Below are 71,530 nucleotides of genomic sequence, written 5' to 3' on the forward strand. Positions count from 1 at the left end.
GTATACCTAGTACTAAAAGCACAGAAAATTCTTCATGTGTGGGTGAAGAGCCTGTTGTGTTCTAAGTATTTGGTAGTGATGTGTACTATTTGGAGAATGGAGGTAGATGGAGTGATGGTTGATGTGGGGGGCTGCATTTTCCCTCCCCCCCAGCCCTGCCCCCCCCGGCAGCCCTTGGAGGCGTTTGCTGGTGTACCCGTGTGCACGCTCTGTCTCTCCTCTGTGCTGATATTACTCACTCAGTCCACCCATCTTTCTATGTTGTTAAAAAAACAAAATTCAACTGAGTAAATTTTAAAGGTCTTATTGGCTTTATTCAGTGATTCATGAATTGGGCAGCATCCCATCTAGCAGACAGGGAGGAGTTCTGAGGAGCTGTACAAAATGGAAAACTTATAGGCAGATGGGAGGGCGGACAAGAAATGGATAAGGCAAAAAAAATGTAGGTTGCTTATTGCACTTTCCTTTGGGGCTGGCAGGGGTCTATCAGGCAGAGTACCTCATAGTGCTGGTCAGGCGATTCCTGATTGGCTGGTTTAAGACTCCATTTCTGGGAAAACCCAAATAGTACTTAAGTTTCAGTTTGGTGACGTGGAGCTTAGCACAAGTGACTCCATTTTGAGCCGTTTTGATTGAGCAATGTCTGTATCTCATCTCACGCTTCTAATAGCTGCACAATATTCTGTGGCAAGCTTTCCACCCCATTTTTCTTACCCACTCTCACTGGGTGGCTCAGATCTGCAGAGATGACACTAGGGTGATGAGTGAGTGACCCAGAGAAGCCAGCATGGTGGCATCAGATGGAAGAGCGCCAGGCTGGGGAGCAGCAGAGACCCTGCACGGGCCAAGCCTGGTGTGTGCGGAGAACAGAAATAGGGTGGGGTGATGTGTGGTCATGGGAAGCTGGAGGAGGGGTCCTGGGGGCAAGAAGGGGCCAGATCAGACTGTCAGCTTTCCGGAAAAGGGTCCCATGGGAGCTGAAAGGCAGAAATGGCTGATTATCCTTATCAGCCAGTGTGATTAAATGTCACTATGTGCCAGGGTTCTATATTTCTTGACGTTTAGTTAGGAGCCATGGCCTGCCTTTACCAGGTCGATGAGACAAATGGGGCGCTGAATTAGGTCATCACCCAGAGTGACAAGACAGAAGGGCCAGAGCTGAATGTCAACCCGGAAAGACCGAGTTCCGGATCCACACGCCTCCACGCCCCTGCGCAGTTGCCTGCAAGGCCCAGAAGAAGTCTGTGGAAGAAGTGGAACCCCTGCATGGATTTTGCCTGGTTTTCCTCCGGAGATGATTCGAGAGAAAAGAATAGATAGACAAATCTGAATCCAGCAAGGAGGGGAACAGAAGCAAGCGTGGGGAAAATGCTCCGTGTTGTTCTATATCTGATACATTCCGTTTACACTTAACCGGAGAGGGAGACACACACGCCTCAGGTGGCGTAGTGCGTAAGGCACAGAGCAGCCCCACGCAAACACAGCCGCCGGCACCCAACCAGAGATCCTAAACAGCGGGGTGCGACCTGTATGCACCCTAACGTCAGGGATGAGGTTTGGGTGTGGGCAACACCGTACTGTGCTGGGGATCTTAGCCTGAGATCATAGTGGGGACCCTGTCCCTGTCTGGGTGCAAACAACGGGGCAGGTTTCCCACTTTTTAAGTTATGGTGGAGGTGGAGTGTTACCATGAGGCTGAGAGTGTCAATAAACTGCAGCACCGAGGGGTGTTTGCAAAACCCCGTGTCACGTTCTCCTCTCAGGGTCTTCTTCCTCGGCTCACCGAATGGAGGGGAACGTGGGAGCAGCAAGACGCCACGGAGAGGGGAGCCCGAGGCCAGGACAAGGTGAGCTGCCTGGGCCTCCCTGACCCCTCTCCCTGCCTCTCCCACCTCTCTCTGCCTGCCTCCCGGGTTAAGTCGGGCTGTCTTACCTGAGAGAAGCCCCAAGGTGGGAGGTTCACAGTGGAATCTAGGAGAATTGATAGTGAGGTAGAAAAAATGAAAAGATTCTTTCAGTAGGGGCGCCTGGGTAGCTCAGTCAGTTAAGAGTGTGCTTTCAGCTCAGGTCATGATCTCAGGGTCCTGGGATCGAGTCCTACACTGGGCTCCCTGCTCATCAGGGAGTCTGCTTTTCCCTCTCCCTCTGCTCCTTACCCCACTTGTGCTCTCTCTTTCTTTCTCAAATAAGGATTCGGACAGATGCTTTCTTTAACATGAGCATATTCATAAATGCCAGCTATAAAACAAATCTTGTCCTATTACTAATATAGTCCAGCTTTACATCTGACTCTTTAGGTGAAGAATACAGTGGTAAGTTCTTTGCATATGTTTGGGGCTGTTCGAGAAGACCAGCCTCTTGACTACCAGTTTCTCTTCCTGAGCTGTGCTCCGCTCTAGGAGCGATCCCCAAATGTGCCGGATCACAGCAGTCCCCTGGGGCTCTTGGTAAAAACTTGCACTTCCAGGCCTTTCTCCGAAGATGCGGATTTAGCTGGTCTGGGTTGGTCAAGCTCCTCAGATAATTCCTGGGATTCCAATCATCAGACAAGTCTGGGAAATCCTGAATTGATCAGCGTGCTGTGACTACTGATGCTCGGTTCTGTCTGGCCGACGTGAAGTTCAAGGATGGGTCATGATCATGGCTGGCTCTTCTCCTTTGGAGCACTCACTGAGGATGTGTTCTTATTCCCGCGTAATAATTTCCTCACGAAGACCTCAGGGGCCTGAAAATGTCCCCGCTATGCATCCTTCCACACCCATCCTTATAATTCCTACTTGTTTCTTGTTTTTTGTTTTTCCCTCTCTTTGAAATTATCTCAAACCTAATATTCTTTCCATTGGGATTCAATTGGGTTTTACTTTGACTTTCCAGCTACTTCCATCATCTTCAAAAAAATAAGTTCTCCTTATTTTCTAAATTTAGAGTGCTGTAATTTATGTGACTGTTTTTGGACTTTTAAAATATTATCTCAAATACTGTACTTGATAACACCCTTAATTATGTTACATTTAATACTATCTATCTATCATCTATCTATCTATCTATCTATCTATCTATCTATCTATCTATCTATCTATCTATATTTTTTAACCATTTTGAGCCCGGGGAACCTAGCTCTCTGTCAGATGCTACTGCTTTTCAGAGACATTTTCGGTCTCTTATCAACTAATTTATCCTGGACGACCAAGGCCGAGGAGTCTAAGTATTTATAGTATGCCCAGAATATTTTGACACGCATCTGAAGCATAAGAAGTGTAAACTCAGTTGAATAAGTGCTAGATTTGCTCGTCTGAAGGAACAGTACAAGGCTCCACTACCATGTGTCATAGTACTGTGCCCTAAGGGTGTAAAGAGGGATGGGTACCCATCCTTGACAGTCTTGCGTTTTAGCTCTGGAGGTAGGACATGAACGTAAAATACAAGTAAAACATTTCTTTCAGAACAAGATTATTTGTAAACCAGATGAGAAGGATCCCCGAAGTAAAGCATACCTTCGCCGCTTGCATCAGATGTATTCTGCTTCCCTTACTAACATGGACTTCTCCAGGAGGTGAGCTCCTTTCTAAAACACATGGGGATGCCAATTTTTTTTAAGATTTTATTTATTTATTTGAGAGATTGAGCACGGGTGGGGGGAGGGGCAGAGGGAGAAGCAGGCCCTCCGCAGAGGAGGGAGCCTGATGCTGGGCTCGGTCCCAGGGCTCCCAGGACTCCAGGATCATGACCTGAGCTGAAGGCAGACGCTTAACCCACTGAGCCACCCAGGCACCCCTGGGGATGCCTATTTTAAATATGTCTTTCCACACTTGTGTTCACAGCCTTTTCACAGGTCCACGAAAGAACTGTCACTCTCCAATGTGTTGCAGATGATTTCCCAGTAAAAGAAGCATCATAAAGGCTAATCAGTAAGAAAGAAACCGACATAGTGTAGATCTACACAGTAAACCACAGTAACTCCTGTCCTTTGAGATTGTCAGGGACTGTAGGGAGTAGCCATGGAGGAGAGGGATCATTATCTTTGAGGGTTATGTAATAATTCCCTTGGGACTGGAACTTGTTAAAACGTCTTATTCACACAAACTTAAAATCCGTGTTGCTCCTGCCAAGCCCGAGTACGTCAGCAGAGCGGAGCTAACCTCACCCACGCACCAAGGGGACACGAGAGCGCGTGGCTGGGTGAGCGACGTGCCCCACACTAGACACCGGATAGGTGCGAAGTCAGAACGTGAGCAATCGCATGATGGGTGGATCAGGCAAACACGAAACCAAATATTTAAAAAAATACTGTAAGAATGGCAAAAGAGAGACCGAAGAGAGAAGTCTTTAAAACCTCTACATCATCTGCCCCGATTCGGCACCTCCCCGGGCTCTGTGTTCCAACACTGAGGGCTTTCCCAGGCACGGAGCAGATGCCCTGCGCTCAGCCCCGCGTCCACTGTTACAGGTGGGTGCTGTCACAGAGACTGGGGCTCAGGCTCCAAACGTAGCCCGCCTGGTCCGGGTCCGCTTTAGTGCTGGAGGTACCGTGGCCTGTGATCTGCTGACCCTACATCCCATGGGGAGCATCGTGGGTATTTTTACTCGCCTGTGGGAGGAGGTAGGCCTCCGTCTCCCTATTCCCTTGGGACTGAACAGGTACACGGCGTACACAGACACAGAGCTCCAGCGTCACACCTGAGAGGTAGGACGTGAACTTGGATCTTCCGGCCCGAAGTCTGTCTGGCTGTCCAGCTCCCCGAGCAAGCAGAGCCTGGTGGGAGGACCGAAGAGCGTGGCGGCAGGGAGCGGAGAAGGAGAAGCTGCTTCCTCTCTTTAGAGCCCAAGGAAGCAAGGCACTTCGGAATTAGGGGGAATTAAGATGGTGGCAACCAACTCTCAAACTGGGGGCTTTGCCAGGTGCGTGTGGATGTCTTCCGGGACACGTAACCGGGAGAGGGGGTCACAGAAGAGAGCCTGTTCTTTGAGTCAGAGGCTCTCTCGAAGTGAAGGCTCTCCTCTCTCCTGCAGAACCCCACGCACGGAGCGTGCTGCACCCCAGACCACCACGTGATGCTTCCCGTGGGGCGATTTCACAGAACGTCCAACTGGAAGAATCCTGCAGATTCTTGCAGCAAAGGAGTGACTTTCTGGTCATTTGCAGGGAAGAGTGTCTCCCTTTTAGTGGCCAATTCAGGCCCGGCTATTAGCATTTGAATCAGCCAGCCATGCTGTTTTGATTGAAGAGAGAAACCCAGCCTTTGTTGTTGCAATTTAGGGGCGTAAGTAATTTTCTGTGCTCCTTTAATCAGTTCAAACAGTCGGGGAAATGGCAATATATAGGAAAAGTGTGGTCTGGCCTCGGAAATGCAAATGTGGCTCCTGTCCCGAAGATTCCCCATGTCAGCTTCTGATCCCGCCTGTGGCAGCTCCGTGAGCTCCGGTGACCTCCCTCGGCCGGCTGTCCTTCCCATCAAAAATTGGCCGAACGTCTTCAAAATATTCTCTTTGTTTGGATTAAACCGATCCAAGTAATCACAGAAACACGCAGACGGGGGTCAGCTCCTTTTCTGTGGGCTGACCCCTGCTTCCTGCCCCTGGATGTGGCCAAGCCAAGGGTCATGTCCAAAACATCAGTGACGTTGAGGTCCCCGAGTTCCTTGGGGCACTTTATAACATGTAATTTACTCGCTTAGGAGACATCCGATTCACTTTTGTACCTAAGAAAACTGCAAAATTTTGAGTTTAAATAGATGGAAGACCAAGTTTTCCAAAATCCTGTTTGCTTTGCTTTTCTGCATTTGGTCTGCATTACATTTGCTTATCTCGTGTGTGTCTCTGTGTGTGCACGCAGCCTTGGGCGAAGACTCTGGACTCTTTGCAACGCAGTGACTAGGGAAAACCCACTTGGAAAAAAAGAATGCCTTCGCAAATTGACGCATTTGCTGCCAAGCTGGGAGCAAAGTTTCACCCGGTGTGTTGGTTTTTGCACTGATGCTTGGGCAGAGGCCTCGAACGTGTGGGGTGCATCTCAGCGCTGCAGGGCGTCAGCTCCCCGGCCAAATGGAGGGTGACGGGGTTGGCCCAATCTCCTCCCTGAGCATTGACCCAAGGCATCGGTAAACACCCCGAGGCCCCAGGCAGGGGTGCCCCAGGACCCCGCCCTCGGGTGGTGGGCTCAGGTTCCAGCCAGGGAGGGGCTGCAGAGACAGGGGCAGCAGCCTGGCCAGCTCTGCCCAGCAGAGGTGAACCTGGTGAACCAGGCTCAGCACTAACGTGCCTTCGGACGGCATGTGCGCACACCAGACCACGTTTTGTGGACTCTTCCGGCTAACATATTTGCTAGCTTCCTTTCTCCACTCCAGTCCTGTTTAGATGGCAGGCAAAGTCTGTCCTTGGAGACTGGGTTCCACGCACTCCGTTGAGCTCTTCCCTCTTGGTAGCTGACCCATCACCTCCTCCAGGAGGCATTCCAGGATGTATCTACCTCTTTCATGAGCTCCTGCCTCAGTTGGGGCTGAACTTGCCCATCCGCAAGTACATTCTTTAGCTGTTTGAGCTCCTGGTGCCTCAAAAGCCGGCACCGCATCTTCTAATTCTTGTGTACCCACCCGTGGGCCTGAGTCCTTTCCCAAGAAAAGCAATTTGTCAACAGCTGTTCCCCAGGAGCTGATAAAAGGCTGTGTTTGTTTCTACCTTGGTGTTTGCTGTATCATGTGTACAGAGACAAATGGCAGGCCGGGCCTTTAGGCACCTGCCTCATCCCAGCGTGAAGGGGCACCTGTGCGGGGGCAGCGGCTCTTGCTTCCCCTCGGCCTGCTGCCCCCCGCCCCCCCCCCCCCCCGCTCAGAGTGCCCAGGGCCTTGCTGTGGGCTTGTCCAGGGGGGCTCACCCTGGACCCTGCTTCACGAGCCTCACTGGGAGAAGCAACGGGGAAGGAAGGAAGAAGTCCCCTGGGGCCTGGCCCAAGGCCACCCTTAGTAGCCGGTGACACTGAGCAGTTCTCTTGTTGGCTCTAGAGTCTACGTCCTCGAACATACTGCAGCGACGGCCATCATTACTCCATGTTCTCACCGAGCTGTTGTGAGAACCAGTGGGGTCTGCAGTGGTCACCATGGTGTTATGGGGAGGGAGACGTCCTTGCGGCGGTCACTGTGGGGTCTGTCGTTTGACCTGGGACAGAGCCCAGGGGAGGCCACAGGTCCTCAGCCTCCAGGGCTGATGGAGGCCTGAAGGGAATTCCTTACGAGACAGCTTTCCCTCCTCTGTCCCCAAAGTCACAGGGTAGCCTGGGATGCAGGCGGGGGAGGGGACAGCACGGGGACACATGTTCATTGCTCACTAGCACTGAGAGCCAAGTGGCAGCTAGTGAGGGCCCGTGCAAGCTTCCCTGAGCACCTGTGTCACTTCATCCCCCTGACATCCCTCTGGCTGATCCGAGTTCTCATCACAGATCAGAAAACAGGCTCAGAGCTATGAGGCTGTCGTGTCCACACCCACAAACGGCCTAGCAGAAACAAGCCCCGCTCCGGGAGCCATCCCTCCAACCATCAGCTCTTCTTTGGCCCCAAACTTCCCAGACTGAGGCCCATTTTATTGCCAGACTTTCTTTTTAATTCTCTGAAGGAGTGCAAGGAAAATGCAATTTCATGGGCTATAATAATGGGTGGGGTTCATACTGAAAATCCGTATAATCTGTGTAATTCTTCCGAACACGAAAGCATGTTGCATGGGATCCGGAAGACCTTCTTCACCCACCGTTTACCTTTGTTCAAGATGAATATGAGCCAAAGACTCCGGCAAGAGAAAATATTGGGGACATTCTGACAACAGCACTGTGTGTTCAAGGAGTGCTGAGCTTGACAGCTTGCTTCTGTGTTTGCTTTTCTCTGCTTGGTGCGACCCTGAGCAGACTGCTGGAGAGGAACGGCTGGTTTGCAGATGTGGACCCAGAGGGCAGAGCTGGAGAGCTGGTCAGTGTTGTCTTGGGCTGACGCCGCACAGTGAGGCTCTGTCTCAGGTCCAGGGGGGCCATGGGCGAGGGGCCAGCACCGGGAAGCCTCCCTGCTGCGTGTTAGCAGACTCTCCAATGACAGCTCTGATGCATGCAGGAGGGCTGCCTGTAAGCAGCGGCCACCACCTAGAGTGTGGGATGAAGAAGCATGCCATTTGTACCCAACTGCATTTCCATTCTGGATCTTGATGTGGTGGCCAGAGAACAGAGAGGTCAGTTTTAGTTTTACAGGGATAAAAATATAACCTTGAGTCTGACTTAAAAACAAAGCACAGCCAAAGCAACGCTGGCCTTTCCGCTCTCTGGTTTCTCTGCCCCGTCCCTCCACCGCCAGGGCGCTGCCCAGCGAGGCCGCTACTCGGGTGGGCGATCAGCAAGATGAGCTCCCGGAGTATGATGGGGGACGTAATGGTATTTCTTGGCAATAAGGAACTCTCTCCTAAAATATCAAGTAGTATGCAATGAAAAAAATTAAAATATGAATAAATAAACCTCTTAATGATCCTTCTAGTCCAACTTTACAAAGTTCTGTTTTAAAAGTTATTGCTCATATTCTGACGTTAATGAAGATGGCAACAACAAAAGCTGAAGGTCACGTTTGCTTCCCAAAGCTGAATTACCTGATCCCAAGTGGACACGGGCTACGTGGAGTGTGGCCAGGGCCCAGGGTCAGGAGGACAGGGGACGTGGGGCCACCTGGACAGCACGGCCCACCGCCCACAGCACTGCCCACCCTCTGCTTCCTGAAAGGCGACAGCCCAGCTGGTAAAACAGAAGATCCCAATCAGAAAACCAGAGGACACCGAGCAGCCCAGTGTGGCATGTGAATGGTCTAGAAAAATGCCAGAAAGGATAAATATTGCAAAAATCCCAAGCTGCAGATTTTGAGAATTGGACAGTGACAGGGTAAAAGGAATTGAGAGCTAGGAGTGCCAGATCGAGTGTGGCAGGCTCCCACGCTAGATGTCAGCCTGAGCCCACTTTCCCGGGAAGCCTTGCAGCGGGGCCCCGTCCGAGGCTGGGTGCTGTGCTGTCCCTCCCACCGAGCGATGTCCGCCCTCCGGCCACAGATGGGCTCTTTGCTTGTCTGTCTACCCCTCCCCAAATGCCCCCGCCCAGTTGGAAACCCAGTGACGGGGGGAGGGGGGCACACACCGGCTGTCTTGCTCACCACAGTGCCCCCCGCTCCTGGTTCACTCACTGGCAAACAGCAGGAGCTCAGTTAATTTTTCTTGAAAGAATGAATGAGCTCCTTCTGGTTCAGTTTTCTGTCTGTGTCTATGTAGTGCCCACCGCCCTTCTCGCTCCGAGGCAGGATGGCATCATGGGCATTCCCGGTGCTGATTTGACTGCTGTCTGCCCCGTCCACCTTTGTCAGCCTGGCCTTGCTTTCCTCCTTGTGTCGTTTTGTACAGTGGTTATAGGGGAACCTACTGTAGGGTTGTGAGGACTCAGCTGAGTAAGGTCGATAAGGTGCTTTACGTCCACCTAGCACGTGCCACCAGCTCTCTGACGCTGAGCTCTTTGTACAAGCCGAGCTCCACATCCCCAGGTAATGCAGGGAGCCGTCGTAGAGAGCATCCAGTATGTGGTGGAGTACGTGCTCCTTTGCCTGGCACCCTACATCCGTTCCCATTGACCAGGTCTGCCAGCAGAAGCAGCATCGGCCAGCCTGCCTCTTACCAGGGAGAAACACAGTTGCAGCCCGGCCTCTGGTTAGGTTCAGTGGTGTTTGTGGGGCAGGTGTTTTTAGTGGTATCATTCTGATGTGGCATGGGAAAGCCTTCAGGACGAGGCACCTGGAGGCAGTCTCTCACTACCTTGCAATCTTGTCAACATCCACTTTTTTTTTTCGGAGTCCTTACAAAGTTACTATTTTAATAAATAATGCACCTTGCACTTTAAAGTGTAACCATCATACTCTTTCACCATAAAGATGAAGCTTAGCCCAGAGGCAGGTGGTTTTTAGAAAGCCTGAGAAATCTGGCACACACTCATTGCTGGCCGATGGCTGGTAAGGAGTTGGGCGTTCCTCTTAATTCCAGTTGACTCTGTCACAGATGGCGTTCTTCTGGGCACCCAGGTATAAACCCATAACTGAAGACAGGACAGGATCATCTCACACCCGTTGTCCTCTGATCTCTGTTTCCTGGGTTGTCCTCAAATTCTACTAAATTATAGATGCTTTACGGATGTTACCTTCAGGCCAACACATAGAGCAGGTGTACGCTCTTGAGCCATTTTGTCGTTTGGATTTTCATGCAAGTTGCAACAGAGATTTTTTTTTCTGCACACACACACGAGCACATGCACGCACCCACACTCTTGTTAATAGTGATTTGTTTTCATTTCTCTGGTAATTGGTTTTGGTGAATATTAGTGTGTTTTGTTAGAAGCAGATACAGTTTTATTTAGCCAATATCTGTGGCTCTCAAAACATTTTCCGAAGCAGAATTGTTGAGTATAAAATGCTGATACAAAATTTATATGCTTTATTTCCAAAATTTTGAAGAATGTTTCCATGATTTCCCCAGTGATCGTAATTTCCAATCTGAGATATAATAGCCTTATGGATTCATATGATCAAAAAAAGAGGCATAGATATTGACAAGTGTGAACATACACACAATAAAAAATTTACAAGTGAAACAGTCCTCAGAGAGCCACTGAATGGGGAAATCTATTGGCAAGTGTTAGTAGGTTGTAGTGTTTAACGTAAGATTTATAAACTTGGGGGTGGTGGTTAAAATGCTTAAAATATATTGTATATGATTATGTACCTATGATTTTTCTTGGAGAAAGGATTCATAGTGTTTTTTTTTTTAATTAAGGTTTTAAAGGGGGTCTTTGATCCAAAAATGTTTGATGTTATGAAGTTCAATGAAGTGGAAAAGATCTTATATTTGCAGAAAATAATGTGCATTGGCATTAATACCATTTTTAGATTTGCGTGGAGACAAAAATAATTTAAATATAGCTTTCAAGTCTCTCTGTCTCTTTCTCGTTTCCTTTAGGATTAAGCTTCCAGAACACAAAAGGGGTGAGCCTGCTCCTCCCAGGATGACCACAGTACCTCTGACTCTGGAACAAGCGATTCAAACTCACCACGTTGTGGTTGGCTCCTGTCTTTTCTCTGCCCAGGGGGTTAGATGACATAGAGCCCCAGGAAAGCAAAGGAAAGTTAAGAGTGGGAAGGAAAAAAGGAGATGTTGGAGGATGGGAGGTTGTGGTCAAAGCAGGATGCTGAGCAGGATTTCTGAGTCTGAGCAGCTCTGGGCAATGCCCAGAGGCAAGAGAGTGAACACCTGCCCTGGGTGGAGTAGGGGCAAAAGTCACAGGGATTTTGGTGCTGAGAATTAGATGGGTCAGCAGCCTGAAGAGAGGAGAGTCCCAGGATCATAGCAGGAGTGGCGTGGTGGTGGTGGTAAATTGTTTCTTAACTCCTTGGTGAATAAGAAAAATGGCCAAGAATTAGGGTTCTAAGAGGCAGTAGGTACACTTGGCTTTTGGAGTTTATATATAGTTTTCCCTTTCCTTCATTCCAGGAGGCCAGGACAGCAAGACGATATTGGACCAACTATGTGGACCAGGAATGAGACTAGCATCTTGCCATGATGGAAAGGATGAAGAAATGTTGAAATTCTCAAACAATTAAATGGTAGATTTGTTTCTTTAATTCAAAGTTATGATAGGCAACAATAGCATCATCAACTAAATCATATATTCATTATAAATGTGACATTGTTCATACAGAAACCCAGAACCATGAATGAGAACAAATAGAAAAAAGAGTCAGCAGAATATGACTCACAGAGGGTCGAGATAACAGAAATGAAAAGATGAAGAAAATACCTAAGTATGATTTATATGTTTAAATTTTAGAAGGAATTTTTAAATTATGAGTAAGCATTAGGAGACTCTTAAAATAAATCAAAAGTGTTTGAAAAAGAATGAAATAGAGCCTTTAGAGTGGAAAATTAATAAATATAAAAATAATGAAGGGGTTAAAGAATAGGTTCGACATGCCTGAAGATAGTGAACTATATAGATCAAGACGGATTATCCAAAATACAGCACAGAGAAACAAAGCAATGGAATATATAACAGAGAGGTCAAAGGAAGCAGAAGCTCTAGTAAGAAAATCCAACATACGTTTAATTATAGCTCCAGTAGGAATAATTGAGAGAATGGGGAAGAAGCATATATCAATGAAGAAATTTTAAAATTCCAGAGTAGATGAAAGAAACCAATCCTTAGATTTAGGGATCCCAAGGAATCATAAGAACAATACATAAAAAGAACAGCGAATGTAAAATGAAGTTCTTTAAAGAAGCCAGGGAGAAAATACGGATCATTACAAAGGAATAACAATTAGAAAAACAGATGACATCTCAATAGTAACATTGAATAAATTCTTGTAAATTATTTTAGTGAGAAGAAATAGAAAATTTAAATAGTCCTAGTTATTGAATACATAATTTCCAAAACCTTCTAACAAAGAAAATGAGAAAACTCTAGGCCCCTATGATTTCCCTGGTGCATTCTCCAAATACTTAAGTAAGGAATAATGTCACCATTCATATGTGAGCTCTCCAGAAAATGAGAAAGGAAGGCACATCTCTCAACTCTTTTTGTGAACCCAGCATAACCTAGAAGGCTGTTCTCATTCAAGAATGTAGCTGTAAAAGTCCTAAGCAAAATCTTAACAAGTTAACCCCAGTAATATAGAGTTCATTTCAATAACTTCTGCTCTAATAAAAATTATTGCAATTGATGAGTAAAAAGGAAATTACTCAATTTGTTAGTGTACCTAAAAATGTATTTGTAAAAAAATGTACTTAATGGTGAAATATAGAAACCTTTCTGAAGTTGGGAGCAATTGAAGGATGCCTGTTCTTTTCATTTCTATTCAAGACTCTTCTGGAAGTTTGGCCAGTATTATAAGCAAGAAAAAGAAAAAAGAAGCTACAACATTTACAAAAGATACAAAACTACTTTTTGTAATAGAAAAATCCCAAAGAACATAACAAGGCAAGAAGGTACCATACGTTTCTGGAAAATGGTTAACTTTAAAAGGGAGAGAGGGGCTCTTGATGGGGAAGGGAACTTGGATGCTGGAAATGGGCTATTTCTTGACCTGGGTGGTGGTTACTAAGTGTTTGCTTTATAATGAGATTCTGTATGAGATTTATATGAAATTTTATAATGGGATAAGTGTCTACATAAAAATTATAAAAATTTTATAAAATAGTTTTTTAAAGATTACATTTATGGTAACAATCAAAATTATCTATGAGTTAATTTGGAAAAAAATGTGTAAGCCCTTTATGAAAAAAAATCATAAAACATCGAGAGACATTAAAAAAGACCTGTGCTCTTGAATAGAAATACCACATATTTAAATGGTGTGAGTTCTCCTCAATCTGATTTTTAGATTTAATGCAATTTCAGTAATTTTTCATGGAATTTGACAAACTAATTCTGCAGTTATCATAGAGGAGCTACTGGCTGGAACAGGTAGGACACACTGGGAACAGAAGGTGGTAAGGTGGGGCTTGTTCTACAAGATCTCAGACCCTGATTTACTATAGCAATTTAAATGGCACTTTTTTGGTTCAAGGGTGGATAAAAGCATCCGTGAATTAGAATAGGGAGAGCCTAGCATAAAAAATCAGACTCCAAAATCAGATGCATAATGGAAGCTGCATAGCAGATTTGTTGCTGATCTTTGGTGAGACAGTGGATGATTTAGCAAACGGTGCTTGGACGATTGGTTTTCCCCATTGAGACTGGATCTCTGCCTCATCTCATGCACAGAAGTCAATTCTATGTGGATTAAAGTCCTAAACGTAAAACGACAGGACTATGAAACTTTAAGAATATAGGAGGCTATCTTGGGGATAGGAGTGGCTCTCTTAAACAAAGGCACAAAGACAGTAAAATGGAAAGAACAGGGTGATAAATTTGACCATGTTGAAATGGAGATTTTCTTTTCACAAAAAGACATCATCAAGGACGGGAATAGTCTAGTCACAGAGTGGGAGAATGTTTGCTGTTCATAACATCGACAAATGATTGGTACCGACATTTAAAAAGAACTCCTGTAATTGAATATAAAAAAGAAGATTCAACAGGATACTCAAAATCCTTAGTAATCAGGAAAATGCAATTTGAAACCATAACATTCTTTTTAAACCTAACAGGAAAAATGATAAAATCTGATGATATCCATTGTTGGGCAAGCTGCAAAGCGAGTGGAAACTCACTCACTGCAGGTGGCATATACAATTGGTGTAACCTCTTTGGAAAACAATTCAGATCTTCTGGAAATACTGAAGGAAGACATTACCCAGAAATTCCCTTTCTAGGCTTATAACCCAGCTATGGAAATTCTTGCACCAGAGCATTAAAAGATACGTATAAGAATTTCCTCATGAACTCATGAGACCAACAGGGAAATTTGAACACTGACTAGATTTTTTTAAAAAGATTTATTTATTTATTTTAGAGAGAGAGAGAGAACAAGCAGGAGGGGCTGGGAGAGAGGGGGAGAGAGTGAATCTCAAGCAGACTCCATGCTGAGCACAGAGCCCAACACTGGACTCTATCCCAGGACCCTGAGATCATGACCTGAGCTGAAACCAAAAGTCAGACGCTTAACTGACTGCACCACCCACGCGCCCTAAACACTGACTAGATTTTTGATGATATTAAGGAATTCTTTTTTAGGTTTGATAATGGTATTAGTATGGTTAGCTTCACCCAAAAAGAATCCTCTCTTTAAGGGATACATACTGCAGTATTTCTTTTATGGATGAGGCCCTGACATCTGGGATTGCCCTCAGAGTGAGCTGTAGGTGGAGGAGATGGGGTGACGGGTCAGACGAAACAAGACTGCCCACAAGTGTGTCCTGTTGCTGCTGGGTCATGAATCCATGAAGGTTCGCCATAGGATTTACTCTCTAGGCATCTACTGAGCTGGTTTGCTCAGCCTCAGCGCTGGTCCGCATCACCACACCATCATCGGGAATGTGATGGAGCCACGAGATACCTGGGTCCACGTAGTGAGGGTCTTCCACCCAAGTGAGCTGACCTGCCCCATTTCCTTTCCTTTGTTTCTCACGGTGTGTCTCTAGTTGATTTCGTTGAACCCTGTGATTTGAGCCTCTTCATTTGGTCTGTGAGTCCTTCTGTTCTGTGATTCCTGCAACAGCCTTCCTGGTCGTGAACTTGAAGGCTATCTCTGTAACAGAGTCATTTCCCAGCGTGCCAGCACTGGAACCCCGCTGTCTACAAGTACCTGGGGCTAGGGAGGGACATGGGAGAGGGGTTTATCTGGACTACTGTGTTGAGAACAGACTATAGGGGCAAGATGCTCGTGCATGGCCAAATGGATAGGGAAGCCAAAGGCACGTAAAGAATTTGCCAGATTGGGTCTAGTAGTTTAAGCCAAGGATTATGGCAAATAGTTGATCAGTGGTTCGATACGCTTGTCACATTTTTTGTAATGGAAGGTGTTTCCGCAAGCACACTTTTTATAATGATACTGCTCCGCACGTTGCAGTCCTGTAGATCTCAATCTTCTGCTAGTCTGCTAGTCTGTTAATTGGAGTGCTTGTTTTCCAAAGACTCAAGAAACAAGTTGTGGTCCTGTATTGGGCACCGAGCCCATCGATTTTAGGAGGACCTTTGCCTCCTCAGTGTACAACTGAAAATGGCACTGATTCAGAACGGCATCTTATTAGCCTTCCCAGATCTTTCCTTGGAACCAGCGTATCTGTGTTATAAATGGTGACAGAAACTCGGGCTACAGGCTACAGGTGTCAGATGATTTTCTCATTTGAAGGCCACGATTTACCTGATCTTTAATCCCATTCTCTGGCCAACTAGCCAACTGATGACTCGCATTATTGCCTGTTGTAAAAAAATAACAAGATTCCCACATATTTAAGTTTTAATTGGGTTTTTAAGTTTAAACACAATTTTGTTTTGCCCGGGATGCGAGAAATCCATGACAGCATATAGCCTGAACTCAAACCTTGGCAGAGAGCTCTATACGAGCTTCCTTCACGACCTTCAACCTCCCGAACCCCTCCCAGGCCCCGGTGAAGGAGGTCTCATAGTAGCATGGCGTTTGCAAAAACCTTCCTCTGGGGTTAATGATGATGGTGGGAAGCTGGGCAGCAAGTGGACAAGCATAGACTGAGTTAGTAAAAGACCAAGGAACATGACTTGAGTTTTCCTACTCCTGTTTTGGAATCACTGTAGTCCACTCGCATCACTTGGCTTTCTCGCTGTGTGACCCTGGGGAACTTCTCTACCTCTCGGGTCTACATTTACTTTACTATGGAAAGTTTCAGAGGGGGAGGAGATTAGCACAGACTTCCATAGGGTTCTGTGGAAGGGTGATGAGGAGCAAGTATTCAGCCGTAAGCTCTAGTCGGCTTTTGCTCTTCCCTCTAGTTTCCAACCTCTCTCACTGGATGGTGAATTGTTTAAGGGATGAGATTTTCCTTCCTCCTAGCATATTGTCATCCTTCATATGATTAAAGTTTGTTTCAGATTTCAAAAGTATTTAAGCCAACCTGTTCCCTTCCCCAAACACACACACACCAGGTCTCCTCTAGGCCTGGCTGAGCGCATGTGGTGGGCGAGGGGAGGAAGGTGCCTTTGTTCCCACTCGCATGTGCAGAAGCTGGTCTAGTGGAAACTAGGTGGGTTTAGAAGAAGAGAAGTCAGAAATCCAGCTGCCGCTCCGTTGTTTGTCTGTCTGCGGGCCTTAGCTGCCTGAGCATATGAGCCAGGCCCTCGGCCCCGGCAGGGCTGCTGCTGTCCGGAGGGTGCTGTGGACCATTCCTTGTGTGCAAGAGGCCTCAGCTCCCGCGGTTGAGCCGGGGCTTGGGCTGGCAGTAGCCCATCGGCTGTGTGAGTTCGGTTGTACGCAGAACGTGCCAATTCTCACTTCCAAATGGACCACTGCTCGAGGATCTCTCCTCACAGCCCTGCTCAGCCCTCCTGTGGCCCTGTTTTTAGCATCAGTCTGGTACCTGATATGTGGGGAGCTCCTATCTTAGCTCCTCCCTCCCCATCCTTCCAACCAGACACGGGGGAGCCAGGCCGGCTCCCCTCGGGCACTTCCGTCCTCTGTCCTCTCCAGTGGGCCCCGCCCGGCCCCAGCTGCAGCCTGCCTGGCTCTGCCTTTGTCTTCTCTCTCCTGCCCCCAGATTAGCCACCCCCAAACCATTCTTGTAATTTGATCGCTGTCTCAGTCTTTGTTGTTCATTTTTTGTCTTCATCTGTGTATTTATGGGAATTTCTATAGGACCCCCCTGAAAGTGCCCCACTCGTTTCCAGGCTACCCTGCAGACCTTCTCAGGATCTTCCCAACTATCCTTGAAGATGCTGAAAGCCCACCCCCTTCAAGCAGTCTGCTCAGGGCCTCACCCCCCTACCTCCCGGCCCACTGCCCCCTTTCACTTCCCATATCTCACACTTAGCACGTCTGTCTCAACACAGAATGTCCTGCCGGCTTGGCCTTCCTAGATCGGGGACTCTGTCTTTGAATCTCTGCTGTCACGAAAAGGCCACTCTCTCCTAGCTGCTGTTCTCATCTTGGCCCCAGAATCTCTCGATCGGGATCTCTATCCCGATGCTCTCTGCCTTGTCGGGTCTCCGTGTCTCCACATGTCCTCAAATCCCACGTGCAGCCTTGCTGCTTCTCGCTGGCTTCTTCCACAGAAAGCGCGGTCTGCCCTCCGCTCCCGGGCCCGGAACGGCCCTGTCCCCGGCCCGCACCCCCAGGCTGCCTCTGCTCCCTCAGACAGACGTCAGGTCTGTGAGCTCTGAGCCCCGGCCGCTGCACCAGCCCTCGTCGGAGCAACGATCACAACCCCGCAGGATTCGGCCCTAAGGTCCGCCCTTCCTGCTGACGAGCGATGATGGAAATCAGGGCTGGCCAGGCGTGGGTCCTTCCCAGGGAATAGATTTGAGACCTCATACGTCATTTGGTACCAAAATGGGGTTTTCCAAAATGTAGGTGTAGGTATAGAGAAGATACAAAGAAAGGAGCGAGACGGTCCCACGGTGCTATGCGTATAATCATCACCTCGATATTAAGTGGAGTCTCCCGTCAGGATTTGCGGGGTAATTTTAAGCCTGGAGGGAGGCTCCTTCCCCTTCACACTCACTGCTTCCTCTGGAAGAGTTAACTTCTGTTCGTTCTTTGGGCCTCATTTTATACACAGCGTCCACAGGGGCTCCCCCGTAACGTCTCTGAGACAACTGACTGCACCCACGCGTGTGCGCCTGAAGAAAGACCAGGCTCGTGCATTTTAGTGAGTGTTGGCTGACGGGGCGGCCTGCGTCGTGACGATGCTCCCGAGCGTGTGTCCAGGTGGATCTGGGGACAGTGGCCCCTGCTCCTCCTGGACACACCCTCCAGGCTGCATTTCAGTTTTGCCAGCGGGGACCCGTCGAGTCCCCAGCACAGGCTGAGACCTGGCGTCGCGGTGAGTGGTCGGAGCCTGCATCTCGCCTGTCTTCGGGGCGTGACGGCGTCCGCCGCAGCGGGGACCACGGAGAGCCGGCCACGGGCCGCCCTGTGCGGGGCAAGTGAGCGGGGTAAGGGGATCACGTGAGGCCAAGAGCCGAGGCCGGAGGGTGATGGGATTATCTGTAGGGATCCGAGGAGAAGCGGCCCCGGGGCAGAGGGAACTACTGGAAGCAGACGATAAATCCAGAAGCCTGCTGGACCTTCTCGGTGAGGCCCCGAAAGCCGTGGCCCCTGGGGAGCAGGAGCAGAGCCTCGAGGAGCGGGAGGCCCGCAGAGGCCAGTGCGGCCAGGACCGGGGACCTGGGGGAGGGAGGGCCGCGCAGAGGTGAGCTCTCTGTCCCACGCAGTAGAATCAAGGGCCACGGAGGCCGGTGGACACGTCACAAGCCACTTACTGTGTGCAGAGAGGCCCGGGGCCACAGCCGCGGGAGCACGCAGGCGAACGGAGCAGGCGTGGGGCCGGGGGGCCGCAGGGAGCCCCGAGGAAGACCCGACGACGGCGACACCCACGGCAATCGGGCCACGGCCGGCCGGACCGTGGAAGGGCTCCGGCTGCGTTCAAGGGAGGTCAGGAAACGGGACCCCACTTCCACACCATGAAGAAGCCCGCGCCCCAGGGCTGGACGACACGAGGTGTCCGCACGGGACACGCTGCAGCTCCCCGCCCCAGCAGGGGACAGCCCGGCCGCGCCCCGAGCTCGCCTCTGCCGCCTGGACGCCGGAGGGCCGGCAGCCGCTGTTCGGGGTCGGAAGGCCCGGGTCGGCCCAGGCGTGAGCCTCTCGCCCCGCGTGTCTGTTTGCTTTTCATGTGTCAACTGTCAGGAAACCATGCGCCGTCCCGTGCCACACGGAGCATCTAGTGAGGGGGGACCCGGCTTCCGGGCTCTCTGCAGCTGACAGTCAGCGGGCCGCGGCTGAGGGGGTGCCCACCGCTGAGGGGGTGCTCGCTGCTGAGGGGTGCCCGCCTCTGAGGGGGTACCTGCTGCTGAGGGGGTGCTCCCTGCTGAGGGGGTGCCTGCTGCTGAGGGGGTGCCCGCCGCTGAGGGGTGCCCACCGCTGAGGGGTGCCCGCCGCGGAGGAGGCCGTGTGGCGCCTGCTTGACGGCCTGGCGCAGGGCCCCGGAGCTCAGGGAAGGCAGGACTGTGTGTTTGCCGCAAACCAGAGGCACCCCAAGGAACCCAACGGCCTTGAAAACATGTTAAGGGTGAAGAGTCCAAAGAATTACGTGACGCAGCTTTAAAACCGATACTAAAATGAACTGGGTTTCATTCAATGGGAGACAAACCGACCAACTGGTGACAGAAATGACTTGCTAGGAAGCGCCCTTCCTTCATGGTCTTCGTTTTAGGACTTGCCGACGCCTTTGGCAGCTCGGCTTCCCGGGGTGGGAGACTGAGCTCGGTAGAAGGACAAAACGAACAAAGGCGAGGAAAACCCGCCAGCATGTGCCCGTGATTCAGGCTTGAGGTTTTTATGGTCACACACACACACACTACGTGTCTGCGTGACACACAGTATATTCTACACGGAGCGCGAAGTATAGAATCAGAAAATAAATGTAGTGTTTCTCCCAGCAAAGAAGGGTCCCCCAGTGCTGCCCCCTGGCCCCCTGGCCTTGAGCCTGTTAGGGCATCATGGGTGCCTGCTCCTAAAAGACAGACGGTTTTGTTGCTTGGGAAGGGTTGGGCCTGGGGAAAACTGCCTCTCTGGGAATTGAGGGGCGTGTGTGCGTGTGTGTGTGCGGGGGAGATATCTGGTAAAGGGTTTGCCAGGTTATTTTGGGGGTGACCATCTGCATCCTGAGGTCCAGCCATCGGCCCTTTTGGGTATTTCACTCGAATGGCTGGCTTCCCAGGCAGAGACAGACCTTGGGGGAGAAAGAGCTGGGAGCGCCGCCTCCCTCCCAAGGAGGCACATTGTTACCAGCCGGGAATTCTTTACAGCTGGGCCTGAGGAAGTTTTTGGCCGTAAACTGTCATGCACCGCAGCCTTCATTGAAAAGGCTGGAGAGTGCAGGTGCTTGCCCTGAGAACCAGGGAACAAAGATCCAGAAAATGCGGCACAGAAAGGTGGGGGGACGAACAGGTAGTTAAGGCCTGCAGAGCCCCAGAGGGACGCACAGTCAGTTACTCCCAGCCTCTAGCTCGGCCAGCAAGTGGGGCTAAATTTCTGGGGGCTGTTCTCGAACACTTGGGACTTTCCTTCGTGGAGGGGAAAAATGTCATGGCAAACGTTTGAAATTTAACATTCTTTTCCAATGGAGTTTTGTTCTTATTTGGTCATGCCCACTGCTGTTAGGGGAGCCAACTGAAATCAGAGCCACGGTTCTGGAACGATCTGAAAGTCCTCCGGCGTTGGCGAGCTCTTTTGGATTTTGGGAAAACGACCCCAAAACGGTCAGCGTGAGACAGCTGGAGTCTTAGGACAGGGGGTGTTGGACTCGTAGCTTTGGACCCTGGTTTTAGAGACCCTCAATCGCCACCGGGGACCCCCCTTCCCCCCCCTCCCCCCCCACCTCACACCCAGCTTTCCCCCTTTATTCCAAGGGCGGAGGAAGCTCAGGCGGTCTTAGGCCCAGAAATGACCTCTGAGACACTTTTATTCTCTTAGGAAAGACGCACTCACAAGCCCTCCAAATCCCATGGCCCCCGAAGAGCCGGATGGAGGGCGACTCAGGAGGGTCCGGGTGTCAGGGGCAAATGAGGTCCTTTTGGTGCCTCTTTCCAGAAGAAAAACTCCCCCCTCGGGTCATCCCCTTGGGTATCCCAAGCATCTGAGACAACAAAAGAAACTGAGAAATGCCGACAGTATGGAGGCGCGCCGGCCTTCCCGACTCTTCAGTACCCATTTGGAGAGGGGCGGAAAATCAGCCCTGGAAGCATCCCCACTCCGCCCGCGGGGCAGCAGGAGTCCCCCTTTATCGCTGGGCTGGCTCCGGGAAGGCGGAGGCCCGGCGCTCCTCCGCCCCCGGCCGGGATCCCTCCAGCGGCTTGCCCCGCGCTTCCAGACTCCCGAGCGAGCCCGGCCAGGCGCGGGCAGGAACGGGGTAGCCGGGGCGCACAATCCGAGTCCTTCCGGGAGAGCCCCCTAGCTAGGGCGCGGGGCTGTCCTGGACGGGGCGCCCCGCCCGATGCACTGGCTGTTCCCACAGGGCGGGGGGGGGGGGTGCGGTGCGCGCGAAGAAGACCTGGAAACAGCCCGGAACCCCACGCTCGGGCTCGAGTGGTGGGCAAGGGGCTCCGAGGCGCACAGCCAGCGCTCCGAGCTTCTACTTCCTTCTCTCTTCCTGGGCTCCCGTTTTGGGAGGAATGTTACTGTTTAAAGAGACCTTATTGAACTATTTCCTGCTCATTGTCACCTTTCCTTCGCTCTCCTCGCGGAGGTTCTCACCGAAAGGTAATAAACCACCCGCTCCCCACACCCCCGGGCGCGGCGGCTGGCCGGGGCCCGGCAGGGAGGCGCGCCCCAAACCCCGCTCTCGGGAGGGCACGCTGGCCAGCGCCTTCCCGCTCCCACCTCCCACAGGAACAAAGGTCAGCCCACAGAAGCCACGCAAACTCCCAGGTCACACTGAGTGCACGCGCAAACCTCGTCATCAAAGTCCTCTTTTCACACAGGAGGCGGGAAAACTTCTAAAAAGGGCTCGTTTTGTTGATCTTTGAGTATTTCCCTCTGTGGGCGCGGAGCCCAGCCTGCGGCAGAGACTCCGGGCGCGGGGCTCCCCCTCCCACAGCGGCGAAGGCGCGGGGTGCGCCGCTCCACGGGCTCAGGTGTCAGCGGAGACACCTGCCGCGCCGCGGGCCGAGGGACGTGTCGGGGCGACTCCGCTCGGTGCAGCGCCGAGCCTTCAAAGGAGCGAGAGCCGCGGGGCTGGGCTCGCCGGGGCAGGGCGGCCGCAGGGGAGCCCGCGGGGCGGTCCCGGCTGGCACCCGTGGGAGAGGTGGGGCGCGTCGCCGGCGGCCCGGCAGCCCCTCGGGGACGTGCGGGCCGGGGCGAGCTCGGGCGCCCGGCTCCTCCACCCCCACCGCGCCCGCGGCCCGCCCCGCCGCTTTGATGGAGGTGCAAACATTTGGGGGAGGGCGGAGGTGTCGGGGCTGGGCCGCGGCGCGCTGGGCCCGGGCCGGGATTGACAGGAAGCAGGCGCGGGAGCCCATTGTGGGCCCCCGGGCGCCCCGGCCCGCCGGTCGGGTCTGAAATGGCCGCGCGCGGCCAATGGGCAGCTGCCCCCGCACTTCAAAGGGCGCGCGGCCCAATCCGCCGGCCCCCTCCGCCGCCGCCGCCGCTCTATTTATGGGAGGGGACGCAGTTTCCCTCGGCAGAGACCTACTCTGGCCGTGCCTCGCGGGAGTTCAAGTGGAATAACCTCCCCCCCACCCCCTCCCCGCCCCCTCCCCCCCAGATCTCGGTCCGCGCCCTCCTCCGGGGCCAGTGCTGGGAGCCCCGCGCCGTCTCGGCAAAGCGGCCGCCGACGGGGGTGAAGGTGGCTCTCGCGTAGCGAGTCGGGGCTTCGGGGGGCGGTGGGGAGGGGGCGGGCGGGAGGATGAGCTCCCCCGGCGCCGAGAGCGCGGGGAAGAGCCTGCAGTACCGAGTGGACCACCTGCTGAGCGCCGTGGAGAGCGAGCTGCAGGCGGGCAGCGAGAAGGGCGACCCCACGGAGCGCGAGCTGCGCGTGGGCCTCGAGGAGAGCGAGCTGTGGCTGCGCTTCAAGGAGCTCACCAACGAGATGATCGTGACCAAGAACGGCAGGTAGGCGCGCCCGAGCTCGGCGTGCGCCAGGCGTTCCGGAGGCCTGGGGGACACTTGCCCGCTGTCCGAGGTTTTCTCCCAGTGGGGGTCTTCTTGCTCCTTTCCGCTCGGCTAGGGAACAGAGCCCTGTGTCCCCTCATCGTCACTCTCTGGGGTTTTCTCCGCGGAAGTTTGGGAGAAGTCTCCCAGACCCGCGTCTTGCCCGCTCGCGGGAACCCTCGGCCAGGTCCTCGGGGACCCTGCCTCCGGGGGCGGTGGGATAGTGTGGAGGACGCTGGGGACTTGTGGGGGGCCCTGGGAAGGCTTCTCTTTGCCCCACAATGACAGATGCCTCTGTCCCAAGCTTTGTGCCTTAGGTCTAAAGGTCTAAAGGCTCAGATCCGGGGTCCTCCGGCTGCACTCCTTCCTTTGCAGGAGGATGTTCCCGGTGCTGAAGGTGAACGTGTCTGGCCTGGACCCCAACGCCATGTACTCCTTCTTGCTGGACTTCGTGGCTGCCGACAACCACCGCTGGAAGTACGTGAACGGAGAGTGGGTCCCGGGGGGCAAGCCTGAGCCTCAGGCGCCCAGCTGCGTCTACATCCACCCCGACTCGCCCAACTTCGGGGCCCACTGGATGAAGGCGCCCGTCTCCTTCAGCAAAGTCAAGCTCACCAACAAGCTCAACGGAGGGGGTCAGGTAGGTGTGATGAAGCCCGCGGGGCGTGGGGGGGGGGGCAGGGACAGCGCCAGGCGAGTCCGGGTCTGCACCTTGGGCGTGGTGGAAGGGACTGTGCTTGCGCGGGAGGTGACATCTGTCCTGGAGAAACTGCCACAGCCTTCCTCAATTAAGCCTTCAGTGTTGTTTATAGTAAACTGATGATGGTAACACCAAGGCGGGGAGCTCGGGGGAGGGTGCAGAGCTTCACCTTTGACGGATCAGCAGGTCTCAGGCTTTGGGGAACTTTTGCATTCAAGTCTTCACCTTGCCTAGAGGTAGAGAAAATATCAGCCTTGATAGTAAGCGGTCACTTTCCAGCTAAATATATGCTATCGTGTTTGCTGTGTGGTCTGAACAGATTTGTAAATTTGTTTTCTTCTAAGAATGTCTTTACTTGGGGGATTTTTTACTGGGAGGCCCCATGTTCAAGCAAGGTGCAAACAAGCTCAGGCTTTTAAAGATGTCTCTAGCCATCCTGGAAGCATTAGGACATTATTGTACCCGGTCAAAGGATTTCCCGATGGGCATTCATTCCCTTTAATGGTGTGTAGCACCTCACATTCCTTTCCTTAAACCAGTTGTGGGAAGCAGCACCTGAGGGGAAACCCACCAACTTCAACAGTAAAGACACTTTCTTGTGAGCTACAGCATTTTCTGCACCTTGGATGTATTTTTCTTCTCAACAGCAGGGCAAATGGATGTCTTGTTATCTGAAGGTCTTGTCTGTGTGCTTCCCTCAGATCATGTTGAACTCCTTACACAAGTACGAGCCTCGGATCCACATAGTGAGAGTTGGGGGCGCACAGCGCATGATCACCAGCCACTGCTTCCCAGAGACCCAGTTCATCGCAGTGACCGCTTATCAGAACGAGGAGGTGAGCGGCCGGGTGGGCATGTGTCCCCTGGGAGGTCGCAAAGAATGCGGACATCCTGTGTGTTGGTGTACTTTAGACTGAAAAGTTATGCCTTTTCAAATAATCTACTATGACCATAAAATTGGGACAGAGGGGAGAAATTTTAAAATGTGTGCCTGTTTAAGCATTTCTCTTTTAATTCTCTGTTAAAGTGTCTATAAAACTAGAACCATCTCCTAAATTCTCTGAGTGAAAAGAAGAAAATATTTAGGTTAAGTTCTATGAGAATTTCTTGAGAACAAGATGAGTGAGAGAGGCAATCTTTGGAGATCTTCCTGAAAGGGTGGGGGGCAACCCTCCAAACCTGGGCAGTGTGAAGGGTCATCTAGATACGAAATACCAGTTAGTGCCTGTAAATCTCTAAGTCTGAGCCCAAAGTACAGACATTTTGTGATTAGCTGGTTAAGTTGTCAGGGTTGAGTGCCAACTAGAGGGAGCAAATCACTATTTCCTAAGCAGATTCAGGGAATGTTTTGAGCCATGTTTGGGTGATTTATGCACACAGAATGTTGTCAGCAGTAGGTTAAACTCACTGTGAATTCCACTCAGAAAAGCAGCATTTAAAAACTTCCATAAATGTACTGTTCTTTGTTAAATATTACAATTACTCAGCCACTTCAGACCCAAATAGAAAAATAGACCTGGAAGAAAGTCTGATTATGTTTGAATATTTAAAGGAGGGGGTACTGATGTTTCCCAATTTCTCGGGACTGAATTAAATCCTCTGGCTAATGGACAATGTACCAGTCAATGTGATTTCTTTTTTTTTTTTTTTCAGATCACGGCTCTTAAAATTAAATACAATCCATTTGCAAAAGCTTTCCTTGATGCGAAGGAAAGGTGAGAGAATTCTAACTATACCCTTTGGGCAAAGAAATATGCAGAAAGAGGAAATATTGCTGCAAATGCTATTTTCTGAATGTTGTCCTTTTTGATGACTCAATACACTTTTTTGACAGAAGTGATCACAAAGATATGATGGAAGAACCTGGAGACAGCCAGCAGTCTGGGTACTCCCAATGTACGGTTTGTTGCATTCTGTCCCCACGTCCCTTGCTTCCGGGACTAGGCTGCTGAGAGCCAGAGCTGGGGATGCAGCCGACAGCGGGTTTCTGAGTGTGGCTGGGGAGCAGACTGCCCAACGTGGGCCCATGATGTTGGAGCTATGTTAGTACTGACTTCAACCTCTGCTCTACCTGAGGGCTGTGGATGCGCATCTGGCACTTGGGACTCTTGACAGAGAAGCCAGGGGAGAACTTACCTGGGCTCGGTTGTTTGGCTCCGAGGCAGCTCCCACCATGGCTGTGTCAGATGGTTGAGATCTTGGTGGGGTTTAGACTCTGCTCTATTGGGCAAGTGGAGAAGCCAGCTCGTTATAGCCACTTTGAGATGGTTTCTCTTGTTATTAATGATGGCAGACCGAAGGACCACCTTTGGAAGGATGCTTATGAGCAGATGTGGTTTTTCCCGTAGCCCATTTCAGTTCCAAGAGCGGCCCAGCAACTCCGGCTGGTTTTGGTGGTGGGGACAGTGGCTTGTAGGATGGGGAAAGTGCTTTAAGTCCAGCTTCCTTTCCGAGTTCCACGAGCCAGAGCAAAGTGGCACAGGTCTAGGGAGCAGTGTCTGTTAGGAGACAAAGTTTTGTGTGGCTCTCCTCTCTATGCAGGGAAGGGGCTTGGAATTTAAATAACTGACATTATCGGGAGAGAAAAGTTAGTGCTTGCTGCCACTTCCAGAGGCCGCGGGGACCAACATGGCCCATTCTGCGGACACTCGTTTTCTGTTCTCTGTTTCTTCGTTGATCGTCTTCTGGGCTAATTTAACAAACAGCTCTCCTAAAGTGGCTCGTGGGCTGCCATCACTCGGGCATTTGATGGGGGGCAGGCTTTGTGGGCAGATCCGGACCTTTCTCTCATTTCAGTGTTGCCTGAAGCATTGTTTGTTGTTTGGAAGTTATAGCCAGAGTAGTTGTCCTCTTAGAGGTTGCTTTCCTGAATTAAAAGCAACAACAACAGACTTAAAAGCAGGCAATGGAGAAGAGATTGGAGTGTGAGAGGCAGGCAGGGTAACATCAGAGTGATTTTTCTGACGGATGTGCACAGTGGGGAGAAGGTGAGCCTAAAGCAGAAGAAAAGTGGGCAGAAAACAACACACGTCCAGCCAGGACACAGCTCCCCGTCGTGGTGAGGTGGTAGGAGCAGGCCAACGTGGGGGCGGGGGGGGCACCACACACGTGACTTGCCCCGTGTGTCTCCAGCGCATCTGGCTCTGAATTTTGTGTTTCTATGTTTTTTCATGCTCAGCAGGTAGGGCTTGGAAGCTGATGGGCCTGGGAAGATTCTGGCAGGTTTGAATAAGAGAGGTTGAGGAAGCAGTGGGCGTTGGCTGAGGCTGGGGTCTCCCAGCTCTTCTCAGGTGCCCCGTGGGTTTGGAAACCCTGGTCAACCCGTGGCCTCTCATGTGGAGCTGAGGCCCAGATGCCTTAGGACTTGGACTGGGGACTCAGTGCAAGACACTATGCGTCCTCACTTCATCGGGGACCCCTCAGGAAGAGACCCACCGATTCCAGGTCTCAGCTCTCCTGTCCTTTAAATAATGGAGGTAATGCAAATGCCAGTTACTCAGCATTCTTTTCCCACAGCAGGGGGGTGGCTCATCCCTGGAACCAGCAGCCTGTGCCCACCTGCCACCCCCCACCCTCAGTTCGGAGGGCCCCTCTCACTTCCCTCCACGCATGGCTGTGAAAGGTACCCCGCCCTGAGGAACCACCGGCCATCCCCCTACCCCAACCCTTACGCACATCGGAATAATTCTCCAAGTAAGTCCTAAGTCAAAGTCCGCCTGGGGTATGGGGGTGGATGGAAAACCACTGCAGGAAAGGCCTCTGTAGGATGGAGACCAGAGATCAGGCTAGGAGAACCTCTTTTGGAACACACACCCAGGCCAGTTCTTTGGTGGGCTCAAGAGGGACCTTTATTTCAGGTCCAAGCTGTGGCCGCTGGCTCAGCCGCTGAGAGGTTCAGACCAGGGGCTGTGGTGCCGAATGCACTCAGTCACTGCTGGAACTTTTTCACCCTACAACTGTGGGTCCATCTCTAGGGGCCCAGGTTTGGATCGTTTATGAACCTCTCTAAAGTGATGGTGTTGGGTCAGCCAGGTATAACAATTACTGGCTTAACTAAAGCCACGCACGATTTTCCATGACTCCCACTGATCCACGAAGCATGTTTCTCCACGTGTGGTGGCTGGAGCAGCATCACCTCGGAACCGGCCCAGGCGGGCGGAATCAGCAGGCTTCCAGTGATCCCGATCGTGCTTATGGACTGTGAACACAGGGCTGGACCGCTGAGAGCCCTTTATCTAACTTCCTCTAACACCACGTACGCCCAGACTTAATTTTGTCTGGCTCTAAAAGGAGGAACATAGCTAATGAACACCATAAAACAATTAAGCAATTAAAGCTGATTTGAAATGAAAGGACCTTATTGATGAAGAAATAGTCATGGGGTCTTGTTGAAGCAGCGCTAGACTCTGAGGCTAGAAGATCATATTTTAGTGTTGCCCGGAGTAATGGTTTTTAAGGTGTTTTCATCTCTTAAGAAATAATATTTTGGGAAAAGGCAGGTTAAAGTTATACTTATGTTTATTTTTGAGGATAATTAATCCCCAATCAAGTGATCGTAGGATCCCTTTCTACAGGGCATCTATTGATCTGAAGATAAAGAAAAAGCTTGGGTTTACTAGAATTTATTTTCTAATATATACATTTGGCCATAAATATTTGCCTTTGATGACCAGTTAAACAGGCCAACCGATAGTCTTCTTTTTTTTAAAGATGTTTTATTTATTCATTTGAGAGAGAGAGATAGAGAGAGAGCACGAGCAGGGGGAGCGGCAGAGGGAGAAGCAGACTCCCCACTGAGCAGGGCGGCTGACGCAGAGCTCGATCCCCAGACCCCGGGATCATGACCTGAGCCGAAGGCAGACCCTTAACCCACTGGCCTGGGTAGTCTTCTGTTCCATATCCCAGACTCATTTTGTTTTCAGTGTTGGATAGTGCCAGTTGTTGCTAGTATTTCACTGCATTCTGTCGCTCCTGGAAGACCACCTCCCCGCCAACTAACGACGCTTTCTTCGCCCCACAGCCTATTCTGACAATCCATCTGCATGTTTGTCCATGCTCCAATCCCATGACAGTTGGCCCAGCCTTGGGACGCCTGCCCATACCAGCATGCTCCCCATGAGCCACAGCACCGGCCCACCCACCGGCTCTAGGTAACGTATGTCTGGACATGATGCGCACTGTCCTGGGACCCTGAGTGTGACATCATGCCATCTCCATCCATTAGTTTTTATTCTGCCCCTTCACCTGTGGGCGGCTGGCTGTTACTGGTAGTTGCATCACTAACCCGGGACCCCAGGTTACATGACCCTGGGTTACTGTTCCAGCCTGACTTCTGGGAGGACCAGTGGCCCCCTCGGGGTGGCATGCATGGAGCTGGGCTGTAACAGAGGGAAGCCAGGGCCCCCATCCTGGCTCTGGCACTTACTAGTTCCTATAGAGGACACGTCTCTTAAACTCTCTGAGCCTCGTTTCTACAAGAAAAAATATGTTATATAACCCCAGCTTCAGCATGTCTTTACAGAGCTGTTGGGGTCAGCAGGTGAAATTTGAAGGAATGTTTCTAGAACCATTTTTGACAAGAGCTATTAAATTGAGGGAAAAAAAATGTGTTGGCTTTTCTGTGGTTACAGGATCAAAGTCCTTAACATATATGCTGGTAACTAGTACAGAAAAATGAATATTTTATTGTTGCTTGAAAATAATGTACCGGGAGATTGGCTTAAAAATCAAGCTGCTTGGTAAATGTATTGCTGTTTTTCATAGGATTATTATAAAAAACTAAGTCAAAGCTGAAAGTCAACTTTCATTTTCTGAAGAAACAGGCTCAGAGATATTAAATGATTTAACAAGTTGTTGGCTCAGAGCAGAGTGAATCTGTAAACAAGTTATCTTGACTATGAAAGCAGTGCAATTTATTGTATATAGAATACCAAAATATGCCCAAGATTTTAATTCTTTTGTCTCGGAAACAATTCCTTTATAATTACGATCTAATTGTCTTCTCTTAAAAAATAAAGCAAACAATGCACAAGGCAGCCAACAATTCAAGGGCCCGAAGGTCGCTCGGAAACCTGCACATAAATGGACTAACCTGCAGGTTACAAACAGCCGGCCTTGGAGACCCCATAGTCCCATTGCGGCCCCATTCTGATGGGGCATCTCAGAGCTGTTTCTTCTCTCTGTGAAATGGGGATAGTAAACTACTTCGTTCAACTCAGGTTTGTTTTTGAGGTCAAATACATCTGAAATACAGAACAGGGCTTGGTGAACAAGACAGCACAGTATGGAGTAAGGGAAAGACATTTTCTCAAAGCAATTTTAGCATAGTTGGATGCTGTTTAAATCTGCGTTGCTAGACTGAAGGACTTCGTACTTGTTTCTAGCTGCTTCCTCCATGCATCGGGAAGCGGGCTCTCACCTGGCCGCAGGCCGGGGTACCCACACGGCCGTGCAAGGCAGGACCCAGTGTGCGTCCGGGGCTGGCTCCCGGCTGCTGGTCCCGCACCGCATCCCGCCGGCCTGCGTGTTCCTGCGCGGGACAGAGCGCGGGACGGTGCTTGTATCGAGCACCTTTTGTACCTTAATGTTCCAGGAAGGTGCTGTTTCCACGGCCAGAACCCCAGCGGCGGGGCGGGGCGTGCTGATTAGCACAGACACCTGGGCACACCCCCGAAACCTCTGATTCAGGGGATCCGGGGACTTGGGGTCTGAACGAGAGCGCCAGACGCCCAGCCTGGAGGGGTTGGCAGCAAGAACGGCTGGCGCCCCGGCCGGAGCGTGAACCGCACACAACCTTTGCACGCGGGGCCCGCAATTTTGTTTCTTGTTGACAGATAGAGAGTGGCTTCTGTGGCGCCTCAGGGTGTGGTTGAGAGCCCCCGGCCTGTTGGGAAGACGCCGTCGGGCGGTGCTGGGGAGCGGGAGGTCTCGGTGTTCAGTCCCCTGCGCGCTGGTCCCGAGCCTCGCTCCACCTCTGCTTGCCTGAGTGTCTCGGTTTTCCCCTTGCAGCCAGTACCCCAGCCTGTGGTCTGTGAGCAACGGCGCCGTCACGCCCGGGGCTCAGACGGCGGCCATGTCCAGCGGGCTGGGGGCGCAGTTCTTTCGGGGCTCCCCCTCGCACGCTGCGCCCCTCACCCACCCGGCCCAGGCCTCCTCCTCCTCGGGATCCCCGCTGTACGAAGGGGCCCCCACGGCCGCAGACATTCCCGACGGCCAGTACGACGCGTCGGCCCAAGCCCGCCTCATAGCCTCGTGGACGCCCGTGTCACCACCTTCCATGTGAAGCAAGGCCCGCGTTGTGACAGACGCAGGACTTCTGTGTGGGGCCTCCAGTGTGGATTCGGTTGATCCCCGGGTACAGAGTGGCAGCTCACGTGTCCAGGGAAGGAAACAGGCCCTATCACCCTCCCTTTAAAATGGGAGGGATCCGTGTTCTCCTGTTCCCCAGGAGTGCGTGCCCACCGTCTGGGGCCGCCGATGCCCGCAGGTGAACTGGGCCTGGAAGCCATGCGGCTGGCCAGACTTACCACGATTCACAATAAAAATGATTTGCTAGGGTCCAGAAACTTTTTGTTTGTTTCTCCTACGGCCCATAGGTGACTTGGCACATCGGAGTCCGTAAACCCCACCAGTCCTACTTGAGCAAGAGAAAAAGCACACTTAATTCTCTTCCTTGTTGCGCGGGGCTGGTTTCCAGGCCCTTGGTGGCGCCTGCCACAGTGGACGCTGCTGTGAAGGACAGAATCCTGTCAAAGCTGAGGACAGCAGATTGTAGTAGAAACGCAGATCCGCCTGCTCTGCCCACTAGAATGTGTTTATTTTGAGCATAGGTAGTTAATCTCTTGTATTGTTAAACCTATGATTGTTTATATTTTTCTTTTAAGTAGCCAAAGACAATCAGCAGGAAACATTTTCTGCAAAATAAAGGCAATATCCAAATTTGGTTGGTCTAGTTAGTATTCAGACTCCTCTTTTTTTGGGCGAGATTTGGTGAAAGCTGGTGCGAAGACCTTGTCCCAAAGGGGCATTTTAATCTGTTGTGAACCTTGGTACTTTCTCAAGTGAGCTGCAGAATGGGAAGTGAAATCTGCATGTATTTACTCAATGCTAATTACCACAAAAATGCAAAAGAGGACAAATGATTTTCCAGAGATTTAGGTAGACAGCACTGAACCGTGGATGATAACAGCGTAAAACAGTAAAGATGAACATGAGATGCCTACCCGATTGGAGCAATTCAAACAAAAGCACATCAGATGAATTGACAAAAGTTAGAGCTTACATGTTTGGACAACATGGCGTTTATAAATATCTTTACTGCTTGTGTTTCCAGCAGAGAACCGGGATGGTGCTTTGTGCTTGACTGGGGCAATTTCTCCATCTAGTGGCTGAACTCTTGTTTTGATGCTACTTGTTGGAGCTTGATTGATCCTCAGAACCCCTGCTTGCTGAGCATTACGGATGGCCGGCCCATTGGAGCTCGGCCAGTAAGGCGGCGTTATAGCGGTGTCGTGGACCGTAGAGGTTAAGAGAAATAAGGCTGAGGGGTTTTGAAACTTCCCAAAGGAGAGGAAGAAGTGTTTCTAAAAGTCAGCATTGCTCACTTATCAGTTAGCTCATTGACCCCTGAGTTATCGTTGCCCGGGGCTCAGTCCACGCTCGGGCTTCCTTCGAGTCCACCTGTGATTTCTGGGCCACACACGGATCCCAGTTCGCACGAAGTTCACACTTACTGAGTGTGAACCTAGAACTCCGTGCCAGAGCTGAGTGTTTAGGGTACTCTCTCTGCCATACAGGCGGGACGTAGTTCTCCTCAGCAATTTGCTCCTTCAAAGTTTTTCTCGATGCCATAACTACTAGATCTTATCGCCGCTCACATGTAGGTATAGCCTAAATCAGACGATTTATTGACAAATGTATTAGAAGAATATTTTTTGGATAAACCGCTGCCCGGATAGAACTGGGAAATGAAAGCGGCCCCGGTCTGCACTGTGGCTCCTGCCCAGCCCAGGTACCAGCAGGGGCTGCTGGGGAAGGGCTGGACTTCGAGGGCGTGGACAGTCCCTTGGGGTCCCGCGGCCACAGCACCGGGAGCCCACCTCACAGAAAACTTGCAGCCCTCTGTAGCCGGCTGCTCTGTGAAGGCTGCCACCAGGGTCTTGTCCTCCTAGGGTCCACCCGAGTGCCCGCCCCCTGGCAGGCCGGCAAGTGTCAGGACTCCAGGAGTGACCTGAGGGCGTAAGAGGAGCCTGGGTGGAGGGTTCTGGAGGGCATGGCCAGGGAACCCGGGGAGCCTGAGGCACACGGCCCTTTCTGCAGGGGCCTTCGACTCTGGCTGGAGAGACTGGTTTTACATGTAGAAGACAGGCAGGATCTTGGCACGTTTGAGTTTCTAAGTGTGACCCAGATTCAGGGAATTAATATTTAAATAAACCAAACAGTGTTTTTCTGGTTATGCAAGGGGGCAGTGGCAGCCACATGGTGCAAAGAGCTTGCAGTTTGGTGCAAAAGACCTGGATTTGAGTGAGAGTTACCCACTCCAAAAATTCAAGTTCCTTATCTGCAAAGATGGAGAAAGAAAATGCTCGTCTATCAGGGTTGTTGTGAGAAATGAAAGAGATAAAGGTCTTGGAAAGTGGGTAGAAACAGTGACATGTGCTATAGCATCGTAGATAGGATTCCAAGCCAATAAAACAAATCGTTGCCTGGCTCTATTTATGGAACCCTTAGAATAAGGTATTGCTGCGTATAAGAAATCTCGAGATCTTGTTGAGATCCTTGGCATCTGTCCTAATTCAGAATGCAATGGGAAAGTCCTATGAATTATTTCTCTACCAAGATTAAGGTAGGTTCTAAATTTTTCACGAACAATAAATGTATAGCCCAATTTTTAAAAAAGGAATTATACAATCTGAACTCCTTGTCTTTGGGATTACAGAGGGCCTGACTCCCTGTATGTATATAAGGTGAAAGTGACCTTTAAAAATTGATCCCTGCCACTTTGAATGTATGTGGCCAGATTGTTTTATTCTTTTTTCTTTTTTGGGGAAGGTGGTGGTGATAGATAGGGATTATGCCTTCTAAAAAGAAAACTTACTTTTCAAAATATGTATTTAAAAAGAGAATGTGTCATGAACACATTCCTGACCAAGAATATGAGCAAGGGAATCCATGATATCTATGTAAGATTAAGATGGCACATCTGTAATCAGGTTAAAATTACAGCCAACCAGAAAAGTAGAAGCTCACATAAAGTTAAAGGGATCTAGACCCCCAATTCTATTTTTCTGGCCTAATATTATATATATTTAAAAAAATGTGTTAGCCCACACTAGAAAATTATAGAGCTCTGTAATAAAAACACTACATTTGGATTATGGCAATATACCCAGAAACCTACAAGTGGGTTGTGATTAAAATCCTTTCTCCCCAGTTCCCAAAGCTATAGTTTTGAGAAGAAAAGCTTATTTTTCTCATATCTAAATATGTTTATAATTCTAATGTTTTTTTCTTATGTAAAAAAAGAAGAAGCTAAATGACTATCTTTTTTTTCCAATTAAAAAAAAAAATTCCTGGGGCGCCTGGGTGGTTCAGTCGGTTAAGTGTCCAATTCTTGATTTTGGTTCAGGTCATGATCTCAGGGCCACGGGATTGAGGCCCACATGGGGCTCTGAGCCCAGTGGGGAGTCTGCTTCTCTCCCTCTCTCTGCCCCACTTCCTCCCCTTCTCTCTTTCTAAAATAAGTAAATAAATCTTTAAAAAAATAATTCCAAATTTGGAATTATAAATAAAATTTATTGTTTTTAAGTTTTAAAACATATTATTATAAAACTATGATATCATTAGCCTGCAGAAAGTTAGTATTTTATCAAATAAATTTTATATAAACATAACAATACAGTGTGGGTTTATAACATGCTTAAGCAAATATATGACCAAAGAGCTTTAGGGTCGGGGACACACGTAACCATAGTGGTGTAAAGTGCCCACACTACCCGAAGGCGTGGGCGGTGATGAGTGGAAGGTAAGTGCCATCAACTCAAAAACAACCATGAAAATAACAGAGTTGTAGCTCAGAAGTCAACAAAGGAGATAGAATGGAATTATAGAGAAAATATTCAGATCTAAACAAGAAGAAAAAGGGTTCAAAGAGATGGGACAATTGGAAAACAAATAGCAATTTTAAACTCAGCCATATCGATAATTATAATCAATGTAAACGGTCTAAACAAATCAAAGGCATAGGTTGTCAGACGTGGAAAGAAAGCAAGACCTGTGTTCCCTACAACCAATGCACTTTAAATCTAAAGACACACATGTGTTAGAAGTAAAACCATGGGAAAAGATATGCCACGCTAATACTAGTCAAAACAAAGCTGGAGTGTCCGTGTTCATCGTAGGTCAGCTGGGTTGCAGAGCACAGAATAGTCCAGAATAGGACAAGCAAGGGGAACAATGGTTTGGGAACCGCCTGTAGGACACAGGACCTGGGCCTGTCCATTCACGTCTTCCACCCAGAGGAGAGGGCCAGTGACACCTGCTGTGGGTCGGTGACTGGATGCATCTCTGATTCTTCCACTTTTCAGTTGGGAATATTTATTGTGACTGTCTTTTGTTTGCAGGGCATGGGGGGTGCGGCAGAAACCTTTTATTTCCTAGAGTGGCATCCAGACGTGGTGTAGGTCATGAGACTGAATGTTGAGTCTAATGCTGGGATCATCTCTTCCCACCCGAGACGCTGTGACAGCTCGCGTTATTGGCCTAACTCTTGGCTCTTGCCTGTATCTGCACCCTTCACCATATGGGACTTCTCAGCTCCTCTCCCAAAAGGCAGAGTCTCCTTTCTCACTTTTCACGTCCCCAGACTAGCCTGGTTACCTACTTTGGCCAATGGAATGTGGACAAGAGGTACAATATGTTAGTGGGGAGACAAGGCTCCGTCACTTTCTCAAGAATGTCGCTGGGAGTTAAGCTCTTGCCTTCTAGGCCCAGAAGGTGTATGTACGCAAGGAGCAGAGCTGACCCGCGGAACTGCAGTGCCAAATGGAGCTTCCCCTGCAGGCCCACGAACATTGTTTCACGTCGCTAAGATTTTGTGGGGGTTTGTTATGCAGCAAAAGCATACGGATACTGAAATTGGTCCTTAGAAGTGGGATGCCATTGTGGCCAGAAACTAAAATGTGTGAGATTAGCTTTGGGATGGCTGGTGGAAGGCCAGGAAACTTTTAAATTTGGGAATGTGGCTCCCCATATTCACTAGCACAAAACGTTTGGTAAAACTGTTTACTGCAGCAACTGGGAAGTCGGGAAAGTCACCTGGTGAGTGCGTGGAACTGGGCAGGTGGCGCCCAACAGAAGACTGAAAGTATAATCCACCCTCTTTCAGCTGCATGTGGTTAAGACACAAAGAGATGAGCTCAAAAATGAACTGGCCAGTCTCCAAGCAAAATGTAGAGGGAATTTACAGGCTCCAGAACTCGCTAGGAAATCATTCCTCATGTCCAGTCTGTCCAGCTTGAGGCCAAGAACAAATCGAGAGTACTGCCCGCACGGGATGGCTGCGGGATGAAGACCAAAACAAGGGTCTGAAACAACCTTTGTTAAGACTTCTGAATGGGTCAGGGGGATTCTAGAAAACTTTTCAACTGCATAACATCTCTTAAAATCGTAAGGACTTTATCTCACAACTGTCTGAACAGTCCAGAGAGCCATGCAGCCTGAGCATCCCATCATGTGTTGGTGACTTATCCAGCCGTCACTGTGGGCATGTGCAGCAGTAATCTGTCATCACATTTCCACAATTCTCAAGGTGCACCTCAAGCTGAGCTTGTGGTGACACGGTATGAAGGGAGGTGCCCAGAGAAAGGAGCTGGGAAACATCCCTTCACCCGAGCTCAAGAGGCATCCTGAATCCCAATATCTTCTCCAAAGACAGCAATAGGGCACACCATGGAATAAAAGATGAAATTAATTAAAAGAGAGAGACCTAGGTGAATGTTCCTGACAGAATCTCATACCAGCCTTTTCACTCCTCAGAGCCACACAGCCAAGATTTAGCAGAGATAGCACCAGATTCTAGATAAGGAGCAGGAGGACAGTGTTTTAAAAAAAAAAAAAAAAAAAAAAAAAAGGATCTATTTTATCCAGAACATGAACTCTTCAGGGCAGCAGATTGTCCCATTGGCTACTTGCTGGGCCAATTGAAAAGTGCTCTGAACCCAAAAGACACCAGGAGCTTCCATCAACAGTAGACAAGGGAAAACAGGAAGGCATCATACGGAGGAAGAAAAGAGGCCGCCAGGGGGTGCACATGGCAGAGGTGATGGCAACGAATGTGTTTGGAGAGGGCTTCAGATTGTCGGCGGGGGCGCTACGCTCTGGTCCATGTCCATGGATAGCCATCGAGTTTGGGAGGACTTCATGGTAAATGAGAGAAAACATGAGAGAAACAGCAAAATCTCTCTGGGAAATCTAGAAACAGAACACGACTCTCTGATGGAACGGTTTGGCTTATGTCTGGAAAGATAGAGCAGAGGGTTTAAAGAATCCTATCTGTAGCCAGTAGAAATGTGGTCACCTTTAAAGGTAAGGGTCAACAGCTAATAAAAAAAGACATGAGGTTGAAAAGTTGGGGCACCTGGGTAGCTCAGTCAGTTGAGCGTCTGCCTACAGTTCAGGTCATGATCCTGGGGTCCTGGGATCAAGCCCCTGCATCGGGATCCCCACTCAATGGGGAGTCTGCTTCTTCCTCTCCCTCTGCCCCTCCCCACACTTGTTCTCTCTCTCTCTCAAATAAATACATAAAATCTTTTTTAAAAAAGGACATGAGGTTGAAAAGTCAGAAATCTATAGAAATGTTATAAGGGTCTACAAAGAATTCTTTAAAACTGAAAAGGTAATATCTTACTGAGCTAAGAGAAGGTCAAGTACGAACTCCCTTGGGCTCAGGAGAATAAGTCAGACTACAAAGAGCACAGAGTGTGTATCAGAATACATACCTGACCACAGAGAGCATGGAGCAGCTGCTGCCAAGAGCAGAAGGCTATGTAAGCTCCATTCAGAGCTCCAAGAACAGATCAGACAATACCAGACAGCTCAGGGGGCCTCCGGCAACGCTTTTCCTTAGATTGGGGATGAACACGGACGGTTTTCCACCTTGATTCTCAGGGTTGGAGCACGGTGATGAGAGCAAGCAAGCGATGTGAGGTATCAGGTGACTCAGAGCTGGCTGGTCACTGGAGCGAGAATGTAAAAATTGAAGAAGGAACACGGACAAGTATTTTCTGGTTAGAACTCTATGAGCGATAGAAGGTAAGAGAATTTATAGCCAAAGTTTCAGTTCAGTGATAACAATGTGAATCTTGCTCTGTTCAATGGTAAAAGCTCACCTGGAAACTGAATGAAATGCCTAAACTTGAACGTTGAATTTCTTAGTGAGTTCCATGAGCACGGAGACCTGGCTTTGCAGGGGCAGCTGAGTCTGCAAGATTGTGAGTGGGAGGATAAAGAGAGGAAGCTATGGGAGGCAAATAGACAATCAACAATGTAGAGCAAATTTTAAAAGAGTTTTTTTTTTTTTTTTTTTTTTTTTATGACAGGAGTTTATTTTAAAAAGAGCTGGTGATTTCTGGCCTGCTGTTCATCCTGCAAGGAAGAGCAGTTGCTGGTCAGAAACATGCTGCTTGCCTGAGCCAGAAGTTATAAATTAGAATTAGAAATTAGCCAGTGACCAGAGACAGAAAACCAGTTTCAGAAAGACCTCATCATGCAATCGTTCCAGGGAAAGGCTTTCTAACTAGAGATGTACCACCCTGTCCCTCATTGTTGGGACCCAACCAACCAACCACTGGAGATAAGTCCAGCAACTCTTTTCTACCCACAGCTCAAGACTGACATGGTTGCCCTGACTGGACCCTGCCTGGATCTAGGTGTCCATTAGAATTATCCAGAAATCTTCTGTCTCTGTTTTAGACCCTGCTCCTGCTTTATTGAGGAACGGTAACCAACAGGCCTCTTCTGAGCATCCTTGACTGGTGAGCACCCCGTCCACCACTGACGCACACTAGGTTGTATCTTCCTTCTACACCTGAGCCCAGAGATGCACCAAGAAGTGTCCCCCATGGAGACATCAGTGATGCTTCCTCTGGACCCAGGGCCAGCTTCTGATAAGGAGGGGACAACAGGCTCCTTGGGCCACACCTGTGTGTTAGCAAGTGTTCTTTTTCCTTTTTTTAAAAAATTAAAAAAAATTTTTAAGTAAACTCTACATCAAACATGGGGCTCGAACTCATGACCCCAAGATCAAGAGCCGCATGCTCCACCGACTGAACCAGGTTGTTTCTCATTAAACAGGCAGTAGCTTTGAGGTTTTTCTCTTCTTAGTCTTCATTTGCATAGGTTTGGGGTTATGAAGGGCCTCATGTCTTAATAGTAGATAACTTTGGGACCTGAAAGATCAAACCAATCTGTTCAGGGTCTTATTTCAGAAAAGACTTTTCTGAATTTCTTGTCTCTTTCTCAGAAGGAGCAAATAATCCATCCCTAACAAATGAGAGAATCATTTTCATGGATACCCTCTCTTATCCTGCTTTAAGAACAAGGCCTACACTTGCATGTGAGGAAAGGGATAGCGACCCTGATCCTATGATCCTACATGTTGTATCTGATATTTGTACAAACATCTGCCTCTCATCAAGTCTCTATGTACCTACCTCCAATGACTGCATGGTTAGAATATCCCATTTACACAAAGAATTTCATGTGCTTCCAAGTTCCTAGTGAGTTGTATATTGATTACTAAGTTCCCTAATTCTGTAGGACTTAACTTCATCCTTAAGCTGTGTTAATCAGTTTTTGGTGGGCTAATGCTATATAACAAACAACCTCAAAATCTCAGGTACTCGCAAAAACCAAATCCTTATTTCTCACTCACATTGCATGTCAGTGTTTACAGACTAGGGTCTGCAGCTCTGCTCCAGGCAGGGGTGGTCTGAATACTGTCCATGGGTTTTTTCCTCAGGGACTAGGCTTAAGTGAGACATCATCTGGGTATACAGTTCTCACGGTGGAGGTTGGGAGTGATAGGAGATCCAGCAGAAACTTCCAACGTTTCTTTTTTTTCTCTTTAAAGCTTTATTTTTTTAAAAGACTTATTTATTTATTTTTAGAGAGAGAGAGAATGAGAGCAGGTTGGGAAGGGGCAGAGGGAGAGAGAATCAGAAGCAGACTCTCCGCTGAGTGTGGAGCCCAATGTGGGGCTCGACCTCACGACCCTGAGATCACAACCTGAGCTGAAATCAAGAGTTAGATGCTCAACTGACTGAGCCACTCAGGTGCTCCAAGATGTATTTATTTATTTTAGAGAGAGAGAGAGAGAGAGAGAGAGCATGCTCACGAGCTTGGGGAGGGACAGAGGGAGAGGGAGAAAAGCAGGCTCCCCACTGAGCAATCTGAGCCCCATGTGGGGCTCGATCCGATGACCCTGAGATCATGACCTGAGATCACGACCTGAGCTGAAACCAAGGGTCAGAGTCTTAACCATCTGAGCCACCCAGGTGCCCCCCCAAACTTCCCACATTTCTTAAACCTTTTACTGATAACCGGCAAGCTTTAACTCTCACCCATATTATATTAGCCAAATCAAATCACGTGGCTAAGCCCCACATAAGCGGAATGGGGAACCATAACTCCCCACTCAGAGCATTCAGCGGGAGACGAGAATGAATAGTCAGGAGACAATAATACAACTTATCCTCAACTATCCAACTTTGAGTCAAATAATCCAGTGTGAATACAATAATAATTTTTCCCCACCACAAATGAATACCATTTTTTAAGTAATAGCTTCTTATGACTTTTCATGTGTATAATTAAGAAATTTTGTGTTTCAGTTCTAATTAATGTACCTCCTGTGTTTGGCAAATGATTTCAAATGTCATTAAAATATACTATTTAAAAAGTCCTCATAAAAGAAAAGCTTATCCCTCCCTTTTATCCTTTCCTTCATTTGTCACCTGTAATTACTTTATAACACCAATTTACAGAGAACCTGCGTTAATAAACATTGTTCTTAAAATAAAATTTGGCTCTACAAACTGGAAGGAGAAAACATTATAATTACAAAGACCTTTACATAGCAAAATCCCTTAGAAAACAAACAACACAAATAAAGCAAAAGAAGACTTCAAGCCAGATACTTGTATGTGAGCTGAGCTGCCTTACCAGGTAAATGCTGGAAAAATGGCAATGCATGGCATGGGACCACTGCGAGCATCCATACTGACCTTCCCTGCAGAGTGGTTTCCCTGCTGAGAGTTTGAAGGATCCTCCATACAGACTCTTTCCTAGTGTTGATCTGCTTGCAGAGGTTCTGGAAGCGGGGCTTCCCCTTCCTAACTCTGCTCACTATTGCCCTTCCTCCACTTAAAAGGAAAACTTTACTGCTGACTCACCGGGATCTTCATTGACTCAGGTGTAAAAGCCTCCAGACATCAAAGAAAGGACAATTGTTCAATTTCAGGGCATCATAAAGGTCCCAGACTCCCCCCAATAAATCCCATGAGAATCCATATGGTAGAAGATGCTCACTTCCCAACACCCAGATGCACACCCCTTTGGTTCCCGCCACCCACAGAAGCAAGCTGGCCGAACTGACTCCCAGTCCTTAGATCCTGGGAGTTGGTAACTGCTGTCATTTTGGGTGCTTATGATGCGTTTGTCACTATTCTGAGTGCATTGCATGTGTCAACTCAACCTCCTAAGAAACTGATCCTTTTTTTATAGCAAAGGAAGTAGAGGTAGAGAGCAGTGAACTGTCTCGTCCAAGGTCACACAGCTGGGAAGTTGGGGGTGTAAGATGTGTGCCCAGGACCCTGAGTATGTTTGACTTGGCAGGACTAAGTCAGGCGCGCTTCCCAGATCTGACATGTGGGACCAGGGAGGGTTGACAAGACGCGCAGACATGGCTGCCATGGTTCCCAGGGGGATCCCAAGAGGTGTCTGATAGATTAAATGACATTATACAGGGGAGATGGTGTGACGTGGCCTTACCAAAGCCCAAGGCCGCATGCTGGGGCAGGAGTGGCTGGAGGAAGGGGGTGGGAGCAGAACGTGATGGTAGCGAGCGGGTGTCGTCAGGTGTGAGCGCGTGTTGGAAGAGAGTGGAGCGCCGACCCCCACACCTCCACCATGCTTCTGTCCTGCCCCTTCTGTTGGCAAGGACGTACTGAACGCACATGTGTGCTAACAGTGAGTTAGGCTGGGGAGGAAATGGGGCAGGTGAAACCCCATCACTCCATCCAAAACAAGAGAAGTTCTAAACGAAGACACACTTGAATTATGCTAAGTCTTAGGAGAAAGGGCAACCTGGGCCGGGACTGCTTCAAGGAAGGTTGTGAAGAACTCTTCTCCAAGGAGGTGACTGAAGCCAAGCCTGCGTCTCAAAGCCCCAGGCAGGGGGAGATGGGTGGGAGCGCTTTCCTGGGGACCGAACCACAAGCAGAGACAGCACCCAGAAGGTCCACATGGATAGAGTGTACAGAGCCAAGAAGGGTGGGAGGTAGTGGGAGAGGGGGCCGGACAGGACCGGGCAGGCCTTGTGGGTCAGCCAAGACATGCATGGTTTTTAAACCGCGGTAAAATACATACAACATAAACAATTTACCATCTTCACCATTTTTATGTCTACTGCTCAGTGGCTTCAGGGACACTCTCATTGTTGTGAACCATCCTACCATCCACCGCCAGAACATTGTCATGCGAATGGAAACTCTGTCCTCTTCAAACGCTCTCTCTCCTTTCCCCTCCCCCAGCCCTTGGCACCTAGTCTTCTCTTTCCTGTCCCTGGGGATTTGATGACTCCAGGGTCTCACAGGAGTGAGATCACACAGGGTTTGTCTTTTTGTGACTGAATTCTTTCACTGAGCCCAACATCCTCAGGCTCATCCTTGTAAAAGGGAATTTCCTTCCTTTTAAGGCTAAATGATATTCCATTGTTTGTATCACATTTTAAAAAAGATTTTATTTATCTGAGAGAGAGAGAGAGCATGTGCATAAGCAGGGGAAGGGCAGAGAGAGAGGGACAAGCAGACTTCCTGCTGAGTGGGGAGCCCCACACGGGGCTCAATCCCACGACCCTGAGATCATGACCAGAGCCAAAATCAAGAGTCGGGCGCTCAACCGGCTGAGCCGTCCAGGCGCCTCTTCTTTTCTTTTTTTTTAAAGCCTTAAAAAGAGTTAAAATTTTACTTCATTAGTCTACCAACTGTAAGACTGAATGAATTTCACAAAAGAAGAGGTGTCGGTTGGGAAGGGCTTGGTTCAGAATGGGCTTCACAACGGAAGCCATCACACCCGGTGCATCCCCGGTAACCACACAGAAGTGCGGAGCCAACTGATAAGGTGATCGTCTCACATTCTGCAAGGGCTTTTTATAATAATTGCAGTGCTGATATGAAAAGCATTGACCATCTTTCAGGAAAAGAGATAGTTAATATTGAACATACTTATTTAATATTAGCAATGTGGTACCATTCTAAAATTTGGAGAAAAGTATTTTATTGACCCAAAGATCTTGCTAAGAGGAGAACTGAGATGTTGATCACATCAACCTTTTCATGAGGTTTAGATGGAAAAGTTTACTTGAGTCTTTGATTTGAGATTAAAATGTGTGTAGTTTATAATGCAAATTCATATGAAAAGTTGCAAAATGGTTTGTGCTTAGAAAGAGTGATTTTTAAAGAAGATATTTTTAAATAATATAATCTTTGGATTATAATGAACGTTGTTGACCAGATCCAAAGAAAAAGCTGATTTTAGATGATTCATGTGTGCTTCTTTTCACTCACTAGGAGAGTCCACTTTATTTTTTATTTTTTGACTTAAACAACAGAAATTTTTTTCTCACAGTTCTGGAGGCTGGAAGTCCAAGATCTATATGCTATCAGGTTTGGTTTCTGGTGAGACCTCTCTCCTTGGCTCAGAGATGGCTGCCTTCTCTCAGTGTCCTCACACGGTCTCTCCTCTGGGCGCCATTCATCATATTGGCTTAGGGCCCCACCCTAAAGGCCTCCTTTTAACTCAGTCACCTCCTTAAAGATCTTAAATGCAAACATGGTTGTATTCTGAAGTACTGGGGTTTGGGACCTCAACATACAAATTTTGGAGGACACAATTCAGGCCATAACAACCTTCCTAATACATTCATAAGCAAATCCTAACTGTAAAGAAAAAATGAAATCTCTTCCATCATGTAGGAGAGTCCACTTTATGCTTATGATTTTTTTTTCCAAAATGGCTTTTGAGCTGTGGAGTGTGTTTCGCCAGGAATATCAGGATCTGTTGTTTAACAACTAATAAATGAAGATACTGAATGACCAGAGAAGCGAACCCAAGGATGCAGGAGTGGCAGTCTACCACGATGGTGCAGTTGTCATGGGAGTGTAACAGCTCAGGCTGTCGACAACGGGGCTGCTCCCTTCTGACTGGGGAGCTGGGATGTTCAGTAGTGACTCCACAGAGAAGCTGAAAAGGCAAATCATACCATCTGTGACTTTGTCATCTGTTAATGACTCTCCCCAGTCAATGAAAAGGGAAAAATTTTTTTCAAATTTTTATTTAGATTCTAGTCAGTGAACATACAGTGCAACATTGGTTTCAGAAGCAGAATTCAGTGATTCATCACTTACATACAACTTCCAGGGCTCATCACAGCAGGTGCCTCCTTAATGCCCATCCCCCATCCACTCCCCCACCCCCCAGTGTGTTCTCTACCCTTAAGCGTCTCTTATGGTTTGTTTCCCTCTCTCTTTTTTTCCCCCTTCCCACATGTTCATCTGTTTTCTTTCTTAAATTCCACATATGAGTGAAATCATACGGTATTTGTCTTTCTCTGATTGACTTATTTCACTTATCTTTAGAATTGTTTCATTAATCATTATTATTATTATATTAATAGAGAGTATTGTTCAGCATAATACACTCTAGCTCCATACATGTTCTTGCAAATGGCAAGATTTCATTCTTTTTGATGGCTGAGTAATTTTTTAAAGGGTTGCCTGAAATTTAGGTTACTTACCTGATCACACCATTGGGTGAGGTGATTCCCTCTTTATGTTTCAGGGCAAGACTGTCTATATGTAGAGTTGTATCTGCCCATCTGCACCAGAAACGGTGGCCCCAGAGCTTCCTTTGTGGGAAGCTCCCTTTCCTTGTGGGAAAGGTTTTGATAAATAATCTGGTTTTCTTTTTTTTTTTTTATTTGAGAGAGAGAGAATGAGAGAGAGCAAGCACATGAGAGGGGGGAGGGTCAGAGGGAGAAGCAGACTCCCTGCCGAGCAGGGAGCCCGATGCGGGACTCGATCCAGGGACTCCAGGATCATGACCTGAGCCGAAGGCAGTCGCTTAACCAACTGAGCCACCCAGGCGCCCCAATAATCTGGTTTTCTAAATAGATCTGAACCTATTTGGATTTTCTGTTTCTTCTGTAGTCATTTTTGGAAACTTGTGTCTTTTAAAGATTTCCTCATTTAATCTGTTATTGAATTTATAAACAAAGCTTTTCATAAAATCCCATTTTCTTTTCAGCATGGATAGGAACTCCAACGTTACTGCCTCTGATTCCCAGTCTTTGAATTTGTTTATTCTCTCTGGGTTCTTTTGATCTGTTCAGTTAGAAATTCATCAACTTGAATAGATCTTTTCAAAGAACCAGGCTTGGTTTTCATTAGTGGTCCCCCCTTTTACGTTTTCTCTTTCATTGATTTTTTACTTTTCTCTATCATTTCCTTTCTCCTACTCACCTGGATTTAACATGTTGTTCTTTTTCTAGATTATTAAGGTGGAAGCTCAAGGCACTGACTTTCCAACTCTTTTCTCTCCAAACGCAAACATTGAATGTTATATACTTTCCCCTAAACACAGTTTCAGTTGCATGCCACAAATTTTGCTATGTGTGCTTTTATCATTTGCTACAAAATATTTAAAAAATTTTCTCTGATTTCTTTTTTAACACATGAGCTATTTAGAAGTGTTAATTAGATTTTTAAATATTTGGGGATATTCTATATGTTTATTTTATCACTTTTAAAATTTATTGCAGTTGTTATCAGAGAATATACTCTGACTTCCATTATTTGATATGTATAGAGACTCTTCTTATGACCTGATCTTCATGAAAGTTTCATGTACACATTTAAAGGGTGTCTGTTTTACAGCTGTAGTAAGCAGTGTTCCACATGTTAATTTCTTTACGTTGGTTGAAAGCGTTGTTTAAAGCTTCTATAGCCATACTAATCTTACGTGTATCTCTTTAATCAATTACAGAAAGAGGAGTATGGCAATCCATAACTATAATAAATCGTTTGTCTGTTTCTCTTTTCAGTTTTGTTCTTATTTTGTCTTATGTATTTTGAAGCTCTGTTGCTGGGTACATACACCTTGCATATCTGTCTTCTTGATAAATTGATCCTTTTAATATTATGAACTGTGCTGCTAAATCGCTAGTCATATTCTTTGTCCTGGAGTTTTTTTTTTTTAATTTAAGATTTTATTTATTTGTCTGACAGAGAGAGACACAGTGAGAGAGGGAACACAAGCAGGGGGAGTGGGAGAGGGAGAAGCAGGCTTCCTGCCGAGCAGGGAGCCCGATGCGGGGCTCGATCCCAGGACCCTGGGATCATGACCTGAGCTGAAGGCAGACGCTTAAGGACTGAGCTACCCAGGCGCCCCTGTCCTGGAGTTTTTACCTTGATAGTAATATAACCACACCAGCTTCCTTATGCAGAATTTAGAATATATATCATTTTTCAACCTTTTGCTTTCAGCCCATGTCTTTATAATTAAAGCATATTTTCTTATCAGTAGCTTAGAGTCGGGTCTTTCTATTTTATACAACAACAATTGTCTTTGATTGAAGTGTTTAGTTCATTTACATTTCATGTTCTTATTGACATGGTTTGGCTGATGTCTTCCATGTGCGGATTTTATTTCATTTAACCTACTTGTATTTGTCTTTGTTTCCCACTTCCCTTCCTTTCCTGTCCTCTTTTGTTTTTTCTGGACACGTCAAATATTTTTTGTTATGCAAAGTTTTACTCTTCGTGCTATTACCTATTGGTTCTCCGAGATTATGATATTCATCTTTACGTCATTCCAGTCTAACTTCATGTAAAATTATATTACCTCACAGTCTGTGAAACTTACAACAGCATAATTCTGTTTACTTTCTTTATACTTCCTTCTTTTTGTCTCATATTTTACATTTACATATAAATATAAACATATATAATCCTACAAAATTATTATTTCTTGGTTTAAATAATCAATGTATGATGTAATATTTACCCTTTCTGGTAATCTTCATCTTTTCCTTCAGATCTGAGGTTCAAACTGGGAATTATTTTTAGCATTTCTAATAGGATGTGTTTGCTAGAGATGAATTCTTTCAGTTTTTGTCAGTGATTATCTTTATTTCACTTCCAATTTTGAACAATATTTTCACTGGTTATAGAATTCTAGTCGTTTTTGGTTTTGTTTGTGGGTTTTGTGGGTCATGACCTTCTGTTCTGGCCTCCATTCTTGCAGTGTGAGGCCGGATGTCACTCACATCACTGGAAATGACCACGTACTACATACGATATCTCTCCCCCTCCCCACCCGGGCTTTTAAGATTTGTTATTTATCTTTTGATTTTCACCTGTTTTACCAGGTTACTATAAAGATGACTTTTCTTTGCACTTATCCTGCTTAGGATTTGCTGAGAACTTTGTATCTGTGAGTAGTGTTTTTCACCAACTTTGGAAAGTTCTTAGCCATTATCCCTTAATTTGTTTGCTCTGGCGTGTTATATCTTTCCTCTTCCTCTCAGACTCCAGTTACTTGCATGTTAAGCTGTTTGATGTTGTTCCACATATTTTGGTTTGTCCTGTCTGATTTTTCCTCTACTCTTTTCCCCCCTTTTTATTCAGTTTAGATTCATTTCATTGACCTGAGTTCAATTCATTGATTCTTTCCTTTGCAGCATCCAACCTGCTACTAAACCCATCTAATGAATTTTTTATTACTGATATATTTTTTGATCTCTGACATTTACAGTGCTTCTAATTTCTAGTGTTCATGTATCTGCTGAATTTTGCCATCTCCTCAGAGATGGCATCTGCTTTTCCCCCACTGGATATCTCAGCGTTTTCAACATAAACTTTGTAAAGTCTCTGACTCTTTGCAATTTCTGAGTCTGAGAGTTTCCTCTTTTTTTTTTTTCTCTTCTGTGGTTTTTTTTTTTTTTTTTTTTTTGAGGGGGAGAGGGAAGAGGCAGAGGCAGAGGGAGAGAAAAAATCTCAAGAAGGCTTCACACCCAGCATGGAGCCTGACTTGGTGCTCAATCTCAGGACCCTGATTTCATGACCTGAGCAGAAATCAAGAGTCAGACACTCGACCAACTGAACCGCCCAGGCGCCCTGACAATTTCCTTTTTTTAAAACCATAGGTCACTTTTTAATATATATCTTGTAATTTCAATTTTCTGCTTTTTTGTAGAAAAGAAGAGTAGCAGTTGAAGTAAACAGCACTGCTCTTATTCTGTTGGGCTGAAGAGAGGATAGGTTGATCTGATCTGTCGTAGAGTGTGGTCTGAGTTTTGCTGTAGTTTGTTAAGTTCAGCTCACAACTGGCTTACGTCCTTTGGGAGATGGATCAGCAGAGCCTGGGATTTGAACATGGCAGGTGCCAGGGCCCGTCTGGACTGCTTCATACCTGAGCCGCAACATCTGAAGGCCTGGAACACCTAGGAGAGGTTGCTGTCTGCAATCTGGCTCATCTCTTGCCATCTGAGTGGCTCTCTGTGCTTGGGTGAGACCCTGCACACCTCACCTCTCAGCCCTCCTCCCCCGATCCGGGCTTTCCCCCTCAGCCCCCAGTGAGGCCCCCAGTGGAGGCCAGTAGAAGACAGTTGGAGTTGGTGCAGGACCTATCTGTGGCTCAGGCTACTCAGGGCTCCAGCCATGCAGTGTAGAACATGCCCTAGTTTCTCCTTATCTCCATCCATCGTAGATTCCTTCTGTTGTTGCCATTCTGATGTGGATGCAAGCATTCTTGGGTGTCTTCCTTCCTATGGATGGCTTGTCACTTTCTAGAGTGTAGTCCATTTATGCGTCTTTGTCTCCTCAGAAATCTGAACAAATGCTGTTCTTTTGTAGCTTATCTCCTTCTTTTTCTTGTTGAGTTGAAGTCAGTGGTCTCAGGAATTTGTTTTTTATGGAGACTGGAAGCGAAGACTCTGCCGATGTGTTATTCATCGACCAAATGCTTTCCGTTTTCTTTCCACTGAATCTTTTCTTTCCTTGCAGTTTAAATGTCTAGATCCTGAGCTGGTCCTTTTTTCATTGCTCATCTTTCGGTGAAATGAGTTTCTTTCCGGCCAGCTGTTGAGAGTAAAGCATGAGCAGCAATTCCCCGTGTTTCCCATGTGTGCATGTTTGTGTAAGTGTGTGTGTGCGTGTGTATGCGTGTGTGCACGTTTGTGTGTCTCCAACCAGGCAGGCATGTGCAGAGTTGCTCATGACGTGTCACTCTTCTTCTGTCTCTATGACACACTTGTTCCCCCAGTGTAGCCTGTCTGTGTGTGTGCTCATTTCCAATCGAACTTCTTGATTTTTAAAGTCCGGATGATCATAATTTAATCCTGAGCTTCTCCAGCACTTCTTTCTGAAACATAGATTTAACCTGTAATTAAATGCATAGTGTTTGCATGACTGCCTCCCTTCCATAAGCTATGTTCGCCATGTAGTCTGAGTTTCTGGGGCCTCATCCGAGTAAGAACCCAAGTACCATTGACTCTCATTCTCAGACACTGAGGCAGGGTTCCAGATCCCTCACAATGTCTCCGTCCTAATTTTGTGAGTCCTCAGGACAGTGCTCTTTCTCCCCTGGAAGGCATTAGCCCATATGGAATCCCTGTCATATCAGAATGAGAAACCTGCTCTGGGCTGGCTGGCCATGCTGGATGGGCACACAGGGTGCAACAGGGTTTCAGCCCCATGTGCTCCCCTGCTGGGTGCACTCAGCCTTCATAGAAATCTGCTTTTACTGGATCCTTGGCTAGACAGGCCCAGGTACGTGTGAAGGCAGGTGGGTATAGGTTAGTGTGTTCATCCAGCACTTGCCACAACATTGTCTCTGAAATCTGGGAAAGCAGGTTGTACAAGGAGCCCATCCTGAGCTCCTTCCACTCTGGATTCTTCCAAGTAGCCCGTCACAACTCAAAGTCCATGCTGCTGAATAAATATCTGTATTTGACTTAAGGGCTCCCTCTTGGTATCTGAAGCTCTGCTCAGAATCTTCTTTATTTATACTCAGGAGAGGTATGAGTTTTGCAAAAGCCACGCAACCCCAAATAAGATTGGGTAAATTGGACTTTCTTTGCATTCCACAATGAGAGAGGGTGAGAGGTAGTCCAGGACTTATGATGAGGATTTGGCTTATTATTAGGATCCCGGATTCTTTTCTCTGTTTGCTCCACTGTCTTGACCATGTTGGAGTTAATCCTTATGTGTCCCCTTGTCACACAGCCTCTATTTCCAGGCTTCCAGTCCATGTTTCCAGCAGAAGAAAGAGAAAGGAAAGGCAGCAGCCATCAGGCATGTCTGTTCCACTGGCCAGAACTATGTCATGCGGCTGCTTGCAGCTGGGGATGGGCGGGAGGCCAAGAAAGCCATCCTCGCAGCTTCTAGAGCCTCTGCAGTGGGAGCAGGCAAGGTGAGGGAGGGCTGCGTAAGCTACCCATATGTGCCATTCAGATGACAGAAGTTTCTCTAGATAATGGAACTTCCAATCTCAGGGAGGCTGAAAGGTTGAAAAGTGGGTAGGTGGCCAAGGGAGTGTCTTTCTGGGTTCCTCATGAAGAACACCATCATCAGCATAACCTTTGACCCATGCTCCTCCTCAGATGTACCATATATTGTGGTTTATCCTCATCCTTTTTCATTGCTTTGAAGTTATACCTAGTTTTTCAGGGGGGTGGGGTTTGGGGGTGGGTTGGTGGTGGGGACGAAGGACAGGGTGGGGAGGGGTGGTGGGGGGAGGTGGGGGTGGGGTGTAGGGGTGGGGAGTGGGTAGTGGGGATGGGTGATGGAGGCAGGTGGTGGAGGCTGGGGTTGAGGTGAGGGTGGGGGCAGGGTTGGGGATGGGGCAGGGCAAGGGGGTGGGTGGTGGGTTGGGGGTGGGACAGGGATGGGGGAGTGGGGGTGGTAGAGGGGGTTTGGGGTTAGGGGTGGGTGGTGGGGATGGGTGATGGAGGCAGGTGGTGGAGGCTGGGGTTGGGGTGAGGGTGGGGGCAGGGTTGGGGATGGGGGTGGGGCATGGGGCTGGGTGGTGGGGTGGGGGTGGGACAGGGATGGGGGAGTGGGGGTGCAGGTGGGGGTGGGGGGTGGGGGCTGCTGCAGGCGGCGTCTCCATCCCTGTCTTTGTCTGTGTGCTCTGCTCTTAGAGGCCAAGTGTGGGAAATGAATGCCATTCCTCACCTATGTAGGAGAATCTTCTCATCAGGAAAACACACAGTTCAGACAGCATTGAGGAAAATTCCTTGGGGCTGAGTGATTGATGGAAGATGGACCGAGAAACAGGAGGCGGTGTGTGTTCTGATTAAGTGGCACATGTTTTTGAAGAAAGTGGCTCATCTGAACAGTCGCTAAGTGATTTATTTTTGACATGGCTAATTAACTATGGTTGAACCATGATTTGTATTTGACTTCTTCATAAAGTGTTTCTTATAAAAACCACAGCTGGCATTCATGTGACTCGTTTGTAACAGTTACTTTCACGTGAAGGCAGACATTTTCAGGATCTTGCATATCCTCAAGAACATAGCCAAAGAACAGTATTTTGTGAACTAAGACTGTTTCTGAGATGGTTTTATGTTCTTCAACACATTGTGATGAGATTACAGAAAGAGGACACTTAAATTGTTTTAGAATTAGAAACAACCTGGCTTTGTCTTTTCCAGAAGAATCCTTCTGTATTAAGAACATTCAAAAGCAAGAAGGAATTGCATTTAAAAAATCTTGCATTAGAAACATTGTAAGCAGTCATTAAATTTGCAAGAGGTAAAATATTTTGTTGTATTACTTAACTCTATGGCCCAATTTTAAGTTTTGGAAGTGTGTCCACTATGCATGTGTAAGTCTTTCCAGAAATGTATCAGCATCATGGCCTAAGTCTTTATGAATACTTTCAAGTACCTTGTTTTATTTCTACATTCCCACCATTAGAGGTAAGTACACTGTGTGCTCTTACTCATTCTCTTTTTAAAATGAGTATGCCCCTCCTATCTTCTACCTTGGTCAAATGTAGTTTTTTTTCCATAATACAGAGAGTTCTCTCTTCTGTTCTTCCCTCATGAGCTTCCCATCTCCTGCTCTTTCAGGGCATGTCTCACACTGTCACTCCTGTTTCTATTGTACATAGTGACTCTTCAGAAAATTGTGAAAAAGCATGGTCATTATAGCTAACGTCTACACACCCACTTACTCTGTGCCAGGAATTATACCTAATAACGTGTTCTTATTTTGTCTGCACACCAACCCAGTGAGACAGGTGCTGTTCCTATGTGCGCTCCATACAACAGACACAGTGGGGCCTCTGGGATACCGCAGGTTCCAAAATTCTAGCTGTAAATGTCGGAAAACCGGACAAGGGAAAAAGGAGACCAACAGGCCAGTTTTATGCCAATGAAATGCTTTCTCGTAGCTATTTGTCTCCGTGGTAACCTAGATGAGGTAGGTGTCAAATACTTCTACTTTTATCATCATACTGTAGCTTGGAGTTTTCAGACGTGTGTCCAAGTTTACATAATTAACGGGATGTTCAAAGTAAAACCAAGGTCTGTGTCTGTCTCTAAAATCCATGGTCTTTCCAGTACGTCATGCCCTGGACATTTACAGTGGCAAGAGGGTTACATGTAACATGGTTCCTCTCCGCTAGCATGACGAAATTAAAATTAAATTGTTGGGTTAGTCTGGATTATTCTAAGGTCATTCTAGATTATTTTTAAACAGCATAACTCTTTCAAGCATGACAGCGTATGTTTCAAACAGGAGGACACCTGGCTCAGTTGCTCACAATTGCACACATATCTAAGTTAAAAGTATTCTGAAAAGAAACCTTTCCTTATTTCTTTATCTTGGTAAATTATAGTCATTAACACATAACCCATTGGAAACAATTTCCAGTGGATAACACGAAACTTCACAGAAAAGATTTTAAATATTCTGAAGATGTGATGAAGCCATATTTACTGAGATGCTCTTCCAACTTCTTACAGGTGAAGTTACAGGGATTTCGACCTCTGGTTTCGATGTCTTCTCAACCAAGGTGATCAGCACAGTGGGGTAACCACACAGCCCAGAGCTGCTGGCTGAGTCACATCCTATTGATAATGATGCTCCCTTGTTGCCTTCTGCCCAGCGAATCCCAAGTCAGGGGGCTTGAAATTCTCGCGTCAGAACTAACCTGTGGCACTGGGTGGATATTTTGTTCCATGTCATGGTGACCGTTAGTAAAAAGTTGCAATGGAATTTTTAGAAAGAAAACGTGGTCAGCGTTCTCTAAGTGGGTTTTTCATTGGTTTCCAAAGCACTTTTTAGGTCTGATAACTTTTAGTTAGATGTGGCTGGCGATCCAGCGTCTTTCTCTGGGGGCTGGGTCAGGGAGCCATAGATCAGAAATGTCAAGGGGAGGAGGGTGATCTATGACTCGCACTTATTGCAGTCCTGACTGTGAGAACATTCTCTCCAGATGAGGCAAACAGAATCCGTGTGTGCTCCTGAATGCTTGGCTATTCATGAAGATAAACAGGTCTGACCTCAGGGCTCCGAGGGCAAACAGTGGGTTTAGCGGCTTGCAAAGGTAACTGTGCACAAGTAAACAGAGGTTCTCTTGTTCTGCACCTCATCCTGGATGCTTTACCAGGTTAAAGGAAAACCTTACAGTTCGGGGCTGATGGAAAGTGGTGGAGGAGATGTAGGTGCGGGGGAGAGCTGAGTGATGGGGCCCAGAGAGTGGACAGCCTGGGGAAGAGGGTCTTCACTCCCACCTGATTTGGTTGTACCGGCAGGCATCAATGATAAATATAAAATCCTAAAGATAAACGTCAGGATATGTACGTGTGGCCCTCAATATTTCACACATCTTAATGTCTTTGGAAGAAGCCAAATAGCATAGCTGTTATGAACATGGGTTGCAGTAATTGGTTGGACTTGAATTCATGCTCATCTGATTCCAAAGCTGATGATTTTCTGTGATTCTAGGCTGACTCTCTTTGAAGCATGATGCACAGCGGCAGATAGAGAATTACTAACATGAAGCTCAGTGTAATAGGATGGATACACACTGAACTTAAATGATTAGAACTCAAAGCCTCTCTGCTCAGTGCCCGCTCCACAGCCCACCACTGCCAGCCCCAGCTTGCTGTCCATGTCACTCACCGTCCCCTCCCCTCTGCCCGGCGCCTCATTCGGTGTTTGGAATGTCGTAACCCCGCATTACTCCCAACTTACTTTACCTCCTATGCAAACACTTTTTTCTTTTAAGAAAAACATCAGGATCAGAAACACTTGTCCTGTGTATCTGACCTACAGAAATATTTTGCTTGGTCACAGCATGTTTTAGAAGTAGTTTGAATTCAAGTGTCTTTTCCAGGTAGCCCCCTCCCCCCGCACCCCCCCCCCCCCCCCCGTGGTTACTGTTGTTCACCTGCCTGTTTAATTAATTGACTGTACCTTCCTGGTCGTGACAAAATTGAACTTAAGACCCTAATGCATGCAGGGCAATCTGCAGAGAACACATGTTGTCTCACCTCAGATGGTGGCCCCATTCCGCAGGTGGAAACTGTTACCAGTTTCTCACTCGGGCGTGTTTCATTTTAGGTGGTTTTATTTTTTTTTTAGTATATTGCATATGTTAGGTTTTGTCTTTTGATCCAATTTGAGAGTCTGTCTTTTAAAAACAAGATTAGTTCGGTTGCATTTCTTGTTATGGAGGATATTTTTAATATTCACTTTGTCATGATTTTTATATTACATTTACTTGTTTTATTGCTTATTTAGAACATGTTTCCCACTAAGTTGATCTGTGTTTTTGTTGTTTTGTTTTATGTGTGTACTTCTAGTAAATGGGACTTCTCAATTTTGTTCTAGCAGTGACTTTTATTTCTATCTTTTTACTCTATATTCTATTCTTTTATGCCTTAAACAACAATTAGGGCAAAAAATTAATCAACCACGCCTTCTTTCTTAAGAATCTGTAGATATTGCTCCACTGATGGATGAAACATGTTTGGAATTATTCTGGAGCCAGTCTGATAGTTTTATAGGTGACTTCATCTTTTCTTTCTGGACATTTAAAGGTTTCTTCTTTACCATTGCTTTTCAGTAACTTCTGGATTGTTCTGTGTCTGTTTCTCAATGGCTGCAGGGGGTTTTTCAATCTAAAGAGCATATATTTTTTATTTCTTATAGTGCGTAATTTATAGCCTAGTTCTTTATAATGTATAGCTTGGCATTCTGTTCTGTTATTTTGTTCTTCCTTTTGGGAGAATGTATCTGTTCTATCTCACCTGCATGTCATTTGAATATACCACCTTTTACCCTTACTTCTTTAAATTATTATTCATTTCTACTCTATTTTTCTCAGTCATGTCCCAGACTTTCCTACTGTGTTGTAAGCAGTAACCCCCAACTCCCACCCTCCTCTGACTTTCTGTCTGTATTATGGATGAATTGACTATAGTTCTAGCAGTCTCTTTGACTATGGATGGAAGCCATGTGGTAGGGCTGATAAGGAAGAAATACAGAGCCACCTGGGCCTCTAAAATCATCACAAATCTTCCACATAAACCTTGAACTGCCTCCTTTAAGATCTACACATTACAGAAAATTAAACTTTTATCTTTTTAATCTACTGTAATTTGAGTTTTCTATTTTGTCTAATAATACATGCTTCTTACCTGATATAACATAGAAGAATTACAATTCATATTACCTAAGTATGGACAATTATCTTATTTGTACTATCTTGCTGCAAAATATTGCTGAGAAATATAAAAGAAGATGTAGATAAATGGAGAGATATACTATGTTCATGGATGAGAGGACAATATTATTAAGATGCCAGTTCTCCTTAAATTGATCTATGGATTCAAGGCAACTCAAATTAAATCCCAGCAGGGTTTTTAGTGTAGATGTTGAAAAGCTAATTATAAAATTTACATGGAAATGCAAATAACATGGTCAAAGTGACATTGAAAAAGAACAGATTTGGCTAATTTATCTTAAACAATTTAAAGAAACATTACATATTTACATTAATCAAAGCCATGTGATATTGGCATACAGATAGAAAAATATAAATGGAAAGTGCAGAAACAGACCCATATATCTACAATCAATTGATTTTTACAAAGATGCTAAGGCAATTCAAGGATAATCTCCTCCACAAACAGTCCTAGGACAATTGGTAGCCATAGAAAAACAAAAACAAAAATGTAGGCCCTTACCTCACATCATTTAAAGCATCAACTTGAGGGGCACCTGGGTAGCTCAGTCAGTTAAATATCTACCTTTGACTCAGGTCATAATCCCGGGGTCCTGGGATTGAGCCCCGCATTGGGCTTCCAGCTCAGCGGGGAGTCTGCTTCTCCCTCTGCCCCTCTCCCTGCTCATGCTCTCTCTCTCCCTCCCTCTCTCAAATAAATAAATAAATAAATAAATAAAATCTTCAAAAAAAAAATAAAGCATCAACTTGAAATAAGTCTTAGGCCCAAATGTAACAGATAAAACTATAAAACTTCTAGAAGAAAACAGGAGAAAATCTTAGTGACCTTAAATTTGGCAAAATTTCATTAAAAGGTCCCCAAAACCACAAATTGTAAAAGACACACACACACACACAAAATCAATAAATTTGATTTCCCCAAAGTGAAAACTTTTGCTCTAAGACACACTGTTATGGAAATGAAAAGGCAAGTCACAGACTGGGAGAAAATATTTGTAAAATACATATCCAACAAAGGACTTGTACATATAGAGAACTCTACTACTAAATTATAAGAAAGCAAACAACCCAATAAAAATGGACAGAAGATTTGAAGAGACATTTTGCTAAATAAAATGTATAGATAGCAAATAAAAAATGGAAATACGCCCAATGTAATTAGTTGTTACAGAAATGTGAATCGAAACCACAATAAGAAATCTCTACACACCTGCTATAATGGCTAAAATTAAAAAGACTGACCATATTAAGTATTGGCAAGAATGTGGGAACTTTTACAGGCTGGTTGTAGCAATGTAAAATGGTACATCTACTTGAAAACATTCATAGTTTCTTAAATAACTAGAGAGATATCTTCCATGTGATCCAGCCTTGCTACTCCTAAATACTTGCTCAAGAAAAATGAGCATTTTGTTCCACAGGATACAGGCATACAATGTTCAAAGAAGCTACATTTGTGATGCTCAACAACTGGAAACAGTCCAAATGCCCTTCAATAGGTGAACGGATAATCCTATTTTGGTATAGCCACACAATGGAATATTACTCAGTGATAAAAAAGAACAAGCTAATGATAAATGAAACAGCATTGAAGCATCTCAAAATAATTATGTTGCATAAAAGAAGCCAGACAATAAAAAGTACATGGTCTGTTATTTCATTTATATAAAATTCTGTTAAATAAAAGGTAGTATTTAGTTATAGAAAACACATCTGTGGGAGTAGGGTGGAAGCTGGGAGGGATGTGGATCACAGCGGGTGTGGGGAAAAGTTCAGGTGTGCCAGAAACACTCATGATCCTGACTGTGGTGGTGACTTCACAGGAGTGTGCACGTGTCAAAACACATCAAATAATACAACCTGAATATGAACAATTTATTGCATGTTACTTATACACTAGTAAAGCAGTACACATTTAAAATAAAAAGGAAGATTTCAGATGTGCAGTGGAAGGGTTTGGGAGGGTAGAAAATTGGGTCAGACTGGGGAATGCCTGGAGCAGGGAGGCTGAGCATCCGGGTGAGGGTGGCCTGGGGTGACTGAAGAGAACTGGGATGTGCGGGTTTATAGGTCTAGTTATAGTGACCGGCTGGGGGAGGTGGGTGAGCTGTTCAGGTTGCATGTCTGAGCATAAAGGCCCAGGTCAGGATGGCAAAGCCTCGCTGAGGCATTGCTCTCTCCAGCAGGGGTAGGGCTCTGGGAGGACCTCCTCTACCTGGGAGGTGGGAACCATGGGGGGGAGGCAGGGCCTAGCTGTGGCAGGGGACAAGGAAGTGATCATGTCACAACCACTTCGCATACAATATTCATATTCATATATGCACACCCACACACATTACACATTCACACTTATATGCATACACACTACAAACATTCATGTATGTGTACCTAACACAAATACATATTCATATATGTACACATGCACACATACACATATTCATATAAACACACACGACAATGCATACACATCACATATTTATATAATGCATATATATGAGAATTTGTATATGCATCCACATTCATATCCGTAATACATTCACATACATATATACACATATAGAGTAATATACATGTACACAGTATACATATTTATATGCATACACATGCGCATACTCATATACATACGCATACATGTACATATATACACATATAATATACATATTTATATGCATACACTCATACATATTCATATACATGTACACACACATATATACACACACATATACCTTTAATCCTTACTACAATCTTGCCAAGTGTCTCTCATCCCTATTTTGCCAACGAGGAAAATGCATCTCAGAGACAGTAACAAATTTGCCCAGTAACAATCGACAATTAATACTAATTAACCAGTGATAAACTCGTGTAGTCCTGATCCTCGTCCACTGAAAGTCCGCCCGGAGTCCCCTTCAGAAAACATTTCATCAGCAGCAGCGGTGCTGAGAGTCGCTGTCCGCTGAGCGCCAGCCTGGCCGCACCCTGGAGCTCCGGGGTGGGCACAGGGGCGGGGGCTGCGGGAGCACTGCGGCCGGGCTCCCCGCACTGCTCCCCCCGGCCACCCGCAGCCTGCCGCTCTCCCGGCTCCGGACCTGGCAGGTGTCACGTACCACCATCCTCCGCCTGACTCAGCTGCTCCGCGCCCTGCAGTGCGCCCCACGCTGGCCCTTGGAATCTTGGGGTGAGACCAGGCCAGCGTACCCCATGTGCTCTTACTGCAGCGCGGCTCCTGCGACGGACGGTACAAGGGGCTTGTGTGTCTGAGAAGGTGGGTCAGCTTCATGGAGACGAGACGCAAACAAACTTGTACTTTGTTCCTAAGTGGTTTGTCGTCCCGCGTGTGTGCTGGAAATCGGGATGGGGTTGGACGTGCAGGCAGGAGCACACTCGTTTGACTCAGCGGTTTGAGAAGGTGCTAACTTTCACACAGCCCTCCTACTTGGCCGCCCCTCCTCCCACCGAGGTAGCAAGCTGCCCCATAACGGGATAAACAAGTGCGGCGCTGGTTGCCGGGCTTCCCGCCCTCTACCCGCTGCAGGAGCCCCAGCTGCGCCCCGCTCTTCTCTTCCCTGAATAAACCACCGCCGAGGGAGTCTCTGCAGCATGAGGGCCCCTGCTGCTGCAGCCCAAGGGCAGTGACCCCCCCGGCCGCTCCTGTGGCCACCGAGACGACTCATGGCCACCATCATCATGGTTCCTCCGTATAGAGTGAAGCTGGTGGAAATGTTCCCCTGGGGCCCAGCCACCTGAGCGCTCGGTGGGGCGTCAGGAGGGAGCCACCCTGTGCCCGCGGCGCCAGGCTCCTGGCACTGCAGCCCCGAGCGGAGGTTTTTCCAGAAGAGTTGACAAGGCTTGCTGAGCTGAGTGGTGTGAGCATGACTCCCGTTCAGTGCTGAGCAAGAGGGTAACACAGGCACAATGTGCTGAGCTAGGGGACTGGGACGAGAACACTGGGGGGAGAAACGACACAATTCCAGACACACTGTTGGGGGTAGCTGTGCAGCTCCCAAGTGGGTTTGTCAAAGAACCGTTTAGAGAAGTTGGAGTTGGGAGTTGTTGGGGCTTGGAGGGGTCCTGAAGTCAAGGAATGGAACCGGTTACTTACGATTCAGGGCAGTGCTCAGAAGAGCGCTTGGTATCTGAATCTGCGCCACTATCAGAGTTAGATCAGCAAGGCCCAGAGGAGCTGGCAAGGGACCAAGGACTGGCCATAGGGAAGGACAAAGAAGGACAAAGCAGAGGTGATGGACTGCAGGATGAGGGAGGGGAGCACTCCACTAAGGAGACAGGGTCCCCAGAAGCAAAGTACTGCTCAGGAACACAAGGGGCGAAATGGTGGAGCAAATCCATAGAAGCCAGGTTTAAAAGAAGAATTGCTAGCAAAACAGCTCAGTTTTTCTCCTCCGGTTCCTATTCATCTTGCTCTCTCCTATTTTCTTGGATATTCAGTATTGGATCTAGAACCAGGAGGCTGCATAAACCTCCCGGGCGCGGTCCATAATCTAAGCTGCCCTTTTGAGACCATGAAGCCTTAATAAAAGTCGAGAGGAAGCCGGGATTACTCCCTTAGGATTTAAAAAGTACAAAAGCAGCCTGCCTATTTGAGGAATCTGGGTCCGCAGATGTTTTTCCTGCTCCTATTTTGGCCCAGTCCACATCCACGCCTGCTGATCAGAAAGTGGAAAAGCTGTGAAGATTTTGTCTTGCGCCGCACATAAAGTTTGAAGTAAGGAGAAAATAACAGTCTCCATAGGAATCCAGAGAAGTTGGACATGCCTGGGGAAAAAAATAATGCACGGTTGCCAGGGACTGGCTGTTTTCAGTTGAAGCTATGAGTCATCACTATGGACAAAAATAGTTCACACCAGTGTGGGGAGCCCAGGCAGAAAGTCTCACTGCACCTTCTCAAGTGGGCAGGTGAAGACAAGGACAGCTTTCCCCATGGAACAGATGCTTGTTCATAGGGTTTCCCTCGGTCTTCATCCCATCAGACTGCCCCTGCCTCCCTCCCGGGAACAGAAAGGCATCCCAGCAGAAACGCTTCCCTCTTTGGATGCATCTGACAGTGGAGTAAAGAGTACCTCTGTGAAGCAAATGGATTTATGAACACTGGAAAGTTCTTCAAACCAAGAGCTTTAATCCTGGGATTTTTGTGGGGTTCAGGGACATTTGTGGACTTATGAAATTGAGTGCAAATTTTTTGTGTTGTCTTTTTCTTGTGCACTTTCCTGTTACTAATCTGTTAGAAAAAAACATATACACAAAAATTTCAGAGAATACTGCAATAAACACTTTAATATCTATCATTCAGCTTATAAAGCAAAGTCTTGCAAGAATAGTTGAAGTCATCCCTCTATACCTCTCCCTGATTGTATTCTCCATACTCCTGACTGTAGGAAACCATTCTCCTGAATTCGGTGTTCATTTCCACACAAACAGCTGTATTTTGACAAGACAGACATTTATTAAAAAAACAACTATATAGGTATTTTAAACCTTTTATTTTGCAAAAATCTTAGATGTAAGAAAAATGTAGTAAAAATAGTACAGAAAGTTCCCAAATAACCTTTATCCAGCTTATCCTGGTATTGAAACCTTATATATCCTTTATGTATCTATCAAAATCAAGAAATTAACATTGGTACAATACTATTAACTAAACCTCAGAACTGTTTCGAATTTTGTCAGTCCAACAATATATCTTATAGATCATCGTGTATTAACACACATAAAGCTGCCAAGTTTGTTGTGTACAAATATGAATTTACTAATAGAGCATTTTTCTAGAACTTGAAATTCTGGGTATATGCACATTAAATATTGATAAAAACTACAGCGTTGTCCATGAAAGAGGCTGCACCAGTTTACATGACCCCCCTCAGCAGATAGAGTTCCTGCTTATCCACATCGTTGTCAGTATTGCCTGTGAGCAAGCTTTTAGACATTATCATTGTGATAGGGGAAAAATGCTACTTCAGCTTTTCAATAACAGCCTTATTGAGTTAAAATTCACATACTCTGGATTCACTGTATTTCAGTGTACAATTCAGGATTTTAGTGTATTCGAGATTGTGCAACTAGCAAGACCATCTAGCTTTTGGATGTGTTCACCACCCATGACTGTCAGTGGTCACTCCACATTCCTCCCTCCCCCGACCTCCTGGAAACCACCAACCTGTTTTCTATCTCTGGATTTGCCTGTTCTGGACATTTCATATATATGGAACCATATGCTATGTGTTCTTTTGTCATGGCTTCTTTCACTCAGCATCACGTTTTCAAGATTCATCCATGTTCTAGCATGTGTCAGGGTTTCATTCCCATCTATTGATGAATAATAATCCACTGTACTGATATACCACATTTTGTTTATCCATTCATCCTCCAGTGGACATTTGAGTTGTTTCCACTCTTTGGGTGTTGTGAATAATGCTGCTATGAACATTTACGTGTAAGTTTTTGTGTGGACATATGTTTTCATTTCTCTTGGCCATATTCCTAGAAGGAGAACTGCCAGGTCATATGGTGACTCTATATTTAATGTTTGAGGGACTGCCAACATGTTTCCCAAATTGCCGCAACATTTTGCAATCCCGTTAGTGATGTGTGAGGGTTCCAAGTCATCAACGTTCTTGCCAACCATTGGTATTGTCTTTCTTTTTAAAGTCTTAGCCATCCTAGTGGATATAAAATGGTATATCGTTGTGGTTTTGATTCACATCCCCCTACTGACTAATTATGTCCAACATCTTTTCATGAGTGTTATGTTTGTGTTCCCTCAAAATTCATGTATTGAAATCCTAATCCCCAATGTGATGATATTTGGAAGTAGGACCTTTGGGAGGTGATTAGGTCATAAAAGTGGAGCCCTCATGAACGGAATTCATGCCTTTATAAAAGAGACCCCAGAGAGCTCTCCTGCACCTTCTCTCACGGGAGGAAACAGTGAGAAGACAGTGGTCTATGAAACGGGAAGCAGACACTGAATCTGCCGATGCCTAGATTTTAGACTTTTCAGGCTCCAGGACTATAGGAAATAAATGTTTGTTGTTGAAGTTACTTGGTCTATGGTACTTTGTTATAGCAGCCCAAGCTGACCAACGCAATGTGCTTACTGGCCATTTCTACATCTTGGGATAAATCCCTATTCAAATCTTTTGCATATTAGAAAAATTGAATTATTTGTTCTTTTACTGTTGAGTTGTTAAGAGTTCTTTATATATTTTGGATATGAGTCCCTTATCAGATATGTGATTTGCCAATGTTTCTCCCATTCTGTAGGTTATCTTTTCATTTTCTTGATGTCTTTTGATGTACAAAATTTTTAATTTTGATGAAGTCCAATTTATCCATTTAAAATTTTATTGCTTGTGCTTTGTGCTCTTCGTGTCATATCTAAGAAAACATTGCCCAGCCAAAGTCATGAAGATTTAGTACTATTTTTTCTTCTAAGAGTTTTATATTTTTAACTCTTACATTTTGATCTCAGATACATTTTGAGTTAATTTTTGTGTATGGTGTGAGAAAGGGAGTCAACGTCATCCTTTTTTTTTTTTTTTTTGCATGTAAATATCAAGTTGTTTCAGCACCATTTGTTGAAAAAACTATTCTCTCCCATTTTGTTGTCCTGGTGTCCTTGGTAAAAATAAACAAGAAGCTTACTCCATTTCACGTAATTTCTCCAACTCTTTTTACTTCCCTTCAAAAGCCACCTGCTTTGGTTTATTTTTCAGAGTTCAAAGTATTACCTTTTTTGTTTTGTCCAGAGATTTTAATTTTAATCAGCAGGAGAACAGATAGTAGTGAGCATATACTGTGAGTGCAAAATTCCTCCTAAAAGATAAACACAAAACCTGCACACAAATGATTATAGCAGCTTTATTCACAATTTCCCAAACTTGGAAGCAACCAAGAGAATTGTCATTGACTGACCTGTGAGTCCCTGGAAAAGACTTAACCACAGAGCTTGTCTTTATTTGACCTGATTCAGAGCTTGTTCAGTGGTGATAGTCCTATCCTCAAGGCATTTGTCAAAAACAATCAACTGTAATTGTTTAACATTGCAGCTGCCTGAGGTGGGAATGCTTGTTCTTAAATCTAAGTGTTGATGGCTTGATAAAACAAAACATCGATATTCTCCAAGAGATTATAATGGAACTCAGAGTCAAAACAACATAACATTCACATGTCCAAGATATAATCCAAAATTGCTTAACATACCAAGAAACAGGAAAATATATTCTCAAGTGAAAAAGCAATAAACAGATGCCAACCACAAGATATCCAGACATGGAGATTATGAGAAAAGAACTTTAAATCAACTATTATCTCTATGCTCCATGAAGTAATGGTAAAAAATTTTTGAGATAAACAGAATGATAGAAGTTAATAGTAGAGAAATTAAAATTATTAAAATGAACCAAAAGGAAATTTTAGAAAAATAAACTTATTGAAGTTAAAAATTCATTGGATGGGCTCCACATCAGAATGCGGAGGACAGAATAAACTGTCAGTGAACTTAAAGGTAGATCAATAAAAATAATCTAGTCTGAAGAACAGAGGACAATTATTAAAAAAAAAAAAAGAATCTCAGGGATCTGTGAGATTGTGAGGAAATGTCAAAAGGTCTAAAATATGTCACTACAGTTCCAGAGCATCCAGAAAAAGAGATTGGTGCAGAAAAAGTATTTGAAGAAATAATGCTGAAAACTTCCCAAATTTGGGGAAGATGTATATTTACAGACTCAAAAAGCTCAATGAACTCCAAATAAGATAAGCTCAAAGAAAACTATGCCTAGACATATCATAATCCAATTGTTGAAACCCAAAGATAAGGAAAAATTCTTTAAAGCAGCTGGAGAAAAGTGGCACAAATCATATGGGGAAACAGTAATTTGAATAACCACAGATGTCACACTAGAAACCATGAAGACCAGAAGATAATGGAACAACATGCAAATCCTGAAAGAAAAGAACTGTCACTCCAGAATTCTATATTAACCAAAAATACCTCTCAGGAATGAAGGCAAACTTAAGATATTCTCAGGTAAAGGAAAAAAAAGAAAACATCATTAATAGACCAAAATATGAAGCACAGTTTTTCATGCTTAAGGAAAATGGCACTTGAGAGAAACTTGAATCTTCACGAATAAAGGAAAAGTCATGACAAATAGATTGGGTAATATACATGCCTATTTTTCTTCTTCTGAAGTTCTTTAAATACTATGACTAGTATATAAATGGTCTAAACACTCTAATTAAAAGCCAGAGATTATGAAAAAAAAAAAAAAAAAAAAAAGCACCAGAGATTGTCAAAGTGGATAAAAAACAAGACTGAACTGTATGCTGTCTATAAGAGACACACTTTAAATTGAAAGACAAAGATAGGTTGAAAGAAATGGAACAAAAAAGATATCCCATGAGCAAACATTAAGCATAAGAAGGTTTGAGTGGTTTTTATAATATCAGAGCATTACCAGAGACATTTCATTTTTATAATCATAAAAAATAACAATTCATCAGGAAGGCTTAGTGATTCAATATTTTTTTATACTTAATAACAAAACCTCAGATACTAAAGCAAAAATGGACAGAATTGGGAAATACAGATAACTCCACAATTAGAGCTGAGGGTTATTATGCCTCTTTCTACAGTTGATAGAACAAACTGACAAAGAATCTGTAAAGATGAGACGATCTGAACAAGACTATCCACCACCTTTATGTAATTGATATTTATAGGGTACTACATCCAATTGCAGAATACATATTCTTTTCCTGTGTACCTGACACATTCACTAAGATAGGCAATATGGCTGCACACAAAGCAAGACTTGATACATTGAAAAGGATCAAAATCTTGCAAAGTGTATTCTCTGAACACAGCAGAATTCAATTAGAAATCAATAACAATAAAATATCTAGGAAAACCCCTAAATATCTAAACACACTAATAAATAATTCATGGGCCAAAGATGAAATCAAGGGGCAATTAGAAAACATTTTGATCTGCAAGACAACAAAATACAACATATCTAAATTTGTGGGAGGCAGCTAACGCTGTGTTTAGAGAGAAGTTGTAGCTTTAAATGTCTAAGTGAAGAATCTGAACTTGGGGAAGAGGTCTATGCTTGAGATGTGGAATTAGTAGTCCTTAGCACACAGGTGTAATGAGCCACACCTGGGCCTCAGGGACACACCAACTGTGAGGAGCATAAACAGATACAGAAAGAGGGGTGGGAGAGAAGCAGATGGGTGTAGTAGGTCTTATTAGCTTCTGAATTAATTCCACCAGCCACTGGGGCAAACACAATTGTCCCCAACTGGGCCAACAGTTGTGAAATTCAGCCCAGCTATAGGCCTTTGGCTGCAATAGCCTAAAAGGCCACACGATGGCGAAACAATTCAGGCGAAGCCTCTTGGGTCACTGAACATTGCTGGTTAGTGCACCCTCTTCTGTGTATGAACATAGGTACTCATCCATTCACCAAATTGCTTACTGGTTCAACTAATATTTATGGAGCTGTTACTGCATGCCAGGTCCTGGAACTACCGCTGTGAACAAGACACTTTTCTTCCCAGGTGTGGGATTGGGGTGCAGCAAAAAGCCAAGTCGAAAAGGCTAATTTCAGAATATGGTAAAGACTTGAGGACAATAGATCTGGGCATTCTGGAGAGCAACTTGTGCTAGTGGAGAAGCAGAGCCATGGACAGGACACGGTTGTCACTTGGGTCAGGACCACAGGGAGTGGACCGCCAGCCCCTGTGCACCATTCACACACCCACTCACAATGGCATGTAACAAGCTCCATGCACACATCTGATTACATTTACTGCTCTTGTCATCTTTTAGCATTGAAATAAATAGCTTTTGTTTTGCCTCGCTGTGGTTTGACTCTCCCGTATGAATCCTGTTTATCTATCAATCCGCTATTCCTCTGTCTCTATCTATCCATCCATCTATCTGTCCATCCGTCTATCTCCTTGGAACCCATTCCAGCTAGGAATCAACCTCGCATCTGCATCTTCTCTAGAACCAGAGAGGTGGGCGTCCCTCTGTATTTTGAAATGGTCATCTCAGGCAAGTAAAATTCAGAGTTTAAATATAGGCAAATGGGAATGTGCTCAGTGACAGAAGAGTGGAGAATAAGAAACCATATTTTATGAGTTGCAGGTGAAGAAAGTTGCGTTGCTATCTGTAGAGAAGAAACCTCAGGGTTTTGGGGCAAAATCAGGGCAAAGCGAGAGTCTTCTGTATCTGGAGTGATTGTATGGAGAATAGGGAGAGTGCCTGCTCTTGGTGACCTCAAGGAGCAGAACTAAAAAAGTCTCTAGGAAGCCAGTTTTGATAGGATAAGAGATAGATCTTTCTACATTGTAACTAGGTAAAGGTGCATTGCCCTGCACATGGGCATTTAGAGAGGGGTGCTGGGGGCGTGAAACAGTAGATGATGATTGAAACGTAACTTTTAAGGTTCTTCATCATCCTGAAATTCTCTGATTTTTAAGAGAAATTGAGACAGGAGACTGTAGAAAGAGGAGTCAATAAAAGAAACAAGACAAGTTGGCAAAGTTTGGAGTAAAGCAAGAAAATACAAAATGGAGTCAGGAAGCCAGGGGAAGGGGTTTGGGCACTGGGAGCTGCCTAGGGCTGCTTAGTGTCGTCCATGTGGAGATGGAAGACAGAGGAAACCACTGGCTATATGTCTATATCTGTCCATCTGTCTATCTGTCTGTCTATCTATCCATCTATCTATATCCGTCTGTCCATCTGTCTATCATCTATCTATCATCTATCTATCTATCATCTATCTATCTATCTATCTATCTATCTATCTATCTATCTATCTATCTATCTATGCCATCCATCTGTCTGCCTATCTATCTATCCATCCATCCATGTATTCATCTATCTATCTATCTATCTATCTATCTATCTATCTATCTATCTATCCATCCATGCATCCATCCATCCATGTATTCATCTATCTATCTATCTATCTATCTATCTATCTATCTATCTATCATCTATCTACAGATTGTCACTGGGACCCCTGAGTTTCAGTATAATAGGACAGTTGCAGCCAGATTGCAAGGGGCCCAAGAGAGGGGCTGGCAGTGTGGGTAAACAGAGGACTCTATGCACACGTGTGTGCCATGAAGGGGCAAGACAGGCTTGGAGGTGATTGGGAGGCAGGACGGAGAAAATGTGTTTTAGTTTCTTCATTTGTTTGTTTAAGGATTTTGCGCGTGGAGAGAATTTACCCAGCAGAGTAGGTGGACAGGGAACCACTGAAGATACAAGTAATTGTGGAAAGACTTAATTTGTAAAAAAGAGTCCTATCAATATTATGGGGAATCACATCAACATATCTGGGTCAAGGAAAAGTGTTGTGTGTGATGTTGTCATGGCAGGATTGAGTGTGGAAAAAGCGGCTGAGAAGCAGGTGAAGAAAGGACCAGAAATTAAAAACCAAACCTGGATTTGAACCCTAGCTTGACTCCTACAATTGCCAGGATCTTGGGCAGGTCACGTGACTAGAGGAATCTTGGATTCCCATCTGTCAATAATAATCAAACGATTGCTACAATTTTTTACTGACACCTAGCCCTGTGCTAAGTCAGTGCTTCCCATGAATCAGCTCATGGAAGTCTCCTAACTGTGCAGCTGGTAAAATGATCTCCCAAGGTCACAGGGCCCATCTGGTGCCTCTTCCTCTAGACGCCAGGATACAGGGCCTTCCCTGCTGTCTGCCTCTCACAGGTGTTCTAAGGGTTAAGAAATAATGGATATTCAATGTATTGTGATAATTATAGTGGGATTATGACCTCCCATGATCTGATAAATATGCTTCTATTAATATAACCCAATGTTCCAAATGACCATATTTCACAGGAAGCACATGATTAAGTCTGGGGGCATTTGATTGATTTGAAACATCTGTACAACAAGTTTACTGTAAGGCATTTAGAAAGATAATGAAATGAATCCTTTTTTAATGTGTATGACGTCATCTCACACTTGAAGCTGACTCCGGGTAAAGCACGCTCCGTTGAAAAGAGCTTAACTGCTGACCTGGAGCTCACTTTATACTCCTCCAACTGTAAAGAATATTTGTTTTGTTTTCTTTTGGTCTTCGGGCAATGTCATGTCCTTTCTTGTACGGTTACTCCCTGAGCCTCCTCTGCTGTGTTTGAGAGCCAACACAACTTAACCTCTGCCCCGCTCTCCTCCTCCCTGGTACTCACAGCGGGGAAATACATCTACCGCCTCGCCTGTTGTTCCAGAAGCCTCTGTGATTCTGAGCAGTGCAAACACTATCTCAGATACTGAAGCCCCCCCCGAATAGGGTTGTTTCTGGGTCTCTACCTCCCTCCTGTGGATTTGCTTCTGTCAACCTTCTGTGCGACCTTGCACGGATCCTCCAGCTTGTTAATGGTTTACCAGTTGGAACCACACTGACGTGTGAGCTCACGTATGCAACGCGCCCCGTGAGAAGCAGGGTCTCAAGCTTCCAAATCCGGGGATTTACGTGTTGAACTTCTCTCACAGTGAAACATCCTGCGTGCTGCTTCTCTTTCCCCTGCTGCTGGTGCTATCTTAGATGGATGGCAGGAACTAGAGCACCGTCAACAAAAAGTAGTGAGTCGTTTGTTGTTTTAAAATATGCAACCAAAGCCAAGAGTACAAAATGCATTCTGAAGACGAAGAGATAATTTAAGTTGGACTTCACAACCTGATAAAGGCTATAATTATTTTTTAAAAACTGACACTACAGTGTTTTTATGCACTTATGGGAACATAGTTTTGGGGCCATAAAATGCGTCAGTGGCCTTGCCAGATGATAAGGATGAAATGTGAGCAGAAATAAAATGGTGCATGTCTTCGTAAGCTCCCAGTCAGTGGGACAGGCCATTGTTGGTGACGTCATGAAGGGATGAAATGTCACACGGACTGTGACCGGCGGCATGGGGCAGAATGCCTGGGTCAGTGGTGGCTTCTCAGAGTGGAGGTTGACCCCGTCCTGGAGATCACGGCTGCAGGAAACTGCCGCTGACCCAGAGCTGGGTCTTTGAGAAGCTTTGCGTTTCCTTTCTGGCCTGATTCTTCTACTTTCTTCCCCACCAGTCTCTCCAGCAGATGCCTGTTCTCAGTCTTGAGGGGAGAGGAAGCAGCCCAGAATATCCATCGGGGCCCCTGGATTCCTATAAAATCACTGGCCTTCCTGCCAGTTCCCCACTCCTGCACATAAGAGAGTACTTTGTAGAGATTGTGCTGTCTTGTTATTTTAAGGGAATGAAAACAAGGGTACCTCCAGGTATAGAGATAATGCATATATATGTAGACAGTTCAAGTGAAACAGAAAATTCAAAAGAAGAAATTAAAAATCATTAAAATAACTTGCAGCCACTGTTATGGTTCAGTAAACTTCCTTTCCAGATTTCTCTTTGGTCAGGCGCAGATGTATTTTTTTTAAACTTTATTGAAGAGTAATTGACAAATACAATCTTATGTATTTAGTGTACAATGTAATGATTTGATACACATGCATGGTAGAGTGATTACCAAGATCAAGAGAATTAGCACACCCATCACCTCACCTTGTTCACCTGTGTGTGTGAGTGTGTGAGTGTGTGAGTGTGTGTGTGTGTGAGTGTGTGTGTGACATTTTCTTTATCCATTCAAAGGGCACGTAGGTGGTTCCCATGTCTTGGCTATTGTAAATAACGGTGCAGTGAACACGGGGATGTTAGATATCTCTTCGAGATACTGATTTCATTTCCTCTAGGTATGTACTCAGAAACAGGATTGCTGGATCCTATGGCAGTTCCAGTTTTAATTTTCGGATGCACATCCATTGTTTTCCATAGTGGTTGCAGCAATTCACATTCCCACAAACAGTGCACAAGGGTTGCCTTTCCTCCTGTCCTTTCGATAATAACCACCCTAACAGGTGTGAGGTAACACCTCACTGTGGTTTGGTTTGTATTTCATGACGGCGAGCGATGTGCCTGTTGGCTTCTGGGGTCTTGTTGGCAGAAATGTAGGCACACGCGTGTTGATATCAATTGGATGTCACACTGGAGGGTCCCTCTCTTCCTGGTACCTATGCCACGGGCTTCTCGGCACATCAGTGCTGAAGATGAGGGTCCTTCTCTCTACTGTGTGTCACTTTCCACTGAGGGATGTAATCCCCTGGCAGGGAACCAGTCCTGCATTGATGGACATGAATTCACCTCCAATTTCTCATTTTAAACAATGCTCAGGTGAATATCTCAGCACATACATCTTTGTTTATCTCTTAGAGGTAAGTCACCAGATTCTGTCTTTACTTTTAGTAGGCACAGGGAAAGAAGGCGGTGGGAGGGCCTCACTTCACTTAAGCTTCATGAGGGGCATTCCCACACCCTTTGCCTCTCCTTTCTCCCGTCTGCAATTCAAGAGTCCTCCCAGTAAAGCCGACTG

General features: G+C 46.4%; 1 protein-coding gene and 1 long non-coding RNA gene across 4 annotated transcripts; both read left to right on the top strand.

The window, feature by feature from the left end:
- The first annotated feature begins 1,762 nt into the window (after positions 1-1,762).
- On the top strand, positions 1,763-12,357 carry LOC118555042 (uncharacterized). The gene is made up of 4 exons (XR_013440882.1): positions 1,763-1,847; positions 3,444-3,553; positions 11,008-11,107; positions 11,539-12,357. It is a non-coding gene; the product is annotated as an uncharacterized LOC118555042 (long non-coding RNA).
- A 10,728-nt stretch (positions 12,358-23,085) lies between these two features.
- TBXT (T-box transcription factor T) lies at positions 23,086-31,853 on the top strand. 3 transcript variants are annotated; one of them, XM_036122903.2, is made up of 8 exons: positions 23,086-23,291; positions 23,706-23,970; positions 24,732-24,866; positions 25,684-25,745; positions 25,865-25,926; positions 27,547-27,723; positions 29,051-29,180; positions 31,039-31,853. In XM_036122903.2, the coding sequence occupies exons 1-8, from the start codon at positions 23,086-23,088 to the stop codon at positions 31,310-31,312; spliced, it is 1,311 nt and encodes a 436-aa protein (XP_035978796.1). In that variant the 3' UTR covers positions 31,313-31,853. The 3 variants fall into 3 exon arrangements, with proteins under 3 accessions (XP_035978796.1, XP_077910509.1, XP_077910510.1); XM_078054383.1 differs by having other exon boundaries at positions 27,550-27,723; XM_078054384.1 differs by lacking the exon at positions 27,547-27,723.
- Positions 31,854-71,530: the final 39,677 nt, after the last annotated feature.

This window comes from Halichoerus grypus, chromosome 9 (genome assembly GCF_964656455.1).
Source record: "Halichoerus grypus chromosome 9, mHalGry1.hap1.1, whole genome shotgun sequence".
NCBI classification, from domain to species: Eukaryota; Metazoa; Chordata; class Mammalia; order Carnivora; family Phocidae; genus Halichoerus; species Halichoerus grypus.

Coding starts and splice junctions, on each gene's coding strand:
- TBXT (XM_036122903.2), top strand. CDS start 23,086: ATGAGCTCCCCCGGCGCCGAGAGCGCGGGGAAGAGCCTGCAGTACCGA. Junction 24,867..25,683: donor CCGCTTATCAGAACGAGGAG/GTGAGCGGCCGG, acceptor TTTTTTTTTCAG/ATCACGGCTCTTAAAATTAA. Junction 29,181..31,038: donor GGCCCACCCACCGGCTCTAG/GTAACGTATGTC, acceptor TTCCCCTTGCAG/CCAGTACCCCAGCCTGTGGT.